A 72,089-nucleotide genomic window follows, 5' to 3' on the forward strand; every position below is an offset into this window, starting at 1 on the left:
TTCCAGGGTCTCAAGAAGTCAAATCGGGAGATCGGTTTATATGGGAGCTATATCAGGTTATGAACCGATTTGGACTATACTTGGCACAGTTGTTGCAAGTCATAACAGAACACTATAGGCAAAATTTCAAAAATTGTGGCTTCCAGGGGCTCAAGAAGTCAAATCGGGAGATCGGTTTATATGAGAGCTATATCAGGTTCTTGACCGATTTGGACCGTGCTTAACGCAGTTGTTGCAAGTCATAACTGAACACTATAATCAAAATTTCAGCCAAATCAGACAAAAATTGCGGCTTCCAGGGGCTCAAGAAGTCAAATCGGGAGATCGGTTTATATGGGAGCTATATCGGGTTCGTGACCGATTTGGACCGTACTTAACGCAGTTGTTGCAAGTCATAACAGAACACTATAAGCAAAACTTCAGCCAAATCGGATGAAAATTAAGGCTTCCAGGGGCTCAAGAAGTCAAATCGGGAGATCGGTTTATATGGGAGCTATATCACGTTATTGACCGATTCAAACCGTACCTAGCATAATTGCTGAAAGTCTTAACAGAACACTACATGAAAAATGTCAGCCAAATCGGACAAAAAGCGGCTTCCAAGGGCTAAGGAAGTCAAATCGGGATATCGGATTATATGGGAACTATATCATGTTCTCGACCGATTTGGACCGTACTTGACACAGCTGTTGGTAGTTATAACAGAACACAATTTGCAAAATTTCATCCAAATCGGGAGATCGGTTTATGTGGGAGCTATATCAGGTTCTCGACCGATTTGAACCTTACAAATCGGGAGATCGGTTTATCTGGGAGCTATATGAGGTTATATACCGATTTGGACCGTACTTTGCGCAAGTATTGGAAGTCGTATCGAAACACCATATGCAAGATTTCAGCCAAATGGGACAAAAATTGCGGCTTCCGGGGCTCAAGAAGTCAAATCGGGAGATCGGATTATATAGGAGTTATATCAGGTTCTCGACCGATTTGGACCGTACTTGACACAGTTGTTGGTAGTTATAACAGAACACAATGTGCAAAATTTCAGCCAAATGGGACAAAAATTGCGGCTTCTATGGGCTCAAGAAGTCAAATCGGGAGATCGGTTTATATGGGAGCTATATGAGGGTATATATCGATTTGGACCGTACTTTGCGCAAGTATTGGAAGTCGTATCGAAACACTATATGCAAGATTTCAGCCAAATAGGACAAAAATTGCGGCTTCTATGGGCTCAAGAAGTCAAATCGGGAGATCGGTTTATATGGGAGCTATATCGGGTTCGTGACCGATTTGGACCGTACTAAACACAGTTGTTGAAAGTCATAACAGAACACTATAGGCAAAATTTCAGCCAAATCGAAGAAAAATTAAGGCTTCCAGGGGCTCAAGAAGTCAAATCCGGAGATCGGTTTATATGGGAGCTATATCGGGTTCTTGACCGATTTGGACCGTACTTGACACAGTTGCTGAGAGTCATAACAGAACACTATAGGCAAAATTTCAGCCAAATCGGACAAAAATTAAGGCTTCCAGGGGCTCAAGAAGTCAAATCCGGAGATCGGTTTATATGGGAGCTATATCATTTTCTCGACCGATTTGGACCGTACTAAACACAGTGGTTGAAAGTCATAACAGAACACTATAGGCAAAATGTCAGCCAAATCGGACAAATATTAAGGCTTCCAGGGGCTCAAGAAGTCAAATCGGGAGGTCGGTTTATATGGGAGCTATATCATTTTCTCGACCGATTTGGACCGTACTTAACACAGTTGTTGAAAGTCATAACAGAACACTATAGGCAAAATATCAACCACATCGGATGAAAATTAAGGCTTCCAGGGGCTCAAGAAGTCAAATCGGGAGATCGGTTTATATGGGAGCTATATCATTTTCTCGGCCGATTTGGACCGTACTTAACACAGTTGTTGAAAGTCATAACAGAACACTATAGGCAAAATTTCAGCCAAATCGGAGAAAAATTAAGGCTTCCATGGGCTCAAGAAGTCAAATCGCGAGGTCGGTTTATATGGGAGCTATATTAGGTTCTTGACCGATTTGGACCGTACTTGGCATAGTTGTTGAAAGCCTTAACAGAACACTATTTCCTCATTTTCAGCCAAATCGGAAAAAAATTAAGGCTTCCATGGGCTCAAGAAGTCAAATCGGGAGATCGGTTAATATAGGAACTATATCTAAATTTGAACAGATATGGCCCATCTGCAATCCCCAACGACCTATATCAATATTAAGTATCTGTGCAAATTTCAAGCGGCTAGCTCGTCGCGTTCGACCGCTATCGTGATTTCGACAGACGGACGGACGAACATGGCTAGATCGACTCAGAATGTCGCGACGATTATGGGGTCCTAGATCAATATTTCGAGGTGTTACAAACGGAATGACTAGATTAGTATACCCCCATCCTCCGATTTGGACCATAATTGAATTGAATGTTGGAGACCATAGTAGAAGTCATTGTGTAAAATTTCAGCTATTTCGAATAAGAATTGCGCCCTTTAGGGGCTCAAGAAGTAAAATAGGGAGATCGGTTTTTATGAGAACTGTGTCATGCTATATACCGATTCAAGTCACATTTGACTCGTATGTTGAAGATCATGAGAAAAGCTGTAGTAGAAAATTTTATCCAAATCGGATAAGATTTGCGCCCTCTAGTGGCTCAAGAAGTCAAGATCCCGGATCGATTTATATGGCAGCAATATCAGGTTATGGTCCGATTTAAACCATACTTAGCACAGTTATTGGAGTTACAACAAAACTCGTTATGCAAAATTTCAGCCAAATCGGATAAGATTTGCGCCCTCGATTGGCTCAAGAATTCAAGACCCAAGATTAAATGACAGCTATATCAGGTTATGAACCTGATATAACGATGAAGGTCATGAGAAAAGCTGTTGTAGAAAAGAAAATCGGATAAGATTTGCGCCCTCTAGTGGCTCAAGAAGTCAAGATCCCGGATCGATTTATATGACAGCTATATCAGGTTAAGGACCGATTTGAACCATGTTTGGCACAGTTCTTGGAAATCATAACAAAACTCGTTAGCAAAATTTCAGCCAAATCGGGTGAGATTTGCGCCCTCTAGTGGCTCAAGAATTCAAGACCCAAGATTATATAACAGCTATATCAGGTTAAGAACCGATTTCAACCATACTTAACACAGTGGTTGGAAATCATAACAAAACACCTCATATAAAATTTCTGCCAAACCAGATGAGAATTGCGCCCTCTTGTGGCTCAAGAAGTGAAGATCCAAGATTGGTTTATATGCCAGCTATATCAAAACATGGACCGACTTTGCCCAAGCGACCTGCACTAATAAGAAGTAGTTGTGCAAAATTACAAGCGGCTAGCTTTACTCCTTCGAAAGTTAGCGTGCTTTCGATCGACCTAAAATTCCATGACGATCAAGAATAGATTTGCTTTATGGGGTCTTAGACGAATATTTCGAGGAGTTACAAACAGAATGACGAAATTAGTATACCCCCATCCTACGGTGAAGGGTATAAAATCGAGCCAAAGAATGAAAACTTTAAAATAAAGATGCTTATCTTTAAATTTAATTTTCTATTTACTAATGGTCCTCCATTTCAGAGCAAGGATTGATGTCAACGTTCAGGATGTATGTGCCGATTGTGACCAGGGACGACACATGTCACCTGTTTAACTGCCCAACCAGACCCACTCGTCTCAGACCCAGACCAGATACCTCTGGGTGCACCCTGTCTTAAGCTCTTCTTTAATCATTCATATTCCCTCTAGATTGTAGTGGTCTTCTGAAGTCGTACTGTAGTGGTCTTCTGAAGTCGTAGCCTACTTCCAAGATTCCTGTGTTTAGTTTGTGGACTCCTTTAAATTTGCCTAGTGTGCTTAAATAAATGGCATTAAAAGCTTTTGTAAGACTTAAGGGCATTTTTGGTTTTTGTCTCAATGTTGTTTTTCTGAATGCACCTCACTTTGCCTTTTGGCAAATACATAATTTGAATGAAAAATAAAAGCAAAAATTAATGGCCAAAAGAAAACATGTCAACACACACACATATCTATAGGCAAAGACTTTAACACAAAATCGCCAACATTCATAATGTGACCCAGTTTTTGACAAGACGGAAGTTCTGGCCTTTTCAGAAAACAAACTCAATAACATGCCAGCTCCCCATACCCCTAACAAATACCTCCTCCCTAGATTCTCACACACGCACACACACACACTTATATGTGACCAATTTGACTTTGGTCAACTGTAACAACTTTGCAGAGATCAGGTTGTTGTCCATATTGCCATTATAGATGGATGGATGGATGGATGGTTCACTGTTTGGCTGCTCACTCTCTGCCTGGATGGATGGATGAATGTCTTCGCTTGGTTTGTACCGGAGTACTACTGTGTCCATTTGTACAAAACTGGAAATTGTTTACAATCCATTCCCCAATTGTCGTTGACGTTATCGTTGTTGTCGTATGGTACAGATATTTCAAGTATCTTTGCTTCATGTTACCCCTATCGTTGATAAACTGGTGAGTAGTTGCCGCCAATGTCGTTGTTGTTACTGTTCATTACGATGACTACATTGCTCTCTTGGACATAATTGGGTTAATGTGTATTATTTGTGTTTTTTTTTTGTTTTTGTTTGTTATTCCATATGACATTTAATTAAGAGTTCTATTATAAAAAAAAAATCTGTGTACATAAATCCAAGCAAATTTCATTTTCAATATGGACAGTTGTTTTCTTTTGATAAAAAAAGAAAGGCCGATTAAAATATGGAGGTGTGTTTTTTCAAGTTCCCTATTTACAGCGAAGGGCAGGACCTAATACCGAAAGTTTAGATATGGGTAACTGTTTCTTGAGAATTAGTTTTTATGTCCTCCCTCATGGGGTCTCGAGAGACCCTGGATAACTGTGAACACCCCACTGCTTGGAACTTTAAGCTCCGATTTGCGTGGTGTCCATCGTTATCATGGGAAGCCCTGCTGAGAGCTACAGGGGCGATAGTGAAAAGCTTCGTAGATATACGGAATAGCTGCAACTGCAGTCGCGGACAATCAATTCCATGGCAATCGGTTGTACGTAGCGGATTGATGCTATGGAGTCCTTCATCAGCAAGGCCAGTGTACGAGTTCATCCTTTTTTCGTCTTGGGAAAGGCAAATCCCCGAGTCGTGCCCCGGATCCTGGTTCTGTTCGGTTTGCCAGAACCGCCTCTATTATCGGTCAGTGTTGGTGAGTCGTAACCGGTGCATGCAGTGGGTGCATCTCCAATCTTGCTCTAGCCTTACGTCACTACGGAAGTATAGTCGCATTGAATTTGTAGCATGTTCAACAGTGGATCACAAGCGTCGTCATCGTCGTAGACTTCAGCGTCCTCGTCATCCTCAGTGTACGAGTACGTCCTGTTTTTCGTTTTGGGAAAAGCAAATCCCCGAGTGGTTTCTTCGCACGATTCTGGTCCGTGCCCCGGACCCTGGTTCTGTTCGCTTTGCCAGAACCGCCTCTGTTATCGGTCAGTGTTGGTGAGTCGTAACCGGGGCATGCAGTGGGTGCATCTCCAATCTTGCTCTAGCCTTACGTCACTACGGGAGTATAGTCGCATTGAATTTGTAGCATGTTCAACAGTGGATCACAAGCGTCGTCGTCGTCGTAGACTTCGGCGTCCTCGTCATCCTCAGTGTACGAGTTCGTCCTTTTTTCGTCTTGGGAAAGGCAAATCCCTGAGTGGTTTCTTCGCACGATTCTGGTCCGTGCCCCTGATCCTGGTTCGGTTCGGTTTGCCAGAACCGCCTCTATTATCGGTCAGTGTTGGTGAGTCGTAACCGGTGCATGCAGTGGGTGCATCTCCAATCTTGCTCTAGCCTTACGTCACTACGGGAGTATAGTCGCATTGAATTTGTAGCATGTTCAACAGTGGATCACAAGCGTCGCGACCAGCGGGGCATACCTTTGGCAAAGCAAATTGAAGGCTCTACGTTCTACACGGTTGGATGAAGATGCTCGCCAGCTCGCCAGACATTTCCATTGCATCCCCTGATCTCCTGAGTGATGTAACCTGGGATCAGAGCACTTCCTCATAATACTCACCCATCGACCATTCACCCGACTTCTTATTCTCTGAGCGCCCGACGTTTATCAATAAGAAGAAAGTCGAGTGGCTTCAGAGAGTACACCAAACGCTGCATCATTGACATGACACCACCCAAATGTGCAAGTTGTCGAGAGAAAATTCGCAGACATCATCAACGCAGCAGCCGCTCGGATACCCCAAATAAATGTAAATAAACAGGGTAGTCAATGAACCTTAGCGGAATTTGTGGCTGGAACACTTGAAGCAATGTAACTTAAGTACCGTCCGATTGTTCAACCATCAATTTATTTAGCATCCCGAGAGTGACAAGTGGTTTCCGAGGCAAAGGACAACAATCACAATTTACGCTGGAGGAAGTAACGAATGTCACCAAGGCGATGAACAGAATCCCTAGACTGATGCTGAAGAATCAGGATATACCAGGAGTCGAATACGGAGGCCACCGTAGCGCATGGGATCGAATGCTGGCGACAACATCAGAAACAAGTAAAAGCGTGCTAAGTTCGGCCGGGCCGAATCTTATATACCCTCCACCATGGATCGCATTTGTCGAGTTCTTTTCCCGGCATCTCTTCTTGGGCAAAAAAAAAAGGATATAAGAAAAGATTTGCTCTTCTATTAGAGCGATATCAAGATATGGTCCGGTTTGGACCACAATTAAATTATATGTTGGAGACCTGTGTAAAATGTCAGCCAATTCGAATAAGAATTGCGCCCTTTGGGGGCTCATGAAGTAAAATAGAGAGATCGATTTATATGGGAGCTGTATCGGGCTATAGACCGATTCAGACCATAATAAACATGTATGTTTATGGTCATGAGAGAATCCGTCGTACAAAATTTCAGACAAATCGGATAATAATTGCGACTTCTAGAGGCTAAAGAAGTCAAGATCCCAGATCGGTTTATATGGCAGCTATATCAGGTTATGAACCGATTTGAACCATACTTGGCACAGTTGTTGGATATCATAACAAAACACGTCGTGCAAAATTTCATTCCAATCGGATAAGAATTGCGCACTCTAGAGGCTCAAGAAGTCAAGACCCAAGATCGGTTTATATGGCAGCTATATCAGGTTATGAACCGATTTGAACCACACTTGGCACAGTTATTGGATATCATAACAAAACACGTTGTGCAAAACTTCATTCCAATCGGATAAGAATTGCGCACTCTAGAGGCTCAAGAAGTCAAGACCCCAGATCGGTTTATATGGCAGCTATATCAGGTTATGAACCGATTTGAACCACACTTGACACAGTTGTTGCATATCATAACAAAACACGTCGTGCAAAATTTCATTCCAATCGGATAAGAATTGCGCACTCTAGAGGCTCAAGACGTCAAGACCCTAAATCGGTTTATATGGCAGCTATATCAGGTTATGAACCGATTTGATCCATACTTGGTACAGTTGTTGGATATCATAACAAAACATTTCGTGCAAAATTTCATCCTAATCGGATAAGAATTACGCACTCTAGAGGCTCAAGAACTCAAGACCCAAGATCGGTTTATATGGCAGCTATATCAGGTTATAAACCGATTTGAACCATACTCGGCACAGTTGTTGGATATCATAAGAAAACACGTCGTGCAAAATTTCATTCCAATCGGTTAAGAATTGCGCACTCTAGAGGCTCAAGAAGTCAAGACCCAAGATCGGTTTATATGGCAGCTATATCAAAACATGGACCGATATGGCCCATTTACAATACCAACCGACCTACACTAATAAGAAGTATTTGTGCAAAATTTCAAGAAGCTAGCTTTACTCCTTCGGAAGTTAGCGTGCTTTCGACAGACAGACGGACGGACGGACGGACAGACGGACGGACATGGCTAGATCGATTTCACGACGATCAAGAATATATAAACTTTATGGGGTCTCAGTCGAATATTTCGACTAGTTACAAACAGAATGACGAAATTAGTATACCCCCCATCCTATGGTGGAGGGTATAAAAATTTTCAGCGGTGGTTATCCTTTTCTAATACTGGCGACATTTGTGGGGTACCATGCCATGTCAAAACTTTTCCCCAAAGAGGTATCGCATTGCGGCACGCCGTTCGGACTCTGCTATAAAAAGGAGACCCCTCATTGAGGCCAAATACCAGCCGCACGAATACCCTAGGTTAGGTAAGAGTGGCAGTCCTTTACAGACTCACTTAGACAATTTTAATCCAAGCACGCTACCAAATCGACTACCGGAGCGCCCAAATACCCTAAATGCGGCCCTATTTCCCGGTGCAGGCAGTGGTATTCGCAGACGTGATGGGTTTCGTTGCACGCACGACTCTAAGCTGCATGTGTAAAAAAACAGGGTAGTAAATGAACATAAGCGGAATTTGTGGCAGGAACACTTGAAGCAATGTAACTTAGGTACCGGTTAAGGCAAGCTTTGGTCTACAATTAAGACACTCTCGTACCCCTGTAGAAGGGATGACAGGACCTTGGTCACATTTGGCGAAAAAATTTTCAGCGGTGGTTATCCCCTCCTAATGCTGGCGACATTTGTGAGGTACCATGCCATGTAAAAACTTTCCCCCAAAGAGGTGTCGCACTGGGGCAAGCCCTTCGGTCTCGACTATAAAAAGGAGGCTCCTTATCATTGAGCTTAAAACATGAATCGGACAGCACTCAGTGGTATGTAAGAAATTTGCCCCAGTTCCTAAGTGAAATGTTCATGGACAAATTTGCATTTTTGAATACCATACAACTGTCCTCCCTTGAACACTTTTATAGTACCCGATGTCTGAAAGATGAACAGAGTGATCCCGCTACAGAAGCCTGAATGGACCCACGAAAGGGTGAGTCGTACAAATCGATCTCTCTTCCCTCACCAGTAGCCAAGACGTTTGAGGGACCACTCCTCCCGAGCCTCGTTGGAAAATTTCCTTTCGCCAAACTTCAGCATGGATTTCGAAAGGGGTTTTGGGTTGCCCAAAAAGTAATTGCGGATTTTTTAAAAGAAAGTAAATGCATTTTTAATAAAACTTAGAATGAACTTTAATCAAATATACTTTTTTTACACTTTTTTTCTAAAGCAAGCTATAAGTAACAGCTGATAACTGATAGAAGAAAGAATGCAATTACAGAGTCACAAGCTGTGAAAAAATTTGTCAACGCCGACTATATGAAAAATCCGCAATTACTTTTTGGGCAACCCAATACATAGCATAACAACTGCTCTACATGCCATCACCGGGCAGATTTGCCGTAGCTTCATTCAGCCCAGGCCATATGATAGGACGGTCCTTGTGGCACTGGACGGTCGTAGCACCTGTGTGGCTACATAAGTAACGCCAGCCATCATATATGGACCAAACAGCAGGTCGACTACGACCTCAGTCACTTCTCGGCAACAGCTTAAGAGGGGGAACGCCAAGCAACTCCTGCAACTGCAAAACAGTCCAACACACAGCCAAGCAAGCCAGCATAGCCAACCTCAGACATAAGATGATGATGATGTTTCCTTCACAGCACGGTCGTGGCGATTCCATGCCACACAGGTACTCCATAAGTTGCGCAAGCCACCATACATAGACCGAACAGCAGGCCGACTAAGACTTCACTCTCAAATCGCGCACCCACGATTCCATAACAATATGCCCTTGAGCAACATTGTTACGGGTTTTTCCTCCACGATGTAAAAACCAATACGATGGCTCTATTTGCGCACATACTTATCCAAGTCTCCAGCGCAAGTCTGGAATCTCCTTCAACCAGAATGATCAGATCATCCGCATATGCACAGGACACAACCAGACGTCTCAACAGTGGATCCATCATAAGGTTCCCACACAGATGAACCCTTGAAGGCAGCCTCGCTGAATATCCTTCGATAGCACCAACCACACAAGCACTTCTATCACAGAAATAACTACGCCAAAGAGAAAGTTTTCGACAACCTATTGCCTCTGCTCCAGTGAGTACCATAAGCCATGAAAGGTAATCGAACGCAACGTTGAAATGGACAAATATGCCAAGGATACATTTGGTGCTCGATCCGCTCATACGGTCCTGTACATATGTCCAGGCATCCACTGTGTTTTTTTCCTACCGAAAGCCGAATTGCTAGGGGGATGTACTACTACTAACTAAATTTTCCATGAACATTCCACTAAGGAACGAGGGTGGAGTCCTAACATTCCATATATCAATGAGTGGAGTACGATTAAAGTTTAAGCTCAATGATAAGCGGCCTCCTTTTTTATGCCGAGTCCGAACGGCGTGCCGCATAGGGGCAGCACTTGGTAGAGAAGAAGTAAGGGGATAACTACCGCTGAAAATTTTTCAGGGATTTGATCCTAGTCGTTCGGCGTCATAGGCGGACATGCTAACCTCTCTGCCACAGTGGCTTCCACGGTGGGATGTACCCTCCCCTAAATCTTGTCACCATTACCTTCTCCAAAAGTTTTGCTAATACGACAAAACTGATGCCCCGATACCAGTGAGTTGCTCCTCATTCGACCAGACTTGGGCACTTTGACACATCGGGTGAAGATCAACTCAACATGTTGTTGTTGCCACATTTATATGTGAAGGTAGCGATCCTTGTCAGGCTCCATAGGTGAGCAAGCTTGTTCCGGTCCATAAAACCGATCACCGCGGGAACTTAATGGCCAGTGGTTGTAGAAAGGCGCCAATAAAATTTTTTTATCTAAACGAATTAACTAAAGTTTATTTTTTATGCCATTTGTCAACTGCGTTTAACAACCATGGTATGTTAATTATTTACCCAAAAACTGGGACAACTCGTAACATATTCTGCAGTCGTGCTAATTGGTTAGCAGAACACAAAATGAAAGAATCCAAAATACCTGTGAATATCGATGAAAAGTAAAACTGTTTTCTTTCACATAACCAACTCAAGAAGTTGGCAAAATTCTTAATGGCTTTTCACATTTGTGTTGAGATTTGTGCTGCCGCTGCTGCTGCCGCTGCTGCTGCTACTGCTGTTGTTGTTGCTGTCATTGTTGTTCTACTTGGTGTTTATTGCTGGTGCTTAAATTAAGTAACCGTCATTATTTGTGTCATAGCTGTTGTTGAGACTTTCTTTGGCTATTGCATGATCTGAATACGCACAGCGTTGATGATGTTCATGTCAATGATGGTGACGATGATGATGATGATTATAGCATGTCCCCATTTTTTTAAGAGTTAACGAGTGTAGCACTTTTCTCTGGACCTTGTCAGAATCTAATGTTAACCTCAAGCGTTTTTTTTTTATCTTTTTCGTCTCTATCGTCTTTTTGACGTTTTACCAATCAGCCTGGAGTGTGGAGTATAACAAACCGTATAAGTCATAGAGAATTTTGTTGTTTGTAAAGAGAGGGCCTTTTAAAGCATACCATAGCCAAAATGAAAGGCTTGAAAAGTATGAATACCAGGCTTTTTCCAATAGCGGCGAAGTGAAACTTTTCATACCAGTTTTAAATGAGCATCAGCGTTAGATTGAGTTAAATGGTAAGGGACTAGCACTTCGGATGGTTGTCTCTTCGTTCAGAGAACATGAAGAAGACAGACAGAGATCCACAGTAGTACATCAGTAGAACTAAAGCGTGCTAAGTTCGGACCGATTTGGACCGTACTTGACATAGTTGTTGGAAGTGACAAAAATTGCAGCTTTCAGGGGTTCAAGAAGTCAAATCGGGAGTTCGATTTATATGGGAGCTATATCAGGTTCTTGACCGATTTGGACCGTACTTGGCACAGTTGTTGGTAGTCATAATAGAACACAATGTGCAAAATTTCAGCCAAATCGGACAAAAATTGCGGCTTCCATGGGCTCAAGAAGTCTAATCGGGAAATCGGTTTATGTGGGAGCTATATCAGGTTCTTGACCGATTTGGACCGTAATTGGCACAGTTGTTAGAAGTCATAATAAAACACAATGTGCAAAATTTCAGCCAAATCGGACAAAAATTGGGGCTTCCATGGGCTCAAGAAGTCAAATCGGGAGATCGGTTCATATGCGAGCTATATCAGATTATTGACCGATTTGAACCGTACTTGGCACAGTTGTTGGAAGTCATAACAGAACACTACCTGCAAAATTTCAGCCAAATCGGTCGAAAATTAAGGCTTTTAGGGGTTCAAGAAGTCAAATCGGGAGTTCGGTTTATATGGGAGCTATATCAGGTTCTTGACCGATTTGGACCGTACTTAGCACAAGAAGTCAAATCGGGAGATCGGTTCATATGCGAGCTATATCAGATTCTTGACCGATTTGAACCGTACTTGGCACAGTTGTTGAAAATTAAAACAGAACACCAGTTGCAAAATTTCAGACAAATCGGACAAAAATTGCGGCTTCCAGAGGCTCAAGAAGTCAAATCGGGAGATCGGTTTATATAGGAGCTATATCAGGTTCTTGACCGATTTGGACCGTACTTGGCACAGTTGTTGGAAGTCATAACAGAACACTACCTGCAAATTTTCAGCCAAATCGGGTGAAAATTGCAGCTTGCAGGGGCTCAAGAAGTCAAATCCGCAAATCGGTTTATGTGGGAGCTATATCAGGTTCTTGACCGATTTGGACCGTACTTGGCACAGTTGTTGGTAGTCATAATAGAACACAATGTGCAAAATTTCAGCCAAATCGGACAAAAATTGCGGCTTCCATGGGCTCAAGAAGTCAAATCGGGAGATCGGTTCATATGCGAGCTATATCAGATTATTGACCGATTTGAACCGTACTTGGCACAGTTGTTGGAAGTCATAACAGAACACTACCTGCAAAATTTCAGCCAAATCGGGTGAAAATTGAGGCTTTTAGGGGTTCAAAAAGTCAAATCGGGAGTTCGGTTTAAATGGGAGCTATATCAGGTTCTTGACCGATTTGGACCGTACTTGGCACAGTTGTTGGTAGTCATAACAGAACACTACCTGCAAATTTTCAGACAAATCGGACAAAAATTGCGGCTTCGCATATGAACCGATCTCCCCATTTGACTTCTTGAGCTCAAATGGGGAGATCGGTTCATATGCGAGCTATTGGTTGCCCAAAAAGTAATTGCCGAGACATAGAAGAAATTCAAGTTTGTGACTAAATTACTGTTGTTGTATTTGTAACCACTTTTGCATGTAAAGGTGGCGATCCGCGTCATGCTCCTGTATGTGAGCAAACTCGTTCCGGTCCAAAGGACCGATCGCTGCGGAAACAGGGTGGCCATTGGTTTTTTAAAGGTGCCAATAACCCGCCTTGTCTTATCGAGCACCATGGGCACTCAGTATTTGTGCAAGAGCCGGTGCCGCCCGGCCTCTCACTGAGACTCTCCGCTCGATACCGCTGGGTGTCCGCGACTGCCGTTGCAGCTACTCCGTTAGGAGAATTCCACTATCCGCAACCTGTGGACGCGCCCGGTAGCTCACAGCTAAGCTCCTTGTAAGAGCAATGAACAACACACAGATCGGACCTAAATGTTCCAGCCTGTGTGGTGCTCACAGCTATCCCGTGCTGGGACTTAATAATTGGGTTGCCCAAAAAGTAATTGCGGATTTTTTAAAAGAAAGTAAATGCATTTTTAATAAAACTTAGAATGAACTTTAATCAAATATACTTTTTGTACACTTTTTTTCTAAAGCAAGCTAAAAGTAACAGCTGATAACTGACAAAAGAAAGAATACAATTACAGAGTCACAAGCTGTGAAAAAATTTGTCAACGCCGACTATATGAAAAATCCGCAATTACTTTTTGGGCAACCCAATATTTAACATTTTCAACGCGACGCTCCTCATTCTGTTTAGGCCTCAAGAGCTAAACTTGGGAAAAGAATAGTGAAGACACATAATACTGGTGTGTCAACATTGATTAGCAGTTAGTCGCAGACATTACTCGTACTGTATGGCAATTAATCTACAAATTCATCCCATGCCTTAAAAAGCCTTTAAAACAGGCCTGCATTAAGAAGGCCTTACCTTCACCTTCCCCATGGGCTCTAGTTAATGAAAATAATTTATTTTTGATTACAAACAACGTGGGTAATATGTACCATGATTTTTGTAAATTTTGAATGCAGAGGCTACTTCAGATTGCGGTTTCCCAACAATCGTTGCTTATTCTCTTCATCTTCTGGTTTTTATAGTCTTCTTCGACTGCTTGTTCTGCTTTGTAGCGTTCTTCTTCCATTTCTAAATTGTCTGTAAGCCTTTCTTACGATTCACTCACTCACTCATCGTTGAATGCGTTGGTGTTTCCCACTTCTGGCTAACAAGAAGAAAAAAAAAAGCTAGCCCGTGTGTTGGCTTTTCTTAAGTGCTGACTTTCTTTTGCAGCTTTGATTGTTTCCCGCTTCTTTTGATTCCCTTCTCCCCACATGTATTCCCCAGCGCTGCGACCAGTCCCGTTTATTCACAAATTTTGTAATCGCCAGCCATCATCGTTAGTCCAAAACGAAAGGGAAAGAATTTCTTTCTTAAGTAATACTCACTTTCGTACTTGTTGGTCTGTTGTTTTGCTTGGCGGCGGCGCTGTTGTTTTGCGTTCCCATTTTTTGTTTCTGCCTCATTCACTGGGCAGCAGTCTGACTGACTGACTGACTGACGGTTTTTGTTTTTGTTTTTATTATTGGTGGAAATGATTTCTGGTGAAATGATGAATTTCATTGGAAGTGCTTTCGATTTTACATAAGAAAATGAAATGATTTCCGGGAATTTTGATTTCAGTACTTAATGATTGGGCGGAAATGTCCATGACAAAGCCGAAAGCCCAAAGCAATGGAAGGTTATATTCCTTAGCAAAGAAAGAATAAACAAGTTACTTGGCTAACCTCTCTTCACAATCTAATCCCACTTTGTGTATAATTAGCCCTGACCCAGATGTCCAACTGCTATGACCTACATATATAAGCCCAAGAATTTTTTATTGGCTTAGGAAAGATTACGCGTGATGTTGACAGATGCAGACAAATGACGAAATTTGTTTTTTTTTTTAAATCTAAAAAATTTGATTGGGCGTGAGGCGGATATCTTAAAATTTCTAGCAGCGAAATAAGCGACCTCTAGGCTAAGGAAGATCCTATCCTCGAAACCTATTGCAGTGGGATATATTCAGAAGTCACAGAATGTATGTCTAGTGGGGAAACACTTGAACTAGAACTGTAAAAAAACAAGTTATGGTCCGATTCGGACCATAATGGAATGAATGTTGGAGACCACTGTAGAAGTCATTGTGTAAAATTTCAGCCAAATCGAATAAGTATTTCGCTCTTTAGGGGTGACAAAAGTAAAATAGGGAGATCATTGTGTAAGGGAGCTAAATCCGGTTATAGACCGATTCAGACCATATTTGACACGTATGTTGAAGGTCATGGAATAATTGCTCCCTACAGAGGCTCAAGAAGTCAAGATCCCAGATCGGTTTATATGGCAGCTATATAAGGTTATGGACCAATTAAAACTATATTTGGCACAGTTGCTAGAATTCATAACAAAACACTTCATACAAAATTTCAGCCAAATCGGATGATAATTGCGCCCTCTAGTGGCTCAAGAAGTCAAGATCCCAGATCGGTTTATATGACAGCTATATCTGGTTATGGAACAATTAAAACCATATTTGGCACAGTTGCTAGAATGAATAACAAAACACTTCGTGCAAAATTTCAGCCAAATCGGATGATAATTGCGCCCTCTAGTGGCTCAAGAAATCAAGATCCCAGATCGGTTTATATGACAGCTATATCAGGTTATGGACCGACTTGAACCATACTTAGCAAAGTTGTTAGAAGTCATAACAATACACTTCATACAAAATTTCAGCCAAATCGGATGATAATTGCGCCCTCTAGTGGCTCAAGAAGTCAAGATCCCGGACGGGTTTATACGGCAGCTATATCTGGTTATGGACCGATTTCAACCATACTTTGCACAGTTGTTGGAAGTCATAACAAAACACTTCATGCAAAATTTCAGCCAAATCGGATGATAATTGCTCCCTATAGAGGCTCAAGAAGACAAGATCCCGGATCGGTTTATATGGCAGCTATATCAAGTTATGAACCGATTTGAACCATACTTTACGCAGTTGTTGAAAGTCATAACAAAACACTTCATGCAAAATTTCAGCCAAATCGGATGATAATTGCGCCCGCCTGTAGTGGCTCAAGAAGTCAAGATCCAAGATCGATTTATATGGCAGCTATGTCAAAACATGGACCGATATGGTCCATTTACAATTCCAACCGACCTACACCTAAAAGAAGTAATTTGTGCAAAATTTCCAGCGGCTAGCTTTACTGGTTCGACTTTACTGGTGTCGTGCTTTCGACAGACAGACGGATGGACGGACATGGCTAGATCGACATTAAATGTCATGACGATCAAGAATATATACTTTATGGGATATGGGACGAATATTTCGAGGAGTTACAAACAGAATGACGAAATTAGTATTCCCCCATCCCATGGTGGAGGGCATAGCTAGTAAAAAATATGCCGTATGAGAACGGTTAGAGATATCTCTTTGAGATTTCGAATGACAGCCTCAACAAATTTTCGAATCACCGAGGTGACAAACTTTAGAGGCCTGCCAAGAGGCGCCGGACAACCTAGTGCCTTGAAATTTCGCATAAGATCTCGCTAACACCTTAGCTCTAACCATTCCTAATTTCAAGAGTTATCGCTGCCGGATTCCACACGGCATATTGTTTACTATTTTTTTCGGTTTTATCCCACTGTGCAACATGGCGTCAGAAGAGGTTGGCACTTGTACGCATTCGTTGGAGATGATGGGGGAAATTTTCTGTGAGTTGAAAATCCTTTGAGCGATAAAAAGTTTCAACTTGTTTAAGTCGCCAGGCCCTGATGATGTATTACAAGCTGTGTGCGAAAGACTGGCTCCTTAACTTAGGAAGAGATATACTCTGCTTGTATCAGCATGTCGTATCTACCTGAGGGATGGAGGGACACAAAGGTGCTTTTCATTCCAAAAGCTGGAAAACCTTACCACACGAAGGCGAAATATTTTCGTCCGCCTATGACGCTAAAAGTTGTGGGTTTAAACCGCTTGTTATACACTGGGTGTATACTGCAGTTGTCAGACCTATAATGTTATATGGTGTTGGGGTATGGTGGACGGCGCTTCAAAAGTCCACCTACCGTTCAATACCCGCCGGATCCAAACGATGGTTTGTTTGTGGCTAGACAAATTGCTGTGAGGATAAGGGAGCTTTCCCTTTCGTCATGCGAAGGATATGAACACTGTGTTATCCTTGATACTTCTGTTCCAGGCATTGTGCAGTACATATTTCCTCAGCCGCTTTTTGATAAGAAGTACTCTAACACTATTCCTGATAGAACCGATTGGAACTACGATATACCTGGTAATAAAAGTTACATAGACTTCTATGCGGACGGTTTCAAACTAGACGACCAGGTAGGCTGTGGAGTACTCTAAAGAACTTCGACTGGTCATATCAAAAATATTACCCGACCACTGCAGTGTGTATCAAGCGGAGATCCTTGCAATTATGAATGTGGGTATTTGCCATAAATATCTGCTCAGACAGCAAGGCAGCCATTAAACTTCTGGAGAACATACATCTGAATTCAAAAACTGACCTCGACTTTCGCAGATCCCTCAACGATATGGCTGAAAATCCAATATTCACCTATTCTGGGTGCCGGGCCACAGAGATATCCCAGGGAATGGTAGAGTAGAAGAGCTTGCAAGACTACGAATTGCCATACACATTCCTGGGCAACTGGAATCGATGAGTATGCCTCTGGCGACATGTAAGCTAAGTTTTGAGGATCAGGCCAGAAGGGCAACGAATGATAGGTGGTCCCAAAGGGGGGTATGGCACATTCCAAAATTATGTGGCCTGATCTAGACTTGCTGTCGGTGGCTAGAACAGACGTCTCATCCACTGCGTCCGTCATGGCAGATTACTGTCTGATCGGAAACATGCTGACAAACTGAAGGTTGCATTTAACGACTTATGCAGAAGCTGTGAAGGCGTCAAGGGAGAAGAGACTATAAAACATCTGCTTGGTGTGTGTCCCGCACTGGCAGTTAGATAAGAGTTTTACTTTAGGTTCTCATTTCATTGAGAGCCTGTCTGATTTAGCGGATGTGAACGTTCGCATGAACATACCACTAAGGAACAGGGGCCAACTTCTCACATATCAATGAGTGCAGTCCGAGTCAAGTTTAAGCTCAATGATAAGGGGCCTCCTTTTTATAGCCGAATCCAAACGGCGTGCCGTAGTGTGACACCTCCTTGGAGAGAAGTTTAACATGGCATAGTACCTCACAAATGTGGCCAGCATTAGAAGGGGAAAACCACCGCTGAAAGTTTTTTCTGATTGCCCGCCAGGATGCGCTACGGTGGCCTCCACGTTATCGCAAATTATTGGGCTTATTAAAGCGACCTGGATGGTACAACGGCGGGAAGTTGAAGGCATCTTCCTTCTTTTGTTCCTGTGGTATCACAATGGACGAAAACTTCTGAATCTATTGGCAGACTTCCACCTTACCTAAATTTGTATACCCTCCACCATTGGATAGGGGGTATATTCGTTTAGTCATTCCGTTTGTAATACATCGATATATCCATTTCAGACCCTACAAAGTATATGTATTGGGTTGCCCAAAAAGTAATTGCGGATTTTTTAAAAGGAAGTTAATGCATTTTTAATAAAACTTAGAATGAACTTTAATCAAATATACTTTTTTTACACTTTTTTTCTAAAGCAAGCTAAAAGTAGCAGCTGATAACTGACAGAAGAAAGAATGCAATTACAGAGTCACAAGCTGTGAAAAAATTTGTCAACGCCTACTATATGAAAAATCCGCAATTACTTTTTGGGCAACCCAATATGATACAATTACCACATAAACCACGCTCGACAACCCTGTCTATTAGCTGTACGTTTTCCCAATGCATGTGTTTTTGTGTAATCACAGACTTTATTTCTGTGACGATTACACCACTTCCGTGGTACACATGATTCTGTGCATCTTCAGGAAGTTGTATTGATGGCTTCGAACACTAAACAACGATAACGGCTCTCGCTATTGCTCCGTGTGCCCGTGTTCGAACCCCGGCCGGGTTCTGCCGAATTCTTCCATCTTCAAGTTATGTATCATGTGTACCACGGAAGTAATGTAATTGTCACAGAAAAAAAGTCTGTCATTACACAAAAACACATGCATTGAAAAAAACTTCAGCCTTGCTGCGCTAATGAGTTAGAGGACTTATTGAGCCCAGTTTCAAAACAAAAGCATGCTCTACACCGTGCTCTATAGTCGTTGGATATGAAGAGCACCTTAATCAATTTGACAAAGGTGTTGATGAAGATACATAGCATACCAGAAATCGCGATTCACTAACCACTCTAAGTGTTTTAATTAATAACACACACTTGCTCAAACTTTTATATGTTCTTTGCTATGCTATTCTTTAAATAGAATGCAAAGTAATGCAATGCAACGTAATCGAGGGTCTGGCGTAAAGAATTAAAAAGTTGTCTTTAAAAATATTTATTGAAATTTCTCTAAAAACTAAATTTTAGGAAAATGTTTGGGACAAGTAAGCATAATGAAAAGACTTTAAAAATGTTAAGGCAAAATGTGGTGTCGCAAAATGCATTGAGTGGGCCGAAAAAAATTTATTGAAATTTTGGCGTTATAAAAAAATTTCGAGGTTAGGTTGTCTTTAAAGAGTTTTTCGCTGCAATTTTGTCCTTAATTTTTATACCCTCCACCATAAGATGGGTGGTATACTAATTTCGTCATTCTGTTTGTAACTACTCGAAATATTCGTCTAAGACCCCATAAAGTATATATATTCTTGATCGTCGTGACATTTTATGTCATCTAGCCATGTCCGTCCATCCGTCTGTCCGTCCGTCCGTCCGTCCGTCCGTCTGTCTGTCGAAAGCACGCTAACTTCCGAAGGAGTAAAGCTAGCCGCTTGAAATTTTGCACAAATATTTCTTATTAGTGTAGGTCGGTTGGTATTGTAAATGGGCCATATCGGTCCATGTTTTGATATAGCTGCCATATAAACCGATCTTGGGTCTTGACTTCTTGAGCCTGTAGAGTGCGCAATTCTTATCCGATTGGAATGAAATTTTGCATGACGTGTTTTGTTATGATATACAACAACTGTATCAAGTATTGTTCAAATCGGTCCATAACCTGATATAGCTGCCATATAAACCGATCTTGGGTTTGGACTTCTTGAGCCTCTAGCGTGCGCAATTCTTATCCGATCAGAATGAAATTTTGCACGACGCGTTTTGTTATGATATACAACAACTGTATCAAGTTTGGATCAAATCGGTCCATAACCTGATATAGCTGCCATATAAACCGATCTCGGGTCTTGACTTCTTGAGCCTCTAGAGTGCGCAATTCTTATCCGATTGAAATGAAATTTTGCACGACGTGTTTTGTTATTATATCCAATAACTGTGCCAAGTATGGTTCAAATCGGTCCATAACCTGATATAGCTGCCATATAAACCGATCTTGGGTCTTGACTTCTTGAGCCTCTAGAGGGCGCAATTCTTATCCGATTGGAATGGAATTTCGCACGACGTGTTTTGTTATGATACCCAACAACTGTGCCAAGTATGGTTCAAATCGGTCCATAACCTGATATAGCTACCATATAAACCGATCTTGGGTCTTGACTTCTTGACCCTCTAGAGGGCACAATTCTTATCCGATTTGAATGAATTTTTGCACGAAGTATTTTGTTATGATATCCAACAACTGTTCCAAGTATGGTTCAAATCGGTTCATAACCTGATATAGCTGTCATATAAACAGATCTGGGGATTTGATTTCTTGAGCTTCTAGAGGGCGCAATTCCTATCCGATTTGGCTGAAATTTTGCATGACGTATTTTATTTTTACTTTCAACAACTGTGTCAAATAAGGTTCAAATCGGTTCATAACCTGATATAGCTGCCATATAAATCGATCTGGGATCTTGACTTCTTGACCCCTAGAGGTCGCAATTATTATCCGATATGCCTGAAATTTTGTACGATGGATCCTCTCATGACCATCAACAAACGTGTTTATTATGGTCTGAATCGGTCTATAGCCCGATACAGATCCCATATAAATCGTTCTCTCTATTTTACTTCGTGAGCCCCAATGGGCGCAATTCTTATACGAATTGGCTGAAATTTTACACAGGTCTCCAACATATAATTTAATTGTGGTCCGAACCGGACCATATTTTGTTTTTTTTTTTTTAATTTTGTCTTTAGCAAGAAGCAAATAAAAATATTGTCTTTAGAAAAATTTTAAAGTAATTTTCTCTTTAATTTCAAGGGGTTCCTCCAGCCCCTGCTGAAGGTTTGTCATTAGAGAATATTACGCTGAAATGTTTTCTTTAGAAAAATTTTATTAAAATTTGTTTTGAAAAAATTTCATTAAAATTTTGTTTTTACTAAGAATTTTGTTTCAATATTGCCCTTAAGAAAAATAATTTAAGACGGCACCAGCGAAATGTTTCCTTTGTAGAATATTATATGAAATTTTATCATCGTAAAAAATGTTACTTAAATTTAAATTTTCTTTAGGCATAATAATTTTGGTGGGGGGGCCTCAGCCCCGAGGGCCCCCTTTGACCTTTGTAGAATATTACAACTATACAATTTTATCATCTTAAAAAATGATACTTACATTTAAATTTTCTTTAGACAAAAGAGGGCCCCCTGGCCTGCCATAAAGTATATATATTTTGGATCGTCTCGACATTCTGAGTGGATCTAGCAATGTCCATCCGTCCGTCTGGGGAAATCACGATAGCAGTCGAACGCGTAAAGCTAGCCGCTTGAAATTTTGCACAGATACTTATAATTAATATAGGTCGTAGGGGATTGCAAATAGGCCATATCGCTTGAGATTTATATATAGCTCCCATATAAACCGATTCTCCCGCTTTGACTTCTTGAGCCCTAACACGCCGCAATTTTTGTCCGATTTAGCTGAAATTTTGCAGGTGGTGTTCTGTTATAACTTCCAACAACTGTGCCAAGTACGGTCGAAATGGGTCTATAACCTAATATACCTCCCATATAAACCGATCTCCAGATTTGACTTCTTGAGCCCCTGGAAGCCACAGTGTTTGTCCGATTTAGCTAAAATTTGGAATGTGATGTTCTGTTACGACTTCGAACAACTGTGCCTGTGTACGGTCCAAATTGGTTTATAACCTGATATAGCTCCCATATAAAACGATCACCCGATTTTACTTCTTGAAGCCGCAATTTTTGTCCGATTTTGCTAAAGTTTTGCACGTAGTGTTCCGTTCCGTGTTCCGTGTGTCAAATACGGTCTCAATCGGTCTATAACCTGATATAGCTCCTATATCAACTGATCTCCCGATTTGACTTCTTCAGTACTTGGATTTTGTCCGATTTGACTGAAATTTGGACATAGTGTTCTATTATGATTCCCAACAACTGTGCCAATGACGGTCCAAATAGGTCAAGAACATGATATAGCTCCCATACAAACCGATCGCCCGATTTGATTTCTTGGGCCCTTGCAAGCGGCAATTTTTATCCGACTTGGCTGAAATTTTGCATATAGAGTTCTGTTCTGACTCTTAACAATTGTGCCAAGTTCGGTCCATGTCGGTCTAGATCCCATATTCGAGATCCAAGATTCGGCCCGGCCGAACTTAGCTCGCTTTTACTTGTCTAATATTCTTAGTTTTTGGTTTAATATAAAAGAGAGACTCGAGATCTGGCATTTTTAAATATTTAGGTAATAAAGATGATCCGTCTTCCCTTCGGATATTAAAACGGATTTTCAACGGAGGGTCATTCTTTTAATTCTGTGAAAATTTTAGTATAATCGGTTAAGCGAGTTTTGAGCCTATATGTTGGATTGCCCAAAAAGTAATTGCGGATTTGTCATATAGTCGGCGTTTTTTCACAGCTTGTGACTCTGTAGTTGCATTCTTTCTTCTGTCAGTTATCAGCTGTTACTTTTAGCTTGCTTTAGAAAAAAAGTGTAAAAAAAGTATATTTGATTAAAGTTCATTCTAAGTTCTATTAAAAATGCATTTACTTTCTTTTAAAAAATCCGCAATTACTTTTTGGGCAACCCAATAGAACGAACAACGAGGCGTAATACTTTGACTTTTAAAGAAAGTTTCTTAGAAATTAAGAAACTTTGAACATTACATCAAAATTTGGTATTTTTCCGCAAGGAAATATCATTCAATTCATTCAAAACACACCCTGTATTTACATATATGTATCGGGCTGCCTCTTTCTCTCTTCTCATCTCTGGCACTTCTGCCTTCTGTCATCGTGCCCACCCTATTAAACTCTTTTAACACTTTCTTCGTAATGAAGCAAATTTTTTGTTAATTTGCAGCCAAAACCAACCCAAAAAAAAAAAGCGAAGAAGAAAGAAGCGAAAAGGAACTAGCAAAGATCACGAAATAAAGAGCTGAATGACAAGATCATGTATATGGAGGTTGGGGCTATGGCAATGCGTTGCGTTGTGTTGTTGTGTTGTAGCTGCCACCACCGATTAATTAGCAACTTTTGGGGCCGTGGTTACCTCAATGCTGTTTCAGAACTACGAACATCTCAACGACAGAATCTTAAGTAACGAGACGAGCGAATAACGATCGGGTGAGCTTGAGTGCGCAGGTGTGCGTAAAATGCCGGCCAAAATAATGCTGAGTATGCGTGCATGCATGCGTTGTGTGAGAGCTAAAGAGTAAGAAGTGAATGTGAGGTGGTGTGGTGTAGAGTGGTGTGGTGTAGAGCGGTGCGGTGTAGAGTGGTGTGGTGCGGTATGCTAAACTGGGTCAACGGTGTCGTTAAAATATTTTTCCGTAAATTAAATATTCACAAGGTAGGAACAACAGCAGCAGCAACAGAAACAACAACAACAACCTGGATAGCAGCAAAAACTGTTAAGCAAATAAAATCTCTGTGGCTGTTTTGTTTGTTTGTTTTTTTTTGTATTCTTTTGGGGTAATGACGATGACTATATGATGATGTGCTGTAGTGTTGGGGCTGTCTTGTGATTGTTTGCGTTACGTTGCGGCATGTTGGTTTGGCGGTTAAAATATTCCCTCTGGCCCCGCTTCTTTTCTTTCTCGATTGCCGCTGCCTTTGTTGCTGTGGTCATGTCTTTTGACCACTTAGCTCTTTTGATCACCTCCACTCTTCTACGCTGGCCATTGTTAGCGTGGTCGTGTCACATACGAAAGTGAATCAGAATTAAGGTTTGTTGTTTGTTTGGGTTGTCTTATGTCCCCCTTTTTTTTGATTCTTAAATTGGTATCCCATGGCTGTCTTACATTTGCGCTTGCGCATTGTTATGATTCTTAGTTGTTTTTGTTTTTTTTTTTTGCTTTCCTTATTGCGAAAGCATTATGGCAGCAGCAACAGCAACTAATGTAACAACAACCAAGAAATGAAACGAGAACAAAAGTGGGTTGTTTTGCGGTAGTTTAAAATGACTGTGGAAAAAACGCTACTCCAAAAGTGTTTGTCATGTTTAAAAGTAAAATTTCTTGGTTGGCTGATTTAGAAGATTTCGATTGTTTTCGATAACGATAGATTAGAGGGAGCTTAAATACGCAAAGGGAAAGTTTTTATTTTAGAGTCATTTGCATGTTGTTCTGATTATGTGTAGCTACAATAACATTTAAATATTCTCCTATCTACAATATGTGTTTCGAACCATACCATTGGGAAAAAGGGGGAGATAAGATTACATATTTCGAATCTTATATACCCTCCACCATGGACTAGTGGATAAGAATTGCTTTGCTATTGGAGCTAGGATATGAACCAATTCTATCCATATTTGGCACTTATGTTGAATGTCATAGGAGACGTTATTCAGCCAAATCAGACATGTACAGCGACCTCTAGAGGCTCAAAAAGTGTAATCGTGAGATCGGTTTATAAGGGATCTATATCAGGTTTTAGAGCGATTCAGACCATATTGGCCACGTATTTTGAAGGTCGTAGCAGACGTCGTTGTGCAACATTTTAGCCAAATCGATTAACACATCGCCCCTCTAGAGGCTCAAGAAATCGAATCGGGGGATCGGTTTATATATAGGAGCTATATCAGCTTTTAGACCGATTCAGGCCATACTTGGCACATTTTTTTTTTATTAATGTCGTAATAGAAGTCATTGTGTAAAATCTCAGAAAAGAAAGAATTGCGCCCTCTAGAGGCTCAAGAAGTCAAACCGGGAGATCGGTTTATATAGGTTTATATATATTTGGCACGTATGTTGAAGGTTGTTGTTGTTGTAGCCACATTTTCATGTGGAGGTGGCGATCCTCGTCAAGCTCCTCTTGGTGAGCAAGCTCGTTCCGGTCCAAAGAACCGATCACCGCAGAAACAGGGTTGCCATTGGTTATTTAAATGCGCCAATAACTCGCCTTGTCATATCGGGCGAGTATAATAGGCACTCAGTATTTGTGCAAGAGCCGCTCCCGCCCGACTTTCACTGAGACTCTCCGCTCGATACCACTGATTGTCCGCGACTACCGTTGAAGCTACTCCGTATGGATCATTCCACTATCCGCAACCTGTGAACGCGCCCGTTGGCTTGCATCTAAGCTTCTCGTGACAGCAATGAACACCACACAGATCGCACCTCAATGTGTGATGCTCACACTTATACCGTGTCGGGTATGGGTACTGTAGCTAAACAATTTATAAAAATTTAGAAATTTAATTTTTAAATTAAAATTTCTTCCCCAAAATTCACATTTCATGTTCAAAATTGCAATATTAACGGTTCTTTAGAGCAATCCCAAACGCCACATATTCACATACAAGCAAAAAAATGTGTTGCATATTTTAAGGCGCATTAGTAATAATGGACTATGGCACGTAAACATCAACTTGAATTATTTTTAGTGTCGGGGGGTTCCCATCGCCCAAAACACCACCCAACAGGACACTTTGACCGCTTTGCGCAATACGTGTATCAAATGAAAGGTATTTAAAAGTAGGTTACAAATCCGACATGAAAATGTATTCCTTGTTGTGTGAGGCATACTTGTGGATTATGGCAAAAAGGGGCTCAGATCTGATATCTATTTTATGGCCAAGTGTATAAATACTGACTATAGCAATATGTAGCCCAAATGTGGTTTTTGGGAGTACAGTATGAATCTGATATCCACTTTCGGGATAAAGGGTTTGGCTACTCCAATCCACCACCAAAACCAAGAGAATGAAGTAGATCTAACATCCAAACTTTAATGGGCGGACCCTTCCCTTACTCTATATTCAAAAAACGCCAGATCTCGAAGATGGTTGGGGCGATTTAAGCGAAACTAAGTTTGTTTATAATAACTCAAAAACAAAAATTTGGTATCATTATTTAAGATGGGATATCAAGGGGGCGCCGCGCCACTCCCCGAACCCGCAAATGGAAATTTAAACCAATAATGGCAACATGGGGCTCAAATGAACTGTATTTGAAACTAGGGCACAAATCTAATATATGGGCGTCCACCTCATCCCCAGAAATACCCCCACATCGGATATATTTACCGACCCCAGCAATATAAGGCTCAAGTGAAAGGTATTTGAAATTAGAGCACTAAAATGATATCCACATTGGGGCGAAATATCTGAAAGGCCGTACCAGCACCCCAAAACAGGACTTTTTTTCTGACTGTGTCAGTATAGGGCTGAGATAAAATGTGAGAGTGAAAGAAGGCGCAGCGGAGCAGGCCCTGTCCAGCTAGTACATAAGTACGACACTAACTTAGCTCGACACCCTATCTGCTAGCTTCTCTTTTTCCAACGCATATGTGATGTAGTGATAGTTTTGTTTATTTTGAGAAGATAAAAATCGACGTACTTTTGTACCACACAGAGAAATTGGTTTACCGATTTTAATTTCTTTTAAATTTAATATAATAAAAGTCATTGGCAGCAGGGACCAAATTAAAAATAAAAAAAAATTAAAAAACTTAAAAAAAAAATTAAAAAATTTAAAAAAAAATTAAAAAATTAAAAAAAAATTAAAAAATTAAAAAAAAAATAAAAAAAAATACCTGATCTTAATGTCTGATTCAAATGTTATCCTAAATAAAAATTTAAATGCATATCCACATTCACTTATTCCAATGCAAACGTTTATAGATTTCAGATCCCTGTCGAGCCAAGCTGTCGGCCATTTCATTGCCTTTAATGCCATTGTGAGCAGCTACATAATTCTGAAAGTAGAAGCCAAAAAATTAAAAAAAAGGTATTACCATAATCCCATCAACATTACCCATTTTACATCCACCTCCTTTCCGCTGAGTAATTCATCCAATTGTTTGAAATCGTCCACATTCTTAACAGGGTCACCGTTTCTTAATTTCCAGTTTTTGGCTTTCCAACCCTTCATCCAAAGCGTTACAGAATTTATAAGAAACTGGGAATCTGTGCAAATAACAATTTTTTTGATGCCCAATAATTTTGCCGTCTTTATGGCATAAATGGAAGCCTGAATTTCACCAACATTATTGGTGACTCTACCCTCTACAGGCTTTCCAATGTTACTGAATTGAGAATAAAAATAAACTATTGTCAAAAAAATGTTTTTAGTAAAATCGTGAATCCACTTACAGAGGATGTTCGTCTCCAAAATACACTCCATAACCAGCGCAGGCATTAGCTTGGCCATTATTAAAACAGGAACCATCAGTATAAGCTATAACATAGCCCTCGGCATCAATGTGAAACTCAAAGTTGCCTATGTGCTTTAAACCAGTCGATTGACAATCCGTCGATTCATATTTGGGTATTTTACTTGTCGAACTGCTGGCAATGGATTCCATCTTACGCTTTGGTGCCCTCATGGGTTCTGGCAATCCTTCAACTTCTGCCAAAGCCATTAACTAATAAAAAATGAAGTTAAGATAGTTTTAAAGGTCACTCTTTTGTATTCACTTTTGACTTACCAAATCATGATCGCTTATTTGGTTTTCATCATAAGTATCGCCATCACTGGGAGGCCAAAAATCTTCCACTGGCATTGTTATCGGTGCAGCCACTGGCGCCACTTTTTTCATGGGGTCCTCATACTTTTCGGCATATTTTGCAATATCCTCCCAACTGAGTCTATGTTTGTGGTGTTCATATATGAATGATTTGGCATCCTCCAATGAAGGGAATTTTTTATAGCGTGCTCCCCTGTATCCTTTTATTTTCTCCTCGCATTTTGACCTGTGTTTGTATGTAGGTATATAGCAAAATGTTGCAATAAACCCTAACTGGTTTTACCTACCACGTATCATATATGCCAATTTCTCGGCCAATTGCCACTGCATAATAGGACATAATTCGTCTTGGTATTTGATTTACGAAGGAGTTTGCAATATTCATTTACTTTTACGGCCACAAAACTAAAACTTTAATCTCCCTCAGCGGCCGGAACAAAAAAATGCCGAAACCAAAATGCAATGAAACCAGCTGTTCAACACAGTGGCAGTGGTTTAAACGAAGCGACATGTAGCAACACCATGTCGCATGTATCTTGATGGCAAAAATGTACAGTTTGCGAACTGTTATATTTGAAAGATATTTTTGTCATGGCAAACTTATTTTGGTGATAGAAATTGCGGCTTAGAGCACAATATGCACCTCTAGCTATATGTTCGATACCATAAGAAATGCGTTACCGAAAATTTCGATAGCTGCGTACCTGAGCCCAAATGAAATTTTCTTTGCATAACAGGGAGACATAATAGGCGTTGGAGAATTTTTTCTTGCAATTACGAATGAAAATGCAAGACATAATTACCAGGTAATGTACCGTAAAAAGCTGAGAACAATTTTTTCTCGCTAAGTGCAACCTGTCAACGAGCTTTGGTTGTGTGTGTCTATTATAGTTAGAACCATAAAACACATAAACAATAACATACTCAATTAGAGTTGGAATAAACACAGATTTTGACAGATAGTGCACTCAATATTTTGTTGTTGAACAACTGCCACTTCCTGTAAATGAATATATCTGGTGAAAATATATGCTTTCATAGGACCATGCAACGTGAAATTAAGTTATTCGCAAATAAAGGCGTTCGGCCTCACAAGCGTATATGCTAACCTCTGCGCCACGGTGGCCTCCAAAGGCAAAGACAAAGATCTTATCCGTGCGAAAACATAACAGCATGCTATCCAAGCAATACCTTCAGGGCTGTTACCGCAGGGATCAACCAAACCCTCATTTTGTGGACAGGTATCCACTACCCAGAATCCTTAAGTTGGATTTACATGTTGTACAGCGAGAGTTTCAGCGCTGCAAGAGAGAACCTCTAGATCCATGCAGACACAGATGCAACAACAAGAAACTCTCATCTGCAAGATTCTGATCCAGTAAGCCAATGCATGCCTCTACAGAATTCCTGAATGACAAGAGGATAAAGTGCCAGAAGGAAATTCAGACACGGAAAAAGGTGTTCACCCAATATCCTGCGTTTTCTTGCGACTGCGGGGAAGGTATACAAAAGGCGCTCGATCTTCTCCAAATCTTCTTCGTCGTCGCACATCCTGCAGAAGTCTGCATTTTCTCGCATCCAACGCGACGTCAAAGATTTGATATTTCAATGTTCAGTCAGGACCACTATCAGCTGTCCCAAATCATGTTTTTTCACCCCCAGGATACTATTATTCTTCGAAATCCATGCTGAAGCTCTACGAATGGAAATTCTCCTAAGAGGCTCGGAAGGAGTAATGCCTCAAGTGTCTTGGCTACTGGTGATAGAAGGTCTGTACGACTCCCCCAAAGTCGGGTCCACTCAGAAGCGGAATCACTCTGCCCATTTTCCAGACATCGGGAACTATAACAGTGTTCAAAGACAGGTAGAGGATAGTAGTAAGGTACTCAACTCCAGATAGATTCAGATTCTTCAGCATCAGAGCAGAGATTCCATCGGGGCCCAATGCCTTAGATGATATCGAACCACGGATGAAATTCGTAACTTCGCCCACGGTAAATTGTGATGGCTGTCTATCGGCTCGGAGGCCACGTATTCGACGAATGGCTGTCCTCTTAGCCCTGTCACTCTCGGGATTCACAATAAATTGACTGTCGAACAACCTGACGAATCTCTTCGACTGACTGAGGTCCTGTCATCCCGTCAACGGGGTGCTAGAGTGAGTGACTTAACAGTAGACCACAACTTGCCTAAACCGGTGCCTAAGTTACATTGCTCCAAGTTTTTCAGCCACAAATTCCACTTATACCCTGTTTATTTCCAGATTCAGCTCGTTGATTCTGGGATTAGTGGGGTCCATCACGCTCGTCTACGAGTACCACTGCGTGCGCAGGGAAATTGGGCCCCATTTAGGGTATTCGACCGGCTGGGATAAGGCGAGCGGCTGCTGCGTTTATGATGTCTCGGAATTTCCTCTCGGTAACTACAACATTCGATGAGATGTCAGTTCACTGAAGTCCAAGCCCAATCGGCCTTCTTCTGATTGATAAACGTCCGGCGCTCAGAGGTTATGAAGTCGGGTGGTCGGTCGATGGTGAGAATTATGGGGAGGTGGTCTGATACCAAGGAAATTACGGTTTGCCATGATACGTCACTTAGGAGAGGAGAGGAGGACGATACGTCAGGGGATGCAATGGCAATGTTTGGCGAGCTGCTACATCTCCTCATAATCTTAGTGGGGGCATCCTCATTCGCCGTGCAAAACGTGGAGGCTTCAACCTGCTCTGGCAAAGCTATGCCCCGCTGGTCGAAACCTAGGGGAGAATGAAATGAGATGCGCATTGAAGACTCCTAGAACCAGATGATTATAGCCAGATAGGAGCCCACTTATGTCGGGCTTGTAAGCCTGGCTACACAGCCACTGACCGGCGGTATATACACGTTGTATAGCGCTATTTCGGCAGTAACGGACCTGACTGCTATCCCCATGCATTCCACATAGGGTTCACTAGCGCCAGGCACAGCCTAGATGGGTCTATACTGTACCGAATGGTGTATCACGAAGGCCAATCCCCCACCTCCATTACTTAAACGGTCCTTACGTACAATTGCAAAAATGATACACTTCCCGGCACTGGCCTGGAAATATTCAGGGTGGGGTGCTGCTGTTGTGTATATTGTCCGACGATGCTTGTGACCCACTGCTGTTTATGTTCTCACACCACCTTGCAACATATTCAGTGTGACTATACGCCCGCAGTGATGTAAGGCCAGTTCAAGCTCGAAAATGTACCCACTCCATGCACCGGTTACACTTCACTGATATCGACCGATGATGGAAACGGTTCTGGCAAAATGAACTTAACCAGGGTCCGGGGTTATTTTCAATCTGGGCACGGACCAGAAGCGTGCAGATTGAACCAAGATTAATTAAGTCAGTTGGAATTCATGAGAGAAATCATTGCACAAAATGTTTGCCTAATCGGATGAAAATTGGCCCAATGTATCTTAAAGGTTGCATTCAGTGTTTAAGATGTCACAATAATCACAAATCATTCGGTGCAATCCACCATCTTGCCATCAAGCTGATCGTCGACCAACACACGCAAACAAATTATTGGGTTGCCCAAAAAGCAATTGCGGATTTTTTAAAATAAAGTAAATGCATTTTTAATAAAACTTAGAATGAACTTTAATCAAATATACTTTTTTTACACTTTTTTTCTAAAGCAAGCTAAAAGTAACAGCTGATAACTGACAGCTGATAACTGACAGAAGGAAGAATGCAATTACAGAGTCACAAGCTGTGAAAAAAATCTGTCAACGCCGACTAATGAAAAATCCGCAATTACTTTTTGGGCAACCCAATATAAAGAAAAACCGTGCAAAGAACTTGACAAAGCGCTCCATGGTGGAGGGTATAGAAGATTCAGCCGCACTTATAGAAGATTCTTTACCCAATTGTTAATTATTTTATCTTTATTCTTCCATATTTTCTGTGTTTATATATTAAGCTGAGATGACAAATTTCCTATTCTTTGAGTCTCTGCTTATGAGACACATTCGCCAAAGTCTCATTTTACATGACAATTAAATACTCAGTTCAAATGAAAAAATTCCCATCAAAGTTTACGTTTAATTAGGTGCTAAGCAATCTGAAATAAAAAAATAACTTATGACCACTATGTCTATGCCAATTTATGATGGAGTTCAGCTTGTGTGGCGTATTTTCCCATTGGTGCTTAAATAAACGTATACACTCAGAGAAATGGGAAAGTAGCCAGAACGGGCATAAGAGTGCAAAGTGTTGAATTGAGTCACAATTTAATGTGTCATTGACACACACCAACAACGAAAAATGGCGCGAACTTTGGGTTGCCCAAAAAGTAATTGCGGATTTTTCATATAGTCGGCGTTGACAAATTTTTTCACAGCTTGTGACTCTGTAATTACATTCTTTCTTCTGTCAGTTATCAGCTGTTACTTTTAGCTTGCTTTAGAAAAAAGTGTAAAAAAAGTATATTTGATTAAAGTTCATTCTAAGTTTTATTAAAAATGCATTTACTTTCTTTTAAAAAATCCGCAATTACTTTTTGGGCAACCCAATAGTAACATACTCAAGGGCCGAAAGGTTCTTGCATATGGTATATGACTGGGCTAAAACCAGAGGTCGCAATGTTAACCCTAAGAAGACTGAAATATGCCTGTTTCGAGGAAGACGAAGGTGGGCTAATTTAACTCACCACGTTTTCTCAATAAGACGATTTCGATATCTGACCAGGTTAAATACTTAGGTTTGATCTTGGATAGGAAACTGAATTGGAAGTGTCACATTCAGGAGCGTACTGAGAAGGCTCACAGATGTTGGGCACTATGTAGACAGGCCGTAGGCTCGAAATGGGGCCTGAGTCCGAGGATAGTCCACTTGCTCTACAGGAGCGTGATTAGACCAATACTTACTTACGCCTCAGTAGTTTGGTGGACTGCTATGGAGAACAAGTGCAACATAAGGACCATACAACAGGTTCAGAGAACATGTTGTCTTGGCATAGGCGGAGCGATGAGGACCACGCCCACTAAGGCATTGGAGACTATTCTGGATATCCGACCCATTGACATACAGATTAAGTGTGAGGCATCCACTGCGGTTATGATACTTAAGGCGATGGGAGAATGGATTGAGGATGGGAGCAACTCATACCATCGCGGTATAATCAAGACGGCAGGGAAAAGGTTTCCTATCGGATACCTGAGACGACACATGGTCGAGTGCAAGGCACTGCTGCCATCGGCCCAGTTTGAACTGACGGAATTTGCCATCTGAAAGATCATGTTACACGGGTGGATCAAAAGTAGAGAACAGATTGGGCCTGGGGGTCTACATTGAGGACCCAGGGACTGAGATCTGTTTTAGACTGCCTGACTATAATACGGTTCTGCAAGCGGAGATCCGGGCGATCACGGAATGCGTGAAGTGGTGTGGTGCTAACACGAGGACGTCGAATGTGAACATCTTTACCGACAGTAAAATTGCCATAAGGGCAATAACAACCAGGACGGTAAGGTCACGAACCGTCTTGCAGTGTAAGAAGGAGATTTACGCATTCTCTGAGGATGGCAAAATTCGCATCGTTTTGGTGCCGGGCCATAATGGTGTAAGGGGAAATGAAAGGACAGACGATTGGCGGTGAAGGCCAGAGGACTGCCGTCAATAAACTTGGTTAATCCGAAGTCTTTCGGGTCGACGCAGTTCGAGTTAAGGGCGTGGGCGACGAATGCGCATGCAACATTGTGGAACAGCGAAACGGTCGGTAGGACGGCAAAAATCCTATGGGGGGACCCAGATCGTGAGAAGACGAGGTTATTACTGAAAGGAAGTAAGAAGGAGGTCAGTATAGCTATTGGTATCATAACGGGACACATAGGACTATGAGCTCACTTATGCAAAATCGGTACGACAAGTGGTAGCATGTGTAGGGCATGCGGGCTATCGCGTCTAACAGATACCGGCACTCAGGTGGAGACACAATACCAGACATGAACCAACTTAGGGGAGTTGTATTGAAAACAATTAAGGATTTTGTAAGTAGCACGGAATTGCTAACTTAAAATTTTCTTTTTAGAGTTTACAATATAGATGTTAGAGCTCACAACAAGCCGATTACTGGCTAAGGTGTATGTTCATAGTGACGTGGGGCGGATTAATATCTGCACCATCTTTTCAAGCTAACCTAACCTAACCGATTTTCTCGCAATTTGGCAGGAAGGATTTTCTTATAACTCTCGGCATTACCGGTGAATTTCGGCATTACCGAAGAAATCGGTTCATGGTTATATATAGATCTCATATATAAATAGCTCTCTATATATAACTCTCTCTATATATATATGTATATATATATATAGGATTTTGTTTTGACTCGACATAAATGGTGAATTTCATTTAGATATAGCTCCCATAAATATGTACGTCCGATTTTGAGAAATATTGCAATTGAGTGCTCATTTGTTAACCGATTCTCTCGAAATTTGGCAGGAAGGATTTTCTTATGACTCTCGACATTTCTATTGAATTTCATACAAATCGGCTCAGATTTAAATATAGCTAACCCCGTTTGTTCTAAACAACTGTTATATCCCAGTGTATATAAATTTTAATATATCGCTTACAATACATCTGTCCAATGCCAATGTGCTTCTCCAAATTTATTCGTTTACCTTCTATCCACTCAACACCATAGACGATGGTATACAAGATTCAGGCCGTCCAAATTTAACGCACTTTTACTTCTTTTGCTTATAATGCATTGAGCTGCCTTGTTTTTTTTTTATTTATCTATTTTATTAAAATTAATAAAATTCCATTAATAAATATTCATTTGAAATTTAAATATTTATCTTATTAAGCAATCTTCGATAGTAGCTTTGTTTGTTTACATTTGATGTTCGTCCATCTCTGTGGCCATGCAAACAAAACTTGTTTTACATTTTCGCTCAATGTCTTAACAGGCACGCCAGTTGATTAACATTTATGCTCATACGCATTGTATGTATTTGTTTACAGAGGTAATGACAAATTGCCATGCAATGTAAAGTGCGGCAAGTAGGAATGTGATACAACACCATCTATCATTCCATCATGCCATATACACCATCATCGGTTTATATGGCAGCTATATCAGGTTATGTACCGATTTGCACCATACTAAGCACAGTTATTGGAAGTCATAACAAAACACCTCGTGAAAAATTTCAGCCAAATCGGATGAGAATTGCGCCATCCAGTGGCTCAAGAAGTCAAGATCCAAAATCGGTTTATATGACAGCTATACCAGGTTATAAACCGATTTGTATCATACTTAGCACAATTGTTGGAATACCAAAACACCACGTACCAAATATCAGCCAAATCGGATAAGAATTGCACCCTCTAAAAGCTGAAGAAGTCAAGACCCTAGATCGTTTTATAAGGCAGCTATATCAGGTTATCAACCGATTTAGACCATGCACGGTTGTTGGTAGTGATACCAAAACACCACGTGCAAAGTTTCAGTCAAATCGGACGAGAATTGCGCCCTCTAGAGGCTCAAGAAGTCAAGACCCAAGATCTTTTTATATGGGAGCTATATCAAAACATGGACCGATTTGGCCCATTTGCAATCCCAGCGGACCTACACTAATAAAAAATATTTGTTCAAAATTTCAGCTTTACTACTTCGAAAGTTAGCGTGCTTTCGACAGACAGACGGACGGACATGGCTAAATCGACTTAAAATGACATGACGATCAAGAATATATATACTTAATGGGGTCTTAGACGCGTATTTCGAAGTGTTACAAACAGAATGACGAAATTAGTATACCCCCATCTTGTGGTGGAGGGTATAAAAATATTTGCCTAACCAGATGATAATTGCGCCATCTATAGGCGCAATGAATCGTAAAAAATACATACAGTGTAGGATCGCCTAATTTTGTTAAATTTTGCAAAAAATCGAACTTTGCCGATAGTATCGATAGGAAAAATATCCATCAATATTCAGACAACAAATAAAAGAAAACAAATAAAATATCGATAGTTCCATCGATATTTTGCCAGGTCTACTTCAATATTTTAATCAATGTTGGTACCACAGGTAAATTTACTAAAAATTTTCCATAAAACAAGTTTGCAATGTTCAAGTTACTATACATGTGCTTTTAATTTCAATTAGCAAATTATTTTGACTAACGCGCTAATTTTTGAAGGCCATAGATTGTGAGTAACTCAGTTAAGTTATGGTTTTCAAAAGTGACTCAGATACCAAAACGCTGATGCTATAGTTCCCAGCAATACAAAGGACAAGAGTCTTACCTTAAAATGTATGACTTAACACAAAATGGCTTCCTGATTCAATTTTTGCCAGGTCGGTTGGAATTGTAAATGGGCCATATCGGTCCATGTTTTGATATACAATAGCTGTCATATAAACCGATCTTGGGACTAGACTTCTTGAAACTCTAGAGGGCACAATTTTAGTCCGATTTGACTGAAAATTTGCACGTGATGTTTTGGTATCACTTCCAACAACTGTGCCATATAAACCGATCTTAAATCTTGTCTTCTTGAGCCACTAAAGGACGCTATTCTTATCCGATTTGGCTGAAATTTTGCACGAGATGTTTTGTTATGATTTTCCACAACTGTGCCAAGTATGGGTGAAATCGGTTCATAACATGATATAGCTGCCATATAATCCGATCTGGACCCATAGCCTAATTTTAAAGCCCTATAAGAGGGCTTTAAAATTGGGGAAAGGAAAAAAAGAAAAAAAATAAAAGAGAAATCATTCTATTGTATCTCATCAAAGTGTCGAAGCAGTTTTTTTTCGCAAGGAGTTAGGAAGTAAATCAAATTTACGAGCTACTCTTATAGAAAACATCCCATTCATATGGGGTAGAACTCTTGCTATGAGCATTTGATTAACTCGAGTAGAGGGAGAAAATGAGATTTTGTAGAATATAATCAGATTTTAACAAAATCATTGAAGGAACAACCAAGAAAACTTTTAACAAACGGGCAAATATGATCCAATAACCTGCAAGAAAAAATGTAGCGTACTGCTCTAGTTAAAACAAGTTTAACCTTCAACATGTTACTTGCAGTGGTTCCAGAATATATTGTACCTCTAGGCAGTACAGGAGTTGTGGCATTATAAGAGCATGAACCAGTCGTTCCTTAATATATCGAGGTAATACCATGTCAGTGCTATAAAGCTGACGCCTGGAGCCAAGTGTTATTTTGGCGACATCATTATCAATGTGCAAATCGAATGACAATTTATCATCCAAAAGTATACCCAAGCACTGAATATTATGGACAAATCCTATTTCATCCCCATTATATACCAGCCTCACGTCTGGAGTATCACTCGTTCCGAAAAAGAGCCTTAGTCTTTGCCGCATACACAGACAGACGATTCGCAGGCATCCATGCAGCCAAGGAAGGCAAGGCCAAATCAATCTTCGATTGAAGAACGTTCAAAGAACGACGCGTACCTACAAACACTATCTGAACAGCGTCCGCATATGCATATGGTGTTCACCAATAAATAGGAGGGGACCGAGTACAGATCCCTGAGGAACTCCGCTTATAACCGGCAGCGTAGATGAAGTTATATCACCTATCTGAACAAATTGCTTTCTATCAACCAAATAGGAAAACAAAAGTTTACAACAGGACGAAGTAATCCACCCAATCGAAGGCCTTCTCCAAATCCAAGGTGAGCAAAATACAGATATTGTGACCTGCCACGCAATTTTGAATTTGGTCGGTAAGACCTAAAAGCAACATGGATGTCCCTCTATCCTTCCTGAAGCCGCATTGGCAATCATGTAAAAGCAATCAAAACATGTTCCACTACCTTCGAAAGCACCGGCAGTAATGCTATAGGTCTATATTCCGATACATTACCAGTGGTGCTCTTTTTCCTTATAGGATTAATCCTAGCAGTCTTTCAGCTGTTTGGAAATTTGGAGGTCATGGTTATGTTATTAACCAAAAAAAGAAGAAAATCGGAAATAAATGGGAAGATAATCTTAAAAAACTTTTTCGGGAACCCGTCACACCCAGCGACATTTGACTTAACAGACATAAAAGCATCAAATAATTCATCGGGAGTAATGCTGCTAAAAGAAAAGCCTTCATTAGCAGCGAAACGCAGAAATTCCGACACATCGTCTTGTACATCAGATTGGCTGTCTATACATGAACGATTCATCTCATTGAGTACCATGGGAGAGTTGCCAGTAATAACTGAGGAACTGGTCTTGAGAACTCCATTATCTCTAATGACTTTCCACAAATCCTTAGAAGTACTACAACTATGAATATTTAGCCTAAAATTCGGTACTATCAATATATTGGGTTGCCCAAAAAGTAATTGCGGATTTTTTAAAAGAAAGTAAATGCATTTTTAATATAACTTAGAATGAACTTTAATCAAATATACTATTTTTACACTTTTTTTCTAAAGCAAGCTAAAAGTAACAGCTGATTACTGACAGAAGAAAGAATGCAATTACAGAGTAACAAGCTGTGACAAAAATTTGTCAACGCCGACTATATGAAAAATCCGCAATTACTTTTTGGGCAACCCAATATATTCATTTACAGATAGTGGCAGTTGCCCAACAACAACTCTGATTTTGTGTATGCTACTAGTTGGCGCCATTTTTTGTTGTTTTGTTGTTTATGTGTGTAATGGTTCTTAACTATAATACACACACACAGTCAAAACTCGTTGACAGATAGTGCACTTCGCGAGATGGGTACTATGTTCATTTTTCACAGTTTAAAACACATGTTTTCGGCAATTACTTTTTAGGAACACTACAAAAATCTCAATGATAACATAATACGGTTATTAAAACATTTTCATATATTATTTCGCAGGGGTACTACGGTACTCCTCTAGTGGAAAAAGTATTGAAAAAGTACCGACTTTTCCATCCCTGCTACCCACTAGAGAAGTGCGCGTTAGTGATTCTCGCACTCACGCTCACGAGAAAAAAATTTACTTACACACGCACGACTTTTTATGACGACTCACATTTACGCACGCTCACGCGACCAAAATTTTACTCACGTACGTCTTACGAAACACTCACGACACACGAGAAAATCACACACGAGCCTAGTACTGACTTCGAACAACTGTCAAAACGCACAATAAAAAAATGGTGACGAAGATAATACGAACACAACGGAAATCGAATCAAAAAGTGATTATGAGTCGATCGGTATACTCATCAAAGGGTCTATCTCTCTTTTATCCGATTTGGCTGAAATTTTGCATATAGTGTTCGTTATGACTTTTAAACAACTGCGCCAAGTGCGGTCTATAACTAGATATAGATCCCATATTTTAGCAGAATCCATGGTGGTGGGTTCCCAACTTACCACGATTTTACTTGTTAACACTTCCTCAACGCATTCCAGTATGAAGCATATGGGCATAACATTCAGATAGATCAAATTCAACTCTTTTTTACTTAGTTTATTGGGTTGCCCAAAAAGTAATTGCTGATTTTTTAAAAGAAAGTAAATGCATTTTTAATAAAACTTAGAATGAACTTTAATCAAATATACTTTTTTCACACTTTTTTTCTAAAGCAAGCTAAAAATAACAGCTGATAACTGACAGAAGAAAGAATGCAATTACAGAGTCACAAGCCGTTGAAAAAATTTGTCAACGCCGACTATATGAAAAATCCGCAATTACTTTTTGGGCAACCCAATATAATACTTTAAACTATGATATGAGTTTTTAAACTATATTTTTACTAAATTTTTTTGTTAAATGTTATTGTCTCTCTTTTTCACCAACTTTTCTCAGTTTGCCTCCTCCTCTGTTTATTTCATAAAGTCATTAACTCAGACTTGTACCATTATCAAAATTACTGAGGCAAATGTAAGTTTGCATGAGTCCAGCATGTTGATTAGTTGTGTACGACGGCTAAATGGCTCAGTGCATTTAAACATGAATAGTTTGCTTCAGTTGTTTGGCGATGGTTCAACCGATTGGTGGTCCCCACCGCAATCATACAATTTACGAATTTTAAATACTACGATAGACGATAGTACACGAGTACATGTTTACATCATTATTGTTTACTTTTATACCACCAGAAGAAGTCACTTAATCGATATTGTACCACTCAAATACACGTTGGCCTTGCCATTAGTCAGCCGGTCGGTTAGGTGTTCGGTCAAGTGTTGCGCAAAGAAGGCAGGGCACATCATACGCTCATCTCTGCTCATGGTTTAGTGAAAGAAAAAAATAATAATAATAAAAAATATTAACAAAAAGCAAAATGGAGCTGTCTAAGGAAAAATTAATTTCAAGAGAAAAACATAAAGTTGAACTAACTTCGGGTAAGCACATCAAAAAAAAAAAAAAATACCGGGAAGTATATGTGTGGGGGTGGCAATCAAAATGCCGTAACTTTTATGCCAAGATAGCAAAGTAACAAAAAAAGTGCAAAAATAAAAATACCAAACAATTACGAAAGCAATGGCAGCAACAACAACAACAACAGCTACTATTTACAGTGCCCATGCAATGGGAATGTGTGAAACTTTCTCTTTGGCATTAAAGCAAGACAATGTAAATTAACATCAGTACTGTGTACAGAGCACGCAGAGTGTCTACATTGAATCGATACTCTGTGCACATGCAATAAATGTTACACTCAGATAAAAATATGAAAAAAAAATAAAATTGCATAAAATAAAATGTTGATATATGGGAGATGAAAATACTAATACCAACTGCATTTTTGCAGTAGGCTAAGTCTTCAAGATGGGGCCCGAAGAGCAACGAATGGCACATGGTCACAAAGTATGGGTTGTGAACGCTCCAAAATTGTGTGCCCAATATTGACCGCTTTGCTGTTCTTGGTCAGCCATAGTGTCTGTCCATCATGACAGGTCACGGCCTTCTCAGAAAACATGCCGATAGACTGAAGGTTGCAAGTAGCGACATCTGCAGAGATGTAAAGACGTGGAGTATGAGGAGACTTTAGAACGATTTTCAAGGCCATGGATCCCTTTCGGATCCACATTATTAAATTACACTGCTTTCAAATAAAGACAGTGGACGACTCTCTAAACACTTGTCTCTAACCTTGAATATCATATTTGTACTCTATCCCTCTAATAAACGCTAAAAAATAATTCGTTTGACATAAAGGAAATTTTTGCCAAGTAAACTTCTTTTCTGAAAAACGTTGGACTTTGTTTACGATAAAAGTATCTTTTTTTCGCGATAATTTCTTGCAAAAATATGTGACAAATATAAAGTTTTTTTTAACCCTGACATAAACTTTCATTCTTATTTTTCTTTATTTAAAAAAATAATTTAATGCCAAACGCAAGACGTATTTAATAAGGTGGCCGCATCGGCGAATTTATACAACAAAGCATCTTTTTTGGGAATTTGATATGTCAAAATTTGTAGACAGGGCGAAGAAAATTTGATTCGGCCTGACATTTTAAACTACCTGACATAAACATTCATTCTTAATATATAGAACATATTATTCGGGGTTTCCACTAGTTTTTCTTTATTTAAAAAAATAATTTAATGCCAAACGCAAGACGTATTTAATAAGGTGCCCGCATCGGAATTTATACAACAAAGCATCTTTTTTGGGAATTTGATATGGCAAAATTTGTTAACAGGGCGAAGAAAATTTGATTCGTCCTGACATTTAAAACTATCGCCAAATTTGTTTCGACCAATGTTCAAAATACCAATAAGCTCCAGAGGCTTTACCCACAAAAGTGGCTGGAACATGGAGGTCCGATTTGTGTGGTGTTCGGTGCTGTCACGAGCAGCGTCCACAGGTTGCGGTTAGTGAAATGCTCCAAACGGAGTAGCTGCAACGGCAATCGCGGACAATCAGCAGTATCGGGCGGAGAGTCTCATTGAGAGTCCAGGCGGTACCGACTCTTGCACAATTATTGAGTGCCTATGATGCTCGATGTGACAAGGCAGGTTATTGGCGTGTTCAAGTAACCAATGGCCACCCTGTTCCCGCGGCGATCGGTACTTTGGACCGGAACGAGCTTGCTCATCTACGGGAGCCTGACGAGGATCGCCACCGTCACATGAAAATGTGGCTACAACAACAACCCACAAAACCACCAAGATGGCAGGTTTAAATAGTTTTCATAAAGTCATTGTAGCCGTAGATAGCTACCAAGTGAATGCTAACAAATGGCTCAAATAGGAAGATTGTGATTAGAGCTCAATCACCACAAGGAAGGGTTGTGTACCCCGTTTTGGCTCTTGGATATCTGTCGGATTTTCAGGTCATTTGAAAATGGCAGTTCAAGTTTGTTGGCTACGAGGATGAAGTTGTCATCATGGTGTGTGGCCGTTCAGAGTGCATATAGTATGCTGCCTAGGACTACCGAAAATACCCAGAAATCGGACATACATATTTATGGGTCAAGGCAATATAGGACTCAAGGCAGTCTAACAATAGGTGCTCAACCGTCTATGACTCCTCCTCATCCCCACAAATCAAGCTCAAGTCCGCCATGTGACCAGCGTAAGGTCAAAGACCAGACATTGCAATGGCCTTGCAGTATATTCAGTAATGAGAGCGGCAGCTCCATCATATCTAGGAGAGGTCCCCTGAACACTTGGCCTCATAGAAACTTTTTCCCGAATATTGATATAAGATTCGTGGTGTACTTCCAAAGACCTTTCGTTTGAGCCCCATATTGCTATGCTCGTAAATTTGTGATGTTTTTGGTAGGGCCCCCCCCTCCCCCCCCAACACTTGGTCACACATTTTGATATCAGATTCGTATTCTACTCGTAAATACCTTTCAGTTGAATCCCATATTGCCCTGGTCGGTAAATATGTCCGATTTAGAGGTGTTTTATGGGTTGGGTCCCAAATTTTTGTTTTTAGGTAACTATAAGAGAGCACACAAAATTTCTCTTAAACCGCACCACCTATCTCCAAAATCTGGAGTTTCTGAAAATAAGGGTAAGGGGTCCGCCCCCTTCGATTATCAAAAAATGTAGTACCCTATTTTCACCACGGGATAATTATGCACCATCTGTGAAAATTTCATGAAAATCGGTTCAGCCGTTTTTGAGTCTATAAGGAACACACAAACAAACAAACACAAATTCAATTTTATACATAAGATAGGGTCTAATTCAATGCATAATCTGAAATAGCTTTCATGTAAATCGGTCTCTCGATCTTCCTTGTTCGCTTCCTAGAAGTATGTACAGTAAAATATCCCTTTGAACAAAATTTATTTTGCAAAAATTTTAAGCAGAATCCATTGTGGTGGGTTCCCAAGATTCGGCCCGTCCGAAATTGGCATGTTTTTACTTGTTTGGGCTCAATTTCAATTCTAATAGATCCTGATCGTCAACTTACAAAGGGACTCAAACAAAAAATCATCAAGTGCCTAATTTTGGAGAAAAAATCGTCAAAATGCCGTAAAATCGTCACGTCTGACAGCCCTGCTAATATCCGCCTGACTCTGTGTTTATGGAGCTACATATGTATAGTCAAATCTGCTTAATTGAATCCTTTTTAATTGACAAAATCGGTTAATAGAAAAAAATCACTTAACTATATGATTATAAGGAACACATTTCATTTCGCATAATTGAAAGCCCGGTTAATTGAAATGCAAATTTATTTTTGTGTTTGGTCAATGTTGCGTTAACTAATTACACCAGTTTCTAACTAGCTTAACAGTATATATTTCTCTTAATTTTTTCAAATTCAAGTTGTGCTAATAGAATTTTTTTTAATTCTACAAATTTCGGTTAATTGAAACGTATTCCAATTATCCGTACTTCGCATAATTGAAAACATCGGATAATTGCAAAAATTTCATGTATTTTGCTGTTTTTAATGAAGCGGATTCGACTGTATATTGAAAAGAAGACGTATGTGTACATTATTTGGTATTGATGTAGGTGGGAATATAACCTGTAAATGCAAATTTACCCACAAACATTATCTTAAAGTGACGTCTCGCATATCAAAGAGTGCTGTCCAATTCAAGTTTAATCACAATGATAAGGGACCTTCTTTGTATAGCCGAGTTTGAACGGAGTACCGCTTAGCATTTCTTTGTAAAGAAGTTTTACATGGCCGAATAACAAACGTATTCCATTTTTCGTATTCAAAAATTCTGTAGCCAGACACGTTAAAAAACATTTTTGCGTTACTAAAATGTTATGTTTTTCACAATTATTGGAATACAAAACCAACCCTAAGCCTTGGCTCAGAAAAATTATATATTTTCTATAACAATAGATTTCATTATTTATATAATATATGGATTTATTGAAATATTGTATGTATACATCATGGTCGGTCCCCAAACAACCCTTCTCCCCCAAATCTATTCGCAATAAAAATAAAATTCTTCATCTATTGTAGGTACTATATATGGTGCTGATGACGATGATAGTAATTCACCAGCGGATAGTACATGCTCCAATGAATCTAAATTCGCGGCAGAACACCCCGAAGCGGAGGCATATTTACAGCATTTATTGAATGATGGCTGCAATGAGGGGGACAGTGGTTACGACATGGAATTGCCGCCATGGTATGATGATAAATTATTTAAACAGTAAGTATTTGTTGTGTTAGATGATGAGTTAACTCATGTATGCTACATACATATGTATGAAGGTATGAACAATATGCCAGCAAAATAAATTACACGCAAAAAAATAATTCGTTTCACATAAAAGAAAATTTCGTCCAGTAAACTTCTTTTCTGAAAACGTTGAATTTTGTTTACAATAAAAGTACATGTTCTTTTGCGATAAATTCTTGCAAGAATTTGTGACAAATGTAGTTTGGTATATCAAATCTTATTCGGGGTTTCGACTAGTTTTTCTTTACTTATAAATTAATTTAACGTCATGCTTATGTATACGTACATTATTATACCCTACACCACAATTGTGGTACAGGGTATTATAACTTAGTGCATTTGTTTGTAACACCCAGAAGGAAGAGAAATAGAGCCATTGATAAGTATACCGATCGATTCAGAATCACTTTCTAATTCGATTTAGCTATGTCCGTCTGTCTATCCGTCTGTCCATGTTAAATTGTGTACAAACTACAGTTCGCAATTTCCATCCGATCGTCTTCAAATTTGGTACGGTCATGTTTTTCGGCCTAGAGACGAAGGCTATTGAAATTTGGATATAGCTCCCATATATATGTATGTTCGTTCGATTTGCAGTAATAATAATAAAATGGTTATTTGTTAACCAATTCTCTTGAAATTTGGCAGTAAGAATTTTCTTATGACTCTCGATATTACTGATAAATTTCATATAAATCGGTTCTGATTCAGAAATAGCAGTCATATATGTATATCGCCCGATTTTCACTTCTAGAGGCACTGCAAGCGTATTTATTGACCAATCTAGCCAAAATTTTGCACAACGCTTTCCTCAACGACTACCACAATAGTAATAAGGTTACTCGAAATATATATATAATATAACACCTATGAGTATTGATCTGCTCCTAGGTGTTATATTATTTTATATCGGTATAAAACTGTATTTCGGTTAAGATTTGGATATAACTCCCATATGAAATGGTTCTTTGATTTGACTTCTTGAGTCCCTATAAGACGCAATTATTATCCGATTCAGCTGAAATTTTACACGTTTTGCTATGTTACGACATCTAACAATCGTGCCAAGCATGGTCCAAATCGGTCTATAACTTAAAAGTCAAAAATGGCGTATGGAACACACAATTCCTATTCCATGAAAGAGTTTAAAATTACCATGTTCAATGCCTCTCTACATTATTTCCCAAGATGTTGCAATAGAACAAACTTTGTCACTTTGGAAGTGCTGAAATGGTGATCTTTTAGAATAATTTTCCCACCGAAAAAAATGAAACGTTTAAGGCATCTTACGAGAAATAAAATACTTTAATTACGAATCTTTCCTTTATGTAACGTTTCGCCTCAACATATCAAACGTTAGCCATAAACGTAGTATAATTGAATGTAACAAACTTTGTTTATTGTAAAGCCTTTAGAAACTTCGCCTACTTTAAAAGTACCTTTATTTTGTTGTAAAACCAAAAACCCTTTAATGACAAAAGTATTTCGATAGCCGCAAATGAATATTCGTTTACCGGACCAATAGTTATTCTCCTGTGCCTCTTCAACTACAGAGTGGGTTCGGTGACTATTTAAATGTATACACCAATGGTGGATAAAAACTGAAGGGCGGATGGTAAACTCGGAAATTGACATTTTCAAAGTTTTGCCATAAGTTCGTCCAATGGCAGAAATCATTATAGGAACATGGAAGGCTTTTATTATTATTGCGTATCGTAACATCGAAATAAATCCAAATATAATCTGGAAGAGTTTAAATTACCAACTTGGCAGGATTCACTGAATAAGGTTGAGTCAAGCGATCAGCCCACATGAATTTTTTTTTTTTAATTTTGGCAGTACTTGGCATTGAGGATGTCAACTTGTTCTCTTTTCACGTTCATTCTTTGTTTACGTTTTTTCCTATTTGATGAAATTTTCATTTCCGCATGATCATTTGTAATCGGTTAACAAATGATCACATTATTATTGCAATATTAGTCCAAATTGGACGAACTCATGTATGGGAGCTATATCCAAATCTGAACCGATTTTTTTCTAATTTCAATAGGTTTCGTCTCTAGACCGAAATACATGTCTGTACCAAATTTTAAGTCAATCGGACGAAAATTGCGATGTGTACTTTGTATTAACATGGACAGGCGGTCTGACAGACAGACGGACATAGCTAAATCGAAGCAGAAAGTAATTCTGAGTTGCTCGGTATAATTATCAATGGGTCTATCTCTCTTCCTCAGAGTGTATTACTAACAAATGCACAATGCTGTAATACCTTGTACTTCTTTTTACTGCATATCGGTTGCTATTGTAAATGGCCAAATCGGTCCATGCTTTAGTATAGCTGCCATATAAACCGATCTTGATTTCATGAGCTTCTAATGAACGCAACTCTTATCTCATTTGGCTGAAATTTTGCACGTAGCGTTTTGTTATGATTTCCAACAATTGTGCTAGGTATGGTTCAAATTGGTTCAAAATTTGATATAGCTGCCATATAAACCGATGTCGCGTCTTGGCTTCTTGAGCCTTTACAGTGCGCAATTCTCATCCTGAAACTTTGCGCGATGTGTTTTGTTATGACTTCCCACAACTGTGCCAAGTATGGTCTAAATCGGTACATATCCTGATATAGCTGCCATATAAGCCGATTTGGGATCTTGACTTCTTAAGCCTCTAGAGTGCGCCATTATTATCCAATTTATCTGAAATTTTGCATGAAGTATTTTATTTTGTCTTCCAACAACTTTGCCATAATATTGGGTTGCCCAAAAAGTAATTCCGGATTTTTTAAAAGAAAGTAAATGCATTTTTAATAAAACTTAGAATGAATTTTAATCAAATATACTTTTTTTACACTTTTTTTCTAAAGCAAGCTAAAAGTAACAGCTGATAACTGACAGAAGAAAGAAAGCAATTGCAGAGTCACAAGCTGTGAAAAAATTTGTCAACGCCGACTATATGAAAAATTCGCAATTACTTTTTGGGCAACCCAATAGGTTTATAGCCGATCTCCAGATTCTTATCCGATTTGGCTGGAATGGTTGCTCAATGACTTCCACTATGGTTCCCAACATTCAAACTAACTATGGCCTGAATCGGTCCATAACCTGAAATAACTTGAAATAACTTTATTAGCATGGCAAATTGTATCCGTTATCCTTTGTTTGCCTATAAAGAGATACCGGCAAAGAACTTTACCAATGCAATCCATGGAACTTTTACTTGTTTTCCTCTTCTTACCTTTTATTTAACACCGACGTTCCTGATCGGTTTAATGTGCGTTTTGAAGGAGGGGGTTCCTCAGACACTTTGTCCCATAAATTATTATCAGATTGGTGCTCCACTCCTAAAGCCTTCAAGCAATCGGACAAATATTGGGACTTAAGAAGACGAATCGAGGGGTCGGTTTTTGTGGTGTTCAACCATAAATTTGTGCTTACCGTATTGCAGAGGTTAGCATGTCCGCCTGTAACGCTGAATGCCTGGGTTCGAATCCTGTCGATAACTTCAGAGATTTGTGAGGTATTATGCCATGCATATAGGCCATGTATAATTTTCCTCCAAGAGGTGTCGCACTCCAGCATGCCGTTCGGACTCGGTTATAAAAAAAGAGGTCCCTTATCATTCAGCTTAAACTTGGATTGGACAGCTCTCATTGATATATGAGAATTTTGTCCTGTTCCTGAATGGAATGTCCGTGGGCCAGTTTGCAGCTCTATAAATTATGATTTGATCTGCCGCTGGTACCTCTGAGCCTCTAGTGGGCGCAGTTCTATTCCGATTTGGCTGAAACTTTGCATTATGATTTGTCGCATGGCCTCCAACAGCAATAACAAAAATATCTTGAAAACTTCCATAACCTGATAAAGCTCTTATATAAATAGTTTCTCCCGATTTTAGTTCTTGAGCCTCTAGAGGGTGCAATTCTTAAAGGATTTGACTGACATTTTGGAGGATGACTTCTGCTATAACCTCTGACTTCGATTTTGCACTTTGAGCTTCTAGAGGAGGCAATTCTTATCGGATTCGACTGGGAGTTTGCAGGATAATTTCTGCTAGAGCCTCTAACATCGATATCAATCATGAACTGAACCAGCCTATAACCTGATATAGCTCCTATATGACCCGATCTATTGATTTCTTTTCCAAATACACCAAAAAAAAATTATGACTTCCATTATCCTTTTCAAGTTTCAGCCTATAAAGAGTAGCCACGCAAAGATTTGGACAAATACCATCCATGGTAGAGGGTGTAGGAGTGTAAGATTCGGCCCGGCCAAACTTAACTCACTTTTCATTTACGCCGTGCAGCCCTGACTTTTTTTACAATTGAGACGAGCTCAATGATCGGAGATTTTTCTTTGTTGTTGCAATTTATTTACTTTCTTAATGCTTTGCTTGACATTTAACATCTCCCTATTGTTTTCTTTCTTGCAGAGGTCAAAGCTTTATGCAGAAATATCGTTTTGTCATACAAAGCGGTATGCTATCTGGTCTCGTTGCTGTTCTGGCCATCCCCTCGATATTGAAGATTCTTATCTGCACGCGACAATCATCGACGCCCACAACGGCTTACAAACGATACGTACGTACCATGCAGCACACAAATGCTTGGTACAAATATTCGGCGACAGATAAAAATTCCAAATTTTGGACTAGTTTGCGAGCGGTACGCAAAGCTCATAGCCGTTCGAGTAGAGCATGTGCCAAACTGGCAGCAGGACAGATTACCCAAAAGGACCTAGCACTGACGCAGTTTGGTTTCATTGGATTTCTCAGTTTGGGTGCTCATCGCATACAGCTGTACGACGAGCAATTCCTGGAGGCCACCTCACATATGTGGCGAGTTTTGGGCTATCTGCTAGGCATCAAAGATGAGTATAACATATGTGGTCGAAATTGGGCCGAGTCCAAGTTGCGTCTGGACATAGTCATGCGTAAAGTTTACGAACCAGCTTTGGAGAATACTACGACGGAGTTCTATGATATGGCTAAGGCTTTATTGGATGGCTTGTGGCATATTAATACCACCCTAACGGTTGGCTCCTTCATCTTTTTCACCAAACGTTTGTGCTATGTGCGTGGTTATGAATATTTCGATTTTGATGACAGACCTGGCAGACAGCGCGATCCTGAGCAGCGCTTGTATTACAAGGATATGAGTTGGATTGATCGCTTTATTGTTTTCTATGGCCTCCTAATGGTTACCTATTTGCACAAATATGATATTTTTCGTTGGTATTTGAACTTCCGCACCTGGTTAAATGAGCAACTAATAGAATATTTCCCTTACGTCGCCATTTTGAAATTTGGACCCAAGTGGGCGTTTGTGCGCATCTTCAATGGCCGAGGTGGAGAAAACGAGTTTGAATATCATTTGAAGGAGGAATAACTTGCACAAGTGTGTAAGACTAATCAATCCCATGGCAGCCGATTGTACGTACCGGACTGACCCGATGGAATCCTTCATCGGCAAGGGCTCTCGCCTCCGTGTACAACACACTGCTACAACAACAACTATTTTCTAATGTTATTGTCTATATTTTAAATTATTATTATTTATATTATTTGTAAATAAAATATACAAAATTTTATAAAAATTTAATCTTGAGCTTTTAAATCGGATTTCGGAGAATCACGACAAGAGTGCATTGATGAACTCAAAATCTTTATATTGCAATAAGGCATCATCCTACAGCACCGTAAAAACTGATTTAATGAATTCAGTCGTGGCCAAAACTCGCTTAAAGTCGAATTCCGTGAAGGTCGTTCAAAAAAGGCCGTTATACCAGAAAACATTGACGACGTGCTAGAGCTTTGTGTAACATAATGTGGGATAAGTCCTGTCGTGTTGGCCTAATCCTGCAGGGCTCTTAACCCCGGGTGAATATAATGCGTCCACCAACGCCAGCCTACACATAGCCTAGGCTATGAGTATGGCATGGCATGGGTACCAATTCGAGTTCACATTTTCAGAACTGTTCTCCACCTTGGTTAGGTGCGGAGCACTATCTAAAACTCCTTCTGATCTATGCGCCACGGCACCCAGTTGCAATGCAACTCAACATCGAGCTTGTGCTCTACCCGCGATTTGGGTTCAAACCACAGCCACCACGTTACTCCCCACTAGGGCCTCACCATAGTCGGGATGGGATCGAAATCCCAGGGGCTCCCGACTCCCGTGGTACCAGATTAAAGACTCCGCATAACGTGAGATAGAGGCATCCCTGGGTATTTTTCAACCAGCATACATTCGATATTCCATGAGCACCTTGTCCTTTGTTTGTTCTGGTTGGTCGTCGCACAATTTAACTATCGCCCCAAAAAAGGTTCGTGAGAAAAAATTTTGAAAAATACGATCGCGGTGCTTCGAAGTACTTTTATAAGGACGTCACAGGCGCCGAATCGTAGATCTATCCGTATGAGCCCGAAAAAACCAACAATTAACTTTGTAGGTCTTCGAAGTTCAACGAAAATTGTTCGTGAAGAAAGCTCTTCGAAGCAAATGGTCACCAGTTTCTACAACAAAAATGGTCATGCGGTGACGGTTCCGCTTGAGCAACGTAGGACGGCCAATTCTAAGCGGTACATCATAACTTGATTATTTGAAGTCTTGGGAGAAATTCGAAAAACGAACAAGAAAAAATAAGTCATTGTTCACCGAGACAATGCGCGCATTCACACATCGGGACAAAACAGCGCCTAGTTGACCGGCCAAAACGCCGAATTGATGGGTATCCGCCATGCAGCCCTGACTTGGCACCCAACGTCCGATTTTTATTTCCACACATTAAGATACAAATGTGTGGTCCATGATTTTGGGGGTCAGAAAATGAAAGGCAGAATCAGAAGAATGCGTTGAGCTTTGTTTTTGAGCGTCGCGTTGCAAAAATGCAACTCTGCACACAGATCCTACTCTCTCTCTCTCTCTCTCACTTACGTCGGACTCCGTTGTTACTTCGAATGGACCATGGGTTGCGGCGATTATCCATATCATTGTCGTTGTGTCTGCTTCCAAACCTCCACATTTATACTCTACGCGATTACGCCCTCGTAGTTCCCATCAGACTTACTCAGACGTATACATCCATCGTCAGGATGGGAAAATACTTCGCGAATATTACAAGTACGTCTCTCGTCTTGTGCAGGACTCCGTTGTTATCAACGCTACCGGTAAAAAACCCACATTGTGGTTTCCCGGAGGATTAACTTCACCTCGGAGCCGCTTTCACATAACTTCGAATGGTCCATGGCCCTGCGACAATCCATATCATTTTCGTCGATCTGCGTTCATACCTCCGCATTTATACTATACCATCAGACTCACTCAGACGTTTACGTCCATCTTCAGGACGTTGTTATCAACGCCACCACTACTACACCACGGAAGCGCTTTCACATAACTTCGAATGGACCATGAGTTCCGGCGACTATTCATATCTTTTTAGTTATGTCTGCGTCCAAACCTCCGCATTTATACTCTACGCCGCTACGATCAAGTTCATTTTCTTCCTGCGCAATACTTGTTCAGCGTATCTCATCACCGCCTCCCAGTTCTTCTCGTTCTCCAACATCCTCTGGACTATTTTCCCTGACGAAATGACGCCAATCGCTGTTTCCAATTCCCCACGTCTTTTGACCCAGCGTTCGCATAGAAAGAATGCATGTTCCATTTTACCTTGAAACTTCTAACTCCTCATAAATTCACTTGCTAAAAGAGCTTTGGCCCATTCTATCTATGCAACCATGGCCTGTCAACATCTAAACTACAATGCATTTTCCCATCAACATTCCATTAAGGAACAGGGCATACTTTTCTCATATCAATGAGTACAGTCCGATTAGCGTTTAAGCTCAATGAGAAAAGGCCACCTTTCTTATGCCGAGTCCGAACGGCGTGCCGCATAGCAACACCTCTTTGGGAAGAAATGTTAACAAGGAATAGTCCCTCATAAATGTAGCCAGCATTCGTAAGGGGATAAACGCTGAATATTTTTCTGGTATTCACGCCGAGATTTGAACTCAGGAGTTCGGCATCAAAGGCGGAAATGCTAGCCTCTGTGTCACGGTGGCCTCTATAGCTGCATAGCGACAACACTTGATGGAGAACTTTTAACCTCACAAATGTAGCCAGCATTAGTAAGGGGGATAACGTTCGCGTCGTAGGCGGACATGCTAACCTCTGCGCCAAGGCAGACTATCAACATCTGTATAACGTAATAGTTGACGTCGCCGTGTTTCCTATCTCTCCACATCCGTACATAGTGTATAAATCGTCCGGTCCACCTGTCCCGACTCTCATTCATCCTCCTTTGTTGCCATCTCTCGATAGTCTACACTTGTATGGCCTGTGTATGATACGTTTGAAACTCACCCTCTTCTCTCTGGGTGTGGCACCTCGCGGTGTAGAGCTTAACCCGCGCCATGGCCTGTAGATCTAACGGAAGCATTTCAGCTATTATAAGGGTTGCGGGCATCGTCTCTGTCGGGTAGGGTGGCATGACCCTAATAGCCGCCTTCCTCTGTACCGAAAGTTGGGATTTGGCTCTGCATGCTGTCTGTAGTGTCTGGCCCAATATTTCGCTCTCATAGAGGACGATGCTTTTGCATGACTCCCCTAGTAGGGCCTCTCCCTACTATATTTGCCATTAGTTGGCCTTGCGGTCTTTGTTATGATATGCTGGATTTGCTCTGCATAAGTCAGCTTTGCATCCAGTCGGATTCTTAGAAGATGGGCTATATCGGACTATATTTTGATATAGCCCCCATATAGACTGATCCGCCGATTTGGGGCCTTAGGCTCATAAAAGCCACATTTATTATCCGATTTTGTTGAAATTTAAGACAGTGAGTTGTGTTAGGCCCTTCGACATCCTTCGTCAATTTGGCTCAGATCGGTCCTGATTTGGATATAGCTGCCATATAGACCGATCCTCCGATTTAGGGTCTAAGGCCCATAAAAGCCACATTTATTATCCGATTTCGCTGAAATTTGGGACAGTGAATTGTGTAAGGCCCATCGACATCCTTCATTAAATTGGCCCAGATCGGTTCACATTTGGATATAGCTGCCATATAGACCGATCCTCCGGTTTATGGTGTAAGGCCCATAAAAGCCACATTCACTATCCGATTTTGCTGAAATTTGGGACAGTGAGTTGTGTTAGGCCCTTTGACATATTTCTTCAATTTGGTCCAGATCGGTTCAGATTTGGATATAGCTGCCATATAGACCGATTTCTTGATTTATGGTTTTGGGCCCATAAAATGCTCATTTATTGTCCGATGTCGCCGAAATTTGAAACAGTGAGTTAAGTTAAGCCCCTTGACATACTTCTGCAATATCGCACAGATCGGTCTAGATTTTGATACAACTGCCATATAGACCGATATCTAGGTTTTAGGTTTTGGGGCCATAAAAAACGCATTTATTGTCCGATGTCGCTGAAATTTGAGACAGTGAGTTTAGTTATGCTCTTCGACGTCCTTCTTCAATTTTGCCCAGATCGGTCCAGATTTGAATATAACTGACATATAGACTGATCTCTGGATTTAAGGTTTAGGGCCCATAAAAAAGGCATTTCGCCGAAATTTGGGACAGTGCTTTGTGTTAGGCTCTTCGACATGTTTATGCAACTTGGCCCAAATCGGTCCAGATTTGGATATAGCTGCCATGTAGACCGATATCTCGATTTGAAGTCTTGGCCCCATAAAAGGCGCATTTATAATCCGATTTCATTGAAATTTGACACAGTGCCTTATGTTCGGCTTTTCGACATCCATGTCGTATATAGTTCAGATCGGTATGAGGTATATGAGTATAAGGTATGAAATTTTCACCGAATTTTGATGAAAGTTGGTTTACATATATACCCGAGGTGGTGGGTATCCAAAGTTCGGCCCGGCCGAACTTAACGCCTTTTTACTTGTTTTTTTTTCATTAGGAGTAGTAATTCCATCTTCTGAAAGCACATCCGGACCTCAAACAGAGATATTCAAAAGATCTTAAAAAGAATGGTTTGCGACTGATAAATCCAAGTTCGATGTAGGCGAGAATGTTTTAAAACTTCTGCCCAAAGAAGTCGAAAATATCAAATATCATGAAATGCCAGCCAAGAGATGCCTACAGTTGGCATTGATATACTTTGGCCATCTTGACAGAAAAGATATGGGCTTCAGATCTCCAGGCCCAGTACACCATGCTCGGTGGATGGCAAAAGGTATTTACTGTCTGAAAATTTAAATATTCTGTGAACAGTGTAACCTGACAAGAGACCACCGTGGCGCAGAGGTTGGCATTCCGCTTATGTCGGCCATCGTCTGGGTTTAAATCCCGTCGTGAACATTAACGATATTTTCAGCTGTGGTTATCCCTTTACTAATGCTGGCTAGATTTGTAAGGTAGCCTGCCATGTAAAAACTTCTCTACCAAGTGGTGTCGCTATGCGGCACGCCGTCCGGACTCGGCATAAAAAAATGGAAGCCCCTTATTATTGGGTTTAAACTTTAATCGGACTGCACTCATTGATATACGAGAAGTAGCCTCAATTTTCATCCGATTTGGCTGAAATTTGGAACAAAGACTTAAGCAATGACTCCTAACATCCATGCCTAGTATGATCCCTATCGGTCTATAAACAGATATAACCCCCATATAAACCGATACCCGAATTTGATTTCTTCAGCTCTAAGAAGCCTAAATGTTCAACTGATTCGGCTAAAATTGGACCCAAAAAGGTATCTTATGACTTACAACATCAGTGCCAAATTTTATCCGTATCGGTTAAAATGGTGATATAGGCACCCCTAAGTACCGATATTCCGATATGACTTCTTGAGACCAAAATAATTCAAATACAAACCCAGTCAATACGGGGTACATTTTTAGCGGAATCCATGGTGGATGGTACCCAAGATTCGGACTGGCCGAACGCCAGCACGCTTTTATTTGTCTTCTTATTTAAGTTTATTCAAGGGATTGAAATAATGTGGTTTTGGAGCTATCTGGGCACAGCTGACAGCATCTGCTATCTATTGGGTTGCCCAAAAAGTAATTGCGGATTTTTCATATAGTCGGCGTTGACAAATTTTTTCACAGCTTGTGACTCTGTAATTGCATTCTCTCTTCTGTCAGTTATCAGCTGTTACTTTTAGCTTGCTTTAGAAAAAAAAGTGTAAAAAAAAGTATATTTGATAAAAGTTCATTCTAAGTTTTATTAAAATTGCATTTACTTTCTTTTAAAAAATCCGCAATTACTTTTTGGGCAACCCAATATATGGAGAAGGTATTGTAACAAATTTGTTATAATATATGATGAGCTTGACTCCTAGCTCTGTCACATCATTCAGAAATTTCATGTTGTTTAGCATCCTTTGCCCCTCCTGGTGGTTGATGTTGTATGACCAAGTTGCATGATTTTTTTTCCAGAAAGTCGGTGTTAATGTTTAATCTCTTGAACCACAAGTAAGTCTCACTAGCAATTACGCCTGGTAGACCTTTTTCTAGGAATTTTGACAGTTGTTCTTGTGTAGTTTAGTTCGATTATTTCTGGGGAACATCCCATCTTCTTCTGCTAGTTTTGTTAAGATCTTTGTCGCCATTTCCGTAAAGAGCGGTGTTTTACACTTTCGGGTCAAACAATGCCAGGTCAACAAGTTTTGCACTAAGATACCACAGATCATTTATCATTTCGTTCCTTTTTCTGTTATTTGTTTGTCAACATTTTCGTATTTCATTAGATTTTCAATGAGGTCTAGGTCTTGTTCCAGGGCTAAACACTTTCTGTGGGCGTTAAATCAGACTTTACAGTAGACTCGTACGATGAAAACGCAAAGTGCTTCTACGGCCTCTTGTTCTTAGGAAGTGAGGTTAAACTAACTAAATTTCCCATGCATAACTTACCACAGACCGGTCAATTGCTGGCCACATCGTTCTTAATCGACAGCAGTTCATTCTCGTTAGATCTTGCCATGATGAGTTTCCTTACGCCGCCAGAAGGCTGGACACTTGCGGTTTGGAGGAGTCCTCCTCGTATACTTCCCCACCTGCTGCAGTCGAAGTACTTTCTGACCCTGACTCCTTGACCAATTCACACACACTGATTGTCTGATCCGGTCCTAGAACTGTTTCTCTACTTTTAATCGGGGTAGGGCGCTTTACCATTTCCTGCATTCCGCCAGACATTCTGCTAGCTTGAACGATCCTCAGACATTCTGCTAGCAACTCCTCTACTAAGTACCCAACCCCACCGCTTCTATCTACAACTCCTTTAACCCTTTCGAGGTTTTTGAGGCAGCCAGAATTTTGATATTTTCCCTCCTTCCTTACATTAAACCTTACAAAAATTAAAAAAATATCAGTTGATGTATATTAAAGATTTTTTTATTCCAAACTCTTTTCTTCCTTGCAACTCCTCTCTCTCTCTCTCTTCTTATTAAACACTGTACGCTGTGGTGTCAAAACCATTCGCATACATTTGCTCATCTATCCAATCGCGGGCTAGACCAACATGAGCATAAGCTGCCGGAATGGGGTCATTACATCCAATACCCCAGGCCACAATGCCACTTTGTTGATAGCGATTATCACCAGCCTGACCAATAGGGCATACCAGAGGGGCACCTCCATCACCTTGGCATGTATCAATGCCCGCCTGCCCTCCGGCGCAGATAAATGAACGATCCAAAGCGAATTTGGGTCCCAGACGTGTACCACGCAATTGTGTTTGGCATGTGTTATAGTCCACAATGGGCAAGGGTAGACGTTTCATGATGGCACTGTAACGTCCCTTAGCTCCAAATTGATCCTTGCCCCAGCCGGTGGAGAAACAAGTGGTTCTGGCTGCCGGTGAACTATTAGCAGGGGGCAAACAAACCACATTGATGTGATCGCCCAAAGTGAAGGGTTGTCTGAGGATGACCAAAGCAAAATCGTTGGCCACATTTCGTGAATTATATTGAGGATGGGTTATCACTTTCGAAGGAGCACTCTCCTCATAAGCCAAACGTTCTTTAACCGTCTGAGTATCCCATTCACCGGCGCGAACTACAAAACTATCCAACGTTTGCCCAATGACACAATGTACTCCCGTCAAAACCACACGGGGATGTATAAGAGACCCAGCACAGAAATAACTGGAATTTCTAGAGTTCAACAGAGCCACAGTCCAAGGAAATTCCCCAAATCCGGCCTCGTTATCATTGGCTCCCGTTATGTTGAAATCAATGCCTCCCACATTACGTACTCCACAACCCTTGGGACGATTTGGTCTCTCCTCTTGCGGTTTGGGATTCAAGCTCTCCGATCGGGTATGATTGCCATCGCAGCATACGTCAAGGAAATGTGCACACACAGGATCATCATCTCTATTAAAACGAATATCGATTAAACCGAAGCCATCGAAAATGTCGTCCTCCATGGTGGCCGGGGTATTGTTACTGGGATCACACAAATGATAGGGAACACAATTACACTGAGAGCGACCACTGATAGAATTGAACTGGGTGTTGGCTCCAATAGGATCTGGAGTGACAATATTGGCAAAACCAGTGGGCTTTCTAGTGGTTTGTGTTGCTGGCTGTTGTGGTTGCTGCTGCTGTTGTTGTTGTTGTTGCTGCTGGTTGGGTTGGCCAAACACATTATCTACCAAAGCTGTGATGTCAGGATCATAAGTGCCAGTGCTCTGTTGAGGCAAGGCATTGCCATAGACTAGGAAGGATAGAATTAGGACCAAATTTAGCCGCCTTGGGAACATTTTGAAATTGATCTGAAAGAAAATAAAAAAAAAATGTATTATAAGACTTTCAACCTTTGGGGAAAAAAGATATCCTATTAAAACTAATGAAGCTTGAGCGTTGTTGTTGTTGTTGTAGCAGTGTGTTGCTCACTGAGGTGGCAGCAGGAATCCATCGGGTCAATCCGGTACCTACAACCAGCTTTAGTGTTCTCAATCATAAGATCACATGACTTAAAACAAACGATTCGTGAATGAGATCCAAATCTACGACCACGTGCGTAGCTAAACCGTGATTGAATTAAAATTCTTCGTGCGTGAGCGTGAGTGAGTGAAATCCTGCTTACGAGACACGACTTACGAGAAACTCACGTGAAAAATCACGACTCACGAAAATAATCACCTATCACTAGACAATCACGAGGCACCCAAGACTCACGAAACTCTCATGGCTCACGAAAAATTAGTATCTCGGGAGTAGTGATTATCTCGTGAGTTGTGATTGTCTCTTGAGTAATTCGTGAGTCGTGTGTGAGCAAATTTTGTATCTCGTGAGCTTGCGTGAACCTGAGTCCACATAAAAACGACGTGCGCTAGTGAAAAATCACTCACTTTCACATCTCTACTCTAGAGCCCTCTTCTTGAACGATCCGCTACACGCGTCTACAAAGTTTTTAAACATTCTTGGCAAATTTTTTCGTATATTGTATTGAATTTACGCACGTACAGACTATAACCCTTGAGCTAGCTAGTCATAAAGTTATTGAAATGATGTTTGCTTTGTGTTTGTCTAATGTAACAAAAAACGTGTTTTATTTGCCCAATAACCAGATTTTCGTAACCATATCTCTGTCTATTTTTGCCGGTTGTAGTTCTCGGTTGTTCTTTCTTTTAAAAAATCCGCAATTACTTTTTGGGCAACCCAATATAATGACTCAGTGCTCATTTTCGGACCGCTAGTTCACGTAACATAAGCAAATATTAAAGCCCTAAGAGAAACAAGGGAACTATAATGCGCAGTTGATCTTGCAAGGGAATGACCGAATGAAATCTTTTTGAAATCAATTCAGAACTTGCTTGAGAAGGTCTCAGGCTGCCTGGCAGTGACTACAAAATTATCTCAAGGAAAACAAAACCATTTCGAGGAAAAAACTACCTATATTGCTTAATACACGGCACCACTCCACGGTTCCCTAGGTTGGGTAAGGTCAGGCTCAGAAGAGGTTGCGGATTCTAGTCCGCCCATGCCAATATGGACATACACCTAAGTTAGTTATCAGTTTATTCGAATTCGAAAAGTAACCCCGAAGAAATCTATGTCCGGAAATCCGTGCTACTCAAAAAATCCTTAATCGTATCCCATTCTATGGCCTTAAGTTGGTATCGTATCCACACCTAAGTGCTGGGGCCTGTTAGCCGAGAATGCCAAGCATTGACATAGGAAATGTTCCAACGTCTCGTTATCTTACCCACATGTCCTACACACGCTATCACTTGCGTAGTCCTATGTAACGGAACTCTGGTAGCAGATACCACTACCTGAGCTCCGTGAAACCAACACCGTGCCGGTAGTAACAGTGCCTTACACTCGACCTCAAATGTCCTTTCAAGTCCGAAGATCCGAAACCTCTTCCAATAAAATAAGCAAATACGTCATGCAAAATTTCAGGCAAATCGAATAATAATTGCGACCTCTAGAGGCTCAAGAAGTCAAGATCTCAGATCGGTTTATATGGCAGCTATATCAGGTTATGAACCGATTTGAACCTTATTTGACACAGTTGTTGAAAGTAAAAATAAATTATGTCATGCAAAATTTTAGCCAAATTGGATAGGAATTGCGCTCTCTAGAAGCTCAAGAAGTCAAGTCCCCAGATCTGTTTATATGACAGCTATATCAGGTTATGAACCGATTTGAGCCTTATTTGACACAGTTGTTGAAAGTAAAAATAAAATACGTCATGCAAAATTTCAGCCAAATCGGATAAGAATTGCGCCCTCCAGAGGCTCAAGGAGTCAAGACCCAAGATCGGTTTATATGGCAGTTAAATCAGGTTATGGACCGATTCGAACCATACTTGCCACAGTTGTTGGATATCATAACAAAACACGTCGTCGTGCAAAATTTCATCCCAATCGGATAAGAATTGCGCCCTCTAGAGGCTCAAGAAGTCAAGACCCAAGATCGGTTTATATGGCAGCTATATCAAAACATGGACCGATATGGCCCATTTACAATCCTAACCGACCTACACTAATAAGAAGTATTTGTGCAAAATTTCAAGCGGCTAGCTCTCCTCCTTCGGAAGTTAGCGTGCTTTCGACAGACAGACAGACGGACGGACATGGCTAGATCGACATAAAATTTCGCGACGATCAAGAATATATATACTTTATGGGATCTCAGACGAAGGTTTTGGAGTAGTTACAAACAGAATGACTATGATGGAGGGTATAAAAAGGCCCCACTCCTGTATACATGAAACAAAAACAACGATAATTGGGGCTTTATTTTGTGTTTAGGGTTTTTTTCATTTTAAAAGTTGGGGCTTAATTTCAATTTGTGACGCTTTATTTCGTTTTACAACATTTATAATAAAACAAAGAGAGCAGCACATTTTGAAAGAATTACCGGACCTTAGTTAATCGCCCACTTATTGGGGCGATATTTTTTTTTTTTTAATTGGGACTTTATTTCATATGAAATAATGTCCCAAAATGTGGGGCCCTATTTCGTTTTAGTTTGGGCGTTTTTTCATTTTGATGCGGCCCTATTTCATTATTACTTTTGGGGTCTTATTTCATCATGCAGTAAAGCCCCATTTTTTGGGGTTTTAGTTCATTTTCCGTTTGGGGTCTTATATCATACCGCCATCAGCCGCACTTAAACGATTTCTGACCAATGTGTTAAGACAGTAGTGATAGACTTCTTATAACACCCGGCACTAGTCATTTGAGATTGTAAGAACATCCGGAGCATTTTACTTGGTGACATACTTGCACAAAAATAATTCAGTTGAAAAGTTGCTCTAAGGGATTTCCATGACCACATGTGTAATATGGGTTGCCAAAAAAGTAATTGCGGATTTTTCATATAGTCGGCGTTGAGAAATTTTTTCACAGTTTGTGACTCTGTAATTGCATTCTTTCTTCTGTCAGTTATCAGCTGTTACTTTTAGCTTGCTTTAGAAAAAAAGTGTAAAAAAAGTATATTTGATTAAAGTTCATTCTAAGTTTTATTAAAAATGCATTTACTTTCTTTTTAAAAAATCCGCAATTACTTTTTGGGCAACGCAATATATCACACATATTGTATTTGTTATATTACAAATAATCTGGTAACATATACAGTCAAATTTTTACACTGCTGGAAAATCCAAAAAGTTAACAATCACAAAAATTTTCCAATTTTAAATCAAGAATTCTATTAATTATGGGAATACATGCATATAATCCAAACAAACTAAAATAAAAGTAGATAATCTTGCAATCTGTGTCATGTTATCAACAAAAAACTGACCCCTTAAGTGTGCGCAAGCATTACTGATTGCTGGCCCAGAATATTTTTTTCTTTTAATTTCGAAACGGATAGTCTAAATTTAATACTAAATTATTGTGATTTGAATTCGAAATAAAAAGTGAAATTACCAAAGAAAAAGAGTAAAAAATAAAAATGACTTCTTAATCGAAAAGTGTGTTAATGTATTCAGAAAACAAAATTATAAACCTCGAATCGAAGTAAATTCGTTGAATTCACAACATTTTTTTTCGTCATCTAGAGAGGTATTTTTTATCACATCGTTGGTCATTTGACAAGTAGGTACATAATCATTTGTTCAAGACCATTGTTATTGTCAATTCAGGTATTAACGTCTCCCAATGCTAATTACCAGTACATAACATAAGTACAATTTATAAATTTAGCAACACATATGTATATGGGACACTCTATGACAAATTGGATAGTTAAGAAAGTCTCCCCAACAGAACGATTTCGAACACTAAATGTAAAATTCAGGGGTGTACTGATAGGGTATACAGATTAGAGCTGGCAAACAATCGATAAACATGAGAGAAATCATTGCACAAAATGTTAGTCTAAATGGATGAAAAGTGCGCCCTCTATAGGCGCAATATATCCTAAAGGATACATTCAGTGTCGGATTGCTTATTTTTGCAAAAAATATAACTTTTGCGATAGTATCCATCGAAAAAATATCAATCGATATTCAGCCAAAAAATCAAATATCGATAGTGTCGTCGATATTTTGCCAGTTCTATTACAGATGTGGGCACTATGAAGACGGGCCATAGGCTCAAAATGAATCCGAGGATTGTCAACTGGCTCCTCAGGAGCGTGATTAGATCAATACTTACTTACACCTCAGTAGTTTGGTATACTGCGATAGAGAAATATACAGAAATTAGCATATACAGTGCGATGAGAATACCGCACTGGAGGCTATTCTCGATGTCCGGTCCATAAACATACGGATCAACCTTATAACTTGTAAATGTTCATATCTAATTAAAATTAAAAATTACTGTACCACTATTCCCGATAGAACCGATGGGAACTACAATATCCCTGGTAACAGATGGTTCCACACTAAATAATGACCAGGTGGGCTTTGGGGTGTACTCTAAAGATCTCGAACTGGTCATATCGAAAAGGTTACCCGACCACTGCAGTGGAACGGCTAAGATACAATATAATGTCATAACAACGATTGGCATAAATATCTTCTCAGACAGCCAGGCAGCCATTAAAGCCCTGGAGAACGTATTTCTCAACACAAAAACCGCCCTCGACTGTCGCAGATCTCTCAACTGAGATGGCTGAACAGTTCAAAATGCACCTGTTCTGGATGCCGGGCCACAGAGATATCCCAGGGAAATGTAAAACAGATGAGCTTGCGAGACTAGGAACTACCCTACACATTCCAGGGCACTGGAATCTGTGGGTATGCCTCTGGCGACATGTAAGCTAAGTTTTCAGGACCAGGCCCGAAGGACAACGAATAATAGATGGTCACAAAGAGGTGGCTGTGAGTATTCCAAAACTATGTGGCCTAATCTAGACTTGAAGAGGTACCGCTTTGCTGTCACTGACGTGTCAGTCATTGTGTCCGTCATGACAGGTCACTGTCTAATCGGAAAACGCGCGGACAGACTGAAGGTTGCCAGCAACGACTTTTGCAGAAGCTGTGGGGGCATCGAAGAAGAAGAGACAATAGATCGCCTTCTGTGTGTGTGCCCCGCACTAGCAGTTAGAAGGAGTTCCACTTTGGGTTCTCATTTCTTTGAGAACCTGTCCGATTTAGCGGATGTGAACATTCGCTAGTTATTGGGCTTTTTAAAGCGATCTGGATGGTTCAACGGTAGAAACTAGAAGGCATCTTCCTTCTTCTGTTCCTGTGGTATTACAATGGACGAAAACGTCTAAGTGAGTCTGATGGTAGACTGCCACTTAAACCTAACCTAAGAACCTAAAGATTTCACAGCCTGCTTGGATATACTCCGAAATCCTGGCAGGAAGCAAGGTATGGTATTTATACTCAAGCCCGGCAAGGCCAGATATGCGACACCAAAGGCCTACAGACCAATAGGTCTTATGTTCTTTTAACTCAAAATCATGGAACGTATCGTGGAAACCATGATAAAGAGTAGGACATCCAGCGAACTGCTCAAGTACAAACAGCACAACTATACCAAAGAAAGGTCGGTAGAGACTGCCCTACACGAGGTTGGCCACATGGCGGTATGCATTGACATCGAAGGGGCTTTTAACAATGTGCGGGCCGTTACACTGATTCAATTCTTAGACCAGTAACGGGCTGACCGGGTACTTAGAGACTGAATAAACTGAAGACTGGATAAACCCTGATCCACTACTTAGAGACTGGATAAACCATATGCTAAAGAACAGATGGATAAACTGTAGGTCCCATGACGTAAATATAAGGGAGAGAGTGGCACAGGGCATGCCAAAGGGTCGCCGCTCCTATGGGTGACCACCATGAATAACCTATTGCGGATACTGAATGGGGAGGGATTTTAAGCCTTCTGCTACGCAAACGATGATATAATACTTCTAAGGGTTATGGAGCCGTGCCAGCTATGCAGAAGGGCCGAAAGGGTCTTGCACATGGCATACGACTGGGCTACACCTAGGGGTCTCAATGTCAACCCAGAGAAGACTGAAATCTGTCTGTTTACGAGGAAGACGAAGGTGGGCCAATTTGACGCACCATATTTCCTCAACAAAAACCATTTCGATATCTGACAAAGTCAAATAAAGGGTTTTTCAAAAGGGGCGCTACAAAAGTAGACCGATAGGGACAGCTAACCACGCCTTATTTTTTGCCGCTCTTTTGACAATTCCCTTCAGTATGGTCTGCCATTTCATGATGGAAAAAAATACAAGCCAACAAAGAGTCGAAATTATTAAAATTTACTACCGAAATTTGGAGGTCACCGTAGCGCAGGGGTTAGCATGTCCGCCTATGACGCTGAACGCCTGAGTTCGAATCCTGACGAGAACATCAGAAAAAAATTTTCTGTGGTGGGTTTCCCCTCCTAATTCTGGCAACATTTGTGAGATACTATGTCATGAAAAACTTCTCTCCAAAGAGGTGTCGTACTGTGGCCCGCCGTTCGGGCTCTGCTACAAAAGGGAGGCCCCTTATCTTTGATCTAAAAGCTAAAACTTAAATCGGACTGCAGTCATTGATTTGTGAGAAGTTTGCACCTGTTCCTAAGTAGAATGTTCATGGGCAAAATTTGCATTTGCTTCTTTACCGAAATTCGAAGACAGTGACCTCAACGTTAAGAGCGCTACGTCCAAGGTTGAATGGCTTCGTCAATAAGCAAAATATACGTTATTGGTTAGACAGCAATCCACACGTACTCGTGGGTTGCATTCCGAAAAAAAATACGGTTTATGGGCCGGCAACGTCATTGGGCCGTATTTCTTCAGTGATGATGAAGGCCGGTTAAATGATAACAGAATATTTTTGGCTCCAATTGGATGATAAAGACTTGGAGGGCCGGCGCCACAAGCCACACAGCAAATGTCACATTCAATTTTTTGGAAACCAAGTTTCGTGTTTCGCACGAAATTGTCCAATTGATTAGCCGCCTCGATACTGCTATTTGACGCCATTAGACTATTTCCTGTGGGGCTATGTCAAGTCTATGGTCTATGCCAACAAGCCAGCAACGATTGATGTACTTCGTACAAAAATCGAACGTGAATTTGCAGCAGTATCGGCCGATTTATGATTGAAAACCGTCGAAAATTGGGTTCAGCGTCTAGACTTCTGCCATATTCTGCGTGCCCTTATTAATAAACCCTGTTCTAAGGTGTGATCTTGAACAGGAAACATGAATTTGAAGTGTCACTTTCAAGATCGTATCCAGAAGGCACACAGATGTTTGGCACTATGTAGACGAGACATTGGGCCTGAATCCCAGGATAGTATTGTAGTTTGGTGGACTGCGATGGAGAAAAAGTGCAAGGTTAGGATAATACAACAGGTTCAGGGAACATATTGTCTTGACATAGCGATGAGGACCACGCGCACTATGACACTGGAGACTATTCTAGATATCCGACCCATAGACATACATATTAAGTATGCGGCGATAGCCACTGCGGCTTTGAGTCTTAAGGTGATGGGAGAATGGACAAGGTAAAGTAGCAGATCATTCCATCACGCTATAATCTAGGCAACGATAGAAAACCGTGAAGGTAGGGAAGAGGTTTCCGATCGGATACCTGAGATGACACTTGTGGTCGAGCGCGAGGCACTGCACTGGAACTGAACCCTGGTATTTCCATCTGGAAGATCATGCTACACAGATGTATCAAAGCTGGAGGAGAGTTTGGACATGGGGGTTGATTTTGAACAAAATCAATAAATGCGCTTGCAATAGCTCTAGAAGTGAAAATTTGGTTGATATACAAATATGGCAGCTATATCTAAATGTGAACCAATTTCTGTGAAATTCACCAGTAATATTGAGTGTCATAAGATAATCCTTTCTGCCAAATTTCGAGAGAATCGATTACCAAATGAGCACTTGATTGCAATATTTTTCAAAATCGGACGAACATATATATGAGAGCTATATCTAAATCTGAACCGATGTTGACCAAACTTCTTAGATATTGTGGTAGTCATCGAGGAAAGCGTTGTGCCAAATTTTGGCAAGATTGGTCAATAAATGAATTTTCTGTGACTCTAGAAGTTAAAATCGGACGAAATACATATATGGCAGCTATATCTAAATCTGAACCGATTTCTGTGAAATTCGCCAGTTATACTAAGAGTCAAAAGAATATCCTTCCTGCCAAATTTCGAGAGAATCGGTTAACAAATAAGGACTAATATATTCCAAAATCGGAGAAAAATATATATGGCAGCTTTGGTTGCCCAAAAAGTAATTGCGGATTTTTCATATAGTCGGCGTTGACAAATTTTTTCACAGCTTGTGACTCTGTAATTGCATTCTTTCCTCTGTCAGTTATCAGCTGTTACTTTTAGCTTGCTTTAGAAAAAAAGTGTAAAAAAAGTATATTTGATTAAAGTTAATTCTAAGTTTTATTAAAAATGCATTTCTTTCTTTTAAAAAATCCGCAATTACTTTTTGGGCAACCCAATATATTGAAATCTGAACTGATTTCGACCAAACTTCTAAGATATTGTGGTAGTCGTCGAAGAAAGCGTTGTACAAAATTTTGGGAAGATTGTTCAGTAAATACGCTTGCAGTGGCTCTTGGAGTGAAAATTGGGCGACATATATATTTGAGGGGTATATCTAAATCTGAACTGATTTCTATGAAATTCACCAGTAATGTCGAGAGTCTAGAGAAAATCCTTGCCGCCAAATTTAGAGAGAATCGGTTAACAAAGGCCCACATAATTGCAATATTAGTCTAAATCTGCCGTACATATATATGAGAGGTATATCTAAATCTGAACCGATTTCGACCAAACTTCTCAGATATCGAGATATAGTCGTCGAGGAAAGCGTTGTGCAAAATTTTGGGGCAATATTGCCCAATAAATGAGTTTGCTGTGACTCTAGAAGTTAAAATCGGGCAAAATATTGGGTTGCCCAAAAAGTAATTGCGGATTTTTCATATAGTCGGCGTTGACAAATTTTTTCACAGCTTGTGACTCTGTAATTGCATTCTTTCTTCTGTCAGTTATCAGCTGTTACTTTTAGCTTGCTTTAGAAAAAAAGTGTAAAAAAAGTATTTTTGATTAAAGTTCATTCTAAGTTTTATTAAAAATGCATTTACTTTCTTTTAAAAAATCCGCAATTACTTTTTGGACAACCAATACATATATGGAAGCTATATCTAAATCTAAACCGATTTCTGTGAAATTCGCCAGTTATACCAAGAGTCATAAGTATATCCTTCCTGTCAAATTTCGAGGAATCGGTTTACAAATGAGGACCAATAATTCCCAAAATCGGACAAACATATATATGGCAGCTATATCGGAATCTAAACCGATATTTTCCAATTTCAATAGGATTCGTCTCTAGGCCGAAAAAAATGCCTGTACCAAATTTTAAGACGATCGGACGAAAAAAACTTTGAACTCAAAATTTCAGCCAAATCGGACAAAAATTCCTGCTTGTAAGGACTCAAGAAGTCAAATTGGCAGCTCGGTATATATTGGAGCTATTGGGTTGCCCAAAAAGTAATTGCGGATTTTTCATATAGTCGGCGTTGACAAATTAGCTTGTGACTCTGTAATTGCATTCTTTCTTCTGTCAGTTATCAGCTGTTACTTTTAGCTTGCTTTAGAAAAAAAGTGTAAAAAAAGTATATTTGATTAAAGTTCATTCTAATTTTTATTAAAAATGCATTTACTTTCTTTTAAAAAATCCGCAATTACGTTTTGGGCAACCCAATATATCAGGTTATATACCGATTCGGACCGTACTTGGCACAGTTATTGCAAGTCATACTAGAACACTACATGCAAAATTTCAGCCAAATCGGACAAAAATTCCAGGGGCTCAAGAAATCAAATCGGCAGATCGGTTTATATGGGAGCTATATCTAAATCCAAACCGATATGTCCATTTGCAATCCCCAACGACCTACATCAATATTAGGTATCTGTGCAAAATTTCATGTGGCTAGCTTTATGCGTTCGACCGCTATCGTGATTTCGACAGACGGACGGACATCCGCACGGACTTGGCTAGATATATACTTTATGGGGTCTTACAGGAATATTTCGAGGAATGACTAGATTAGTACACCCCCATCCTATGGTGGTGGGTATAAAACTTCTAAATAATTTCCTCAAAAATTATTTTTTGTTTTTCTTGGAATACCCCATATTTGTTTACCTATGGCCGGTAGATAACCTTGAACAATTTCAGCCTGCCTTCACGAAAAAAATCTCCATCTCTTGATTTGAGAAATTCTCCGAAAAAATAAATTCAGAAACAAAACCCAAACCGACTGACGTCTTAGTGGGGATTTTGCGAAAAAAAAACTGGTTTTGAACTTTCGAACAGAGCATATAAAAAATGAATGAGAACTTAATTATACCACGACAAATGACAATCGCAAACTGCTAAATACAAAGCGAAGAAATTACAACAAATCTTTGCCATAATGTTTATTGTTATTAAAGGTAATTGTTATTGTTTTAACCACAACAACTGATTTGCACGGAGGAACGAGGGTGCAAGATTTCCCTGGGAAATGTTTTATTGTAATTTAATAACATTTTTATTATTAAAAGTTTAAATGTGTGTTTTTGTTTTATTTTCTATTACCAGGCAAAGGTTGTCAATGACCTCTTAACCTTGACTTACATTTTTTATTTTTGAATTGTGATCCAATTTTTTTAAAATCCCATCCAAAGATTTTATGGGTTAAGATGAATAGACACAAACTAAAACCACCACAAATGTTATTTGTCGGAATCGTTGTTTTATTCAAATTTAAATTCACTCCACCGCCGCTTTTGTTTGAATTTAAAGTGATCGATCAGTTTCCCTTCGATTTTATTACCGCTCACAGCCAGCGCTTTTGTTTAACTGAAGTCTCCACAGAAGTGTGCGTTGTGTTTAAAAGACCTGTCTGATTCATGAAATTGAATTAAAATCTGGTTGTCAGCGAGTAATATGCATCTCAGAATATACTTGGGGTTTTTTTTTTTTTTGGGAGAACTTTTTGTTTGTTTCATTCTTTTGCTTTATTTTCTGCGGTGAATCTGAAAACTAGTTTCGATTGATAATTTTTTGTCATATAGAGAAAGAAATTACACTGTGCGACAGTTGATTGGATTTGGTTCTAATACGCATATATTATAACCTCCACCATAAGATGGTTGCCCAAAAAGTTATTGCGGATTTTTTAAAAGAAAGTAAATGCATTTTTAATAAAACTTTGAATGAACTTTAATCAAATATATAATTGTCATTTTGTTCGATAACCTTTTGCCATCTTCCTGGCAAATTTAGTATTCCACGCTCATAGAACTTCTGGCCTTTATCTGCAAAAAAACTGAACCAAGTGCGATTTTATAGCCTCATCATTGCCGAAAGTTTTACCATTTAAGGAGTTCTGCAAAGATCGAAATAAATGGTAGTCTGATGGTGCAAGGTCAGGGCTATATGGTGGATGCATCAAAAGTTCCCAGCCAAGCTCACTCAGTTTTTGGCGAGTGACCAAAGATGTGTGCGGTCTAGCGTTGTCCTGGTGGACCAATTCTGGTCGCTTCTCCTTGATGGCTGTATTCAATTTGTCCAATGGTTGACAGTAAACATCCGAATTAATCGTTTGGTTCCTTGGAAGCAGTTCAAAATATACCACACCCTTCCAATCCCACCAAACAGACAGCATAACCTTCTTTTGGTGGATATCAGCCTTTGAAGTGGTTTGAGCTGGTTCACCATGCTTGGACCATGATCGTTTTCGACTAACGTTGTTGTAAACAATCCATTTTTCATCTCCAGTTATGATTCGTTTTAAAAACGGATCGAATTCATTGCGTTTAAGGTGCATATCACAAGCGTTGATTCTTCGGTTTGTTAAATGAATTTCTTTCAATACATGTGGTACCCAAATATCAAGCTTTTTCACCAGTCCAAGACTTTTTATGTGATAATGAACGGTTGATTTTGGTATATTTAACTTCTCTCCTATCTCACGCTCAGTTACATGACGATCCAATTCGATTAATGCTTTGATTTGGTCATCATCAACTTCATTTGGCCGATCTGAATGTGGCTCATCTTTAAGTGAAAAATCTCCAGAACGAAATTTGCGAAACCAATTTTGACACTGTCTTCCTTTTAAGGCTTTATCACCATACACATCTCGTAACTTTTTAGCAACCTTCTCCGCGCTTTTTTAATAAAGGAAAATATGACGAAAATGCTCCTTTGTGGGCTCCATCTAAAAATTGACGCCAAACAAACAAATGTAAACAAAATTTCGCCCACTTTTTTTCCAAAGCAAGCTAAAAGTAACAGCTGATAACTGACAGAAGAAAGAATGCAATTGCAGAGTCACAAGCCGTTGAAAAAATTTGTCAACGCCGACTATATGAAAAATCCGCAATTACTTTTTGGGCAACCAATAATTACGTCATTCCGTTTGTAACACCTCGAAATATGCATGTAAGAACCAATAAAGTATATATATTCTTTATCGTCATGACATTTTAAGTCGATCTAGCTATGTCCGTCTGTCGAAAGTACACTAACTTTCAAAGGAGTAAAGGTAGAAGCTTGAAATTTTGCACAAATACCTTTTATTAGTTTGGCCCATTGTAAATGGGCCAAATCGGTCCATGTTTTGATATAGCTGCCATACAAACCGATCTTGGGTCTTGACTTCTTGAGCATTAGAGGGCGCAGTTCTTATCCAAATTGGCTGAGAGTTCGCTGAGAGTGGTGTTTTGGTATCACTTCCCACAACTATGCCAAATATGGTTTAAATCGGTCTATAACTTGATACTGCTGCCATATAAACCGATCTTGGTTCTTGACTTCTTGAACCACTAGAAGGGCAATTCTTATCCGATTTGGCTGAAATTTAGCATAAAGTGTTTTATTGTGGCTTCCAACAACTGCGATAAATATGGTTCAAATCGATACATAAGCTGATATAGCTGCCATATTAAACGATCAGGGATCTTGACTTCTTAAACCTCTAGAGGGCGCTGAAATTTTGTACAACGGCTTCCTCCATGACCTTCAACATACGTGTCCAATATGGTCGTAATGTAATCTATAGCCTGCTACAGCTCCCATATAAACCAATCTCCCGATTATGCTTCTTGAGCCCCTACAAGGTGCAATTCTTAACCGAATGGACTGAAATATTACCCAATCTCTTCTCCTATGGTCTTCAACATTCAATTCTCGTATGGTCCGAATCGGACTATAACTTGATATATATCTCCAATAGCATAACAATTCTTTTCCATTATTCTTTGTTTGCCTAAAAAGAGATACCGCGCAAAAAAACTCGACAAATTCGATCCATGGTGAAGGGTATATAAGATTCGGCACGGCCGAACTTAGCGCCCTCTTACTTGTTTTTATTTTATGGTTGGTATCGGGATTCACTAATAGAAGGTTAGGTCACT

At 40.1% G+C, this 72,089-nt stretch overlaps 3 protein-coding genes across 3 annotated transcripts; 1 reads left to right on the forward strand and 2 right to left on the reverse strand.

Annotated features, from left to right (window-relative positions):
• Positions 1 to 26,948: 26,948 nt before the first annotated feature.
• On the reverse strand, positions 26,949 to 28,543 carry LOC106081767 (ribonuclease H1). Its single transcript, XM_013243960.2, has 6 exons — positions 28,368 to 28,543; positions 28,042 to 28,306; positions 27,707 to 27,978; positions 27,369 to 27,639; positions 27,148 to 27,309; positions 26,949 to 26,992 (listed from the first exon to the last, which is right to left on the reverse strand). Exons 1-5 carry the CDS (start codon positions 28,463 to 28,465, stop codon positions 27,208 to 27,210), a joined length of 1,008 nt encoding a protein of 335 aa, XP_013099414.1. The 5' UTR covers positions 28,466 to 28,543; the 3' UTR covers positions 26,949 to 26,992; positions 27,148 to 27,207.
• Positions 28,544 to 40,041: 11,498 nt separating this feature from the next.
• Positions 40,042 to 50,321, forward strand: LOC106081799 (uncharacterized). The gene is made up of 3 exons (XM_013244011.2): positions 40,042 to 40,435; positions 44,491 to 44,686; positions 49,154 to 50,321. The coding sequence occupies exons 1-3, from the start codon at positions 40,375 to 40,377 to the stop codon at positions 50,106 to 50,108; spliced, it is 1,212 nt and encodes a 403-aa protein (XP_013099465.2). The 5' UTR covers positions 40,042 to 40,374; the 3' UTR covers positions 50,109 to 50,321.
• Positions 50,322 to 57,076: 6,755 nt separating this feature from the next.
• Positions 57,077 to 69,548, reverse strand: LOC106081797 (phenoloxidase-activating factor 2). The gene is made up of 2 exons (XM_013244009.2): positions 69,304 to 69,548; positions 57,077 to 58,482 (listed from the first exon to the last, which is right to left on the reverse strand). The coding sequence occupies exon 2, from the start codon at positions 58,468 to 58,470 to the stop codon at positions 57,151 to 57,153; it is 1,320 nt and encodes a 439-aa protein (XP_013099463.2). The 5' UTR covers positions 58,471 to 58,482; positions 69,304 to 69,548; the 3' UTR covers positions 57,077 to 57,150.
• Between the last annotated feature and the right edge of the window lie 2,541 nt (positions 69,549 to 72,089).

Source organism: Stomoxys calcitrans, chromosome 2 (genome assembly GCF_963082655.1).
Source record: "Stomoxys calcitrans chromosome 2, idStoCalc2.1, whole genome shotgun sequence".
In the NCBI taxonomy this organism is placed as follows: domain Eukaryota; kingdom Metazoa; phylum Arthropoda; class Insecta; order Diptera; family Muscidae; genus Stomoxys; species Stomoxys calcitrans.

What these genes read in the sequence shown, in the direction of transcription:
- LOC106081767 (XM_013243960.2), bottom strand. Translation starts at nt 28,465, where the DNA reads ATGAATATTGCAAACTCCTTCGTAAATCAAATACCAAGACGAATTATG. An exon ending in ATTGGCATATATGATACGTG is followed by an intron (nt 28,307 to 28,367) that starts GTAGGTAAAACC and finishes ATACAAACACAG; the next exon opens with GTCAAAATGCGAGGAGAAAA. An exon ending in TTTGGAGACGAACATCCTCT is followed by an intron (nt 27,640 to 27,706) that starts GTAAGTGGATTC and finishes TTCTCAATTCAG; the next exon opens with TAACATTGGAAAGCCTGTAG.
- LOC106081799 (XM_013244011.2), top strand. Translation starts at nt 40,375, where the DNA reads ATGGAGCTGTCTAAGGAAAAATTAATTTCAAGAGAAAAACATAAAGTT. An exon ending in TAAAGTTGAACTAACTTCGG is followed by an intron (nt 40,436 to 44,490) that starts GTAAGCACATCA and finishes CATCTATTGTAG; the next exon opens with GTACTATATATGGTGCTGAT. An exon ending in GATGATAAATTATTTAAACA is followed by an intron (nt 44,687 to 49,153) that starts GTAAGTATTTGT and finishes TCTTTCTTGCAG; the next exon opens with AGGTCAAAGCTTTATGCAGA.
- LOC106081797 (XM_013244009.2), bottom strand. Translation starts at nt 58,470, where the DNA reads ATGTTCCCAAGGCGGCTAAATTTGGTCCTAATTCTATCCTTCCTAGTC.